Raw genomic sequence first — 72,089 nt, 5'->3', positions numbered from 1 at the left:
GGATTTCATCGGAGATTGCCATCGATCGCCGGTGTACATCGCGGCGGCGCTCCGTCGTCTCGCCCTGTCGTCTCGTCGTACCGTCGTCTCGGCCGAAGGCGCATCGCCCCGTCGTCTCGTCGTCTCGGCCGATGAAAAGGACGCGAAGAAAAGGAAATAGTCGCGATGAAAAGGACGCGAAGAAAAGGAAATAGTCACGCGCGGGCGGAAAAAAAAAGAGTCGCGGCCGGGAGGGGGAAGGAGGCGACCGAGCGTGGACAAGAAGTCCTGGATTCCCGGGATTCTAAATTTGCCAAACCAAAGAGCCTATGCAAAAATGCCTAGTTTGGTCCATCAAATGCCAAGTTTGGCAAAATGCATAATCAAATGGCCAACTGTTGGAGAGCAATTTTTATAGTTTTTGGCAAATTACTAGAATGCATAACCCAAATGGCCAACTGTTGGAGATGCTCTAAAGTACCTTTTCAACTTCCAAGTTCAACATTAGTCTAATTTTCAGCCTTCAAACTCCAAACTGAGTAACAAACAACCTCTAACTTTCTAAACCGAACAAACTTAATCATGGGATTATAGTTTCAAAAGTGGTTTTCTATTTTCTAATCTAAAAATAATAAAATTAATGGTTTGATCTCTAGAAAATCTTAGTTATTTTATTTTTAATTAGAAAAAAAATATATGAAATAGTATCAACTTTCATCTAAAAATATTAGCAATATATTGGGTACTCTATTTAGACTTATTTGGATCTTATTTGCTTGCAATAAATAATGAGCACAAGTATGACCAGTAAAGCAATAGGAACATAAATAAATTAGTTATAGACAGTTTTTATTTATGATGTTTTAAATGTAAATCAGATTTTTATTATTTTTAGAAAATAGAAAACCGTCTTTGTCACCAGCAAGATGATTGAATTTGTTCATTATGTAGTACTCCTTTTGTTTCAAAGTAGGAGTAAGCATACATCTTGCATTTTCGGTTGTCAACTAATTTAAAGTTTACCTAAATTTGTAAAAGTAATATTATCAGTGTTATAATAATATTTAGCATTATTAGCCTAATAATACTTATTTATTAGTATTTTAATAACTATTATGAATATTAGTAATATTATCAGTGTTACATTTAGCATTATTTAGCAAGACGTGTATTTATTTGTGGATGAGGAGTATATATTATGAAAATATATTTTATGTTCAATTTAGTGATACATATTACATAGAATAAATATTAGTATATTTTTGTATATATTTGCTTAAACTTAAAAAGATTTGACTTCTCAGAAATATGATGTGCATTTATTATGGACGGGGGAGTACTCTAGTATAGGCCAGAAGGAGGCCCGTGCACATGGAAATGTGGCTCGTGCGATGGAACAGGCCCCACAATTTTTACTACTTAGCCCACTAGACCCACTACCAGAGTTACAATGTACGGACATATTTGCTAGTAGATCATAAACATGTAGATAATATTTTATTTATATTTTTTTAAAATGTATATCAGATTTTTATTATTTTTAGAAAATAGAAACCGCCTCTGTAACCAGCAAGATGATTGAATTTGTTCATTATGTAGTACTACTTTTGTTTCAAAGTAGGGAGTAAGCAAAAATCTTGCATTTCGAGTAATCAACTAATTTGAAATTTAACTAAATTTATAAAAATAATATTATCAGTGTTATAATAATATTTAGCATTAATAGCCTAATAATACTTGTTTATTAGTATTTTAATAAGTATTACGAATATTAGTATTTTCATATATTTAGTTAAATTTCAGTTTAACTGATTTATCAAAATACAAGACATATATTATTTATTTTAGACGTAAAGAGTACTCTAGTATATAGGCCAGAAGGACGCCCGTGCCCATGGAAGTGTGGCCCGTGCGATGGAAAAATGCCCCACGGTTTTTAGCCCAATAGAATAGACCGACTACCAGAGTTATCATTTATGTTGTGTACGGGAAGTCGGAAAGTTGGAGGAACTCCGTCGTTTCGTCTTCGGCAGCCGTCGGAGGCTCGGAGCGGAGTTGCTTCAATTCAGCCACCGTCCACGGCGCCGCCGCACCGCCACTGGAGGTACGCAAGTCCGGCCGGAGCGCGGAGGGACAGGGGCCGCGGTGGTGGCGCCTGCATCTGGCACCGTTGCACGCGTTAGCCTTCTGCGCTGATGTAGTAGATTCTATCTCGTTCTCCAGTTGATTATATATTCTATCTCCTCCAGCTAATAGATAGACCGATCGGGTGCAGTCCATACTCCATAAATTATGTACTCTGTCACTCAAATGCATCAGTGTGTAATGAATACTTTGGCGATATTATTAGTTCTCTTAATTTTATCAGAAATCAGACACGTATATATGGAGACCAAGATCGAGTCCAAGGAGGAGGTACAACGACGACGGCTGCAGGAGGAAGACGACAGTAGCAGCAGAAACAGGGCAACCAGGTCGGTGACGGCGCCCACCGCCGTCGAGATTGAACTGGAGGTTTTGGACTGCACCATCTGCTACCATCCTCTAAAGCCTCCGGTGTTTCAGGTTGTTCCCTTTTCCTAATTGAGAGTTCCATTATTCCTCGTGGAAACTAGAAACTAGAACAGATACAAGCGTTGTATATTATTCATCCCATGTACATATTGCAGTGTGCAGTTGGGCATGTGGTATGCTCAGCTTGCCGTGCCAAGCTCGCCGGCAGGAGCTGTCACATGTGCGGCGGCGCCACCGGCTTCAGCCGCTGCTTCGCGGTGGAGCACATCGTGGAGTCCGTCCGGGTCCCGTGCGCCAACGCCGGGCGCGGGTGCGCCGCCATGATGCCGTACCACGGCAAGGAAGAGCACGAGAAGACATGCCGGCCGCACGCCGAGGTCAAGGCCGTGACCGGCCCTGACCCAGAGCAAGGTGGAATAAACCGAGGCAGCATTGGCCGAAATTTGCTCGCCGGACTAGTGTTTGCCGGTATTAGTATTATTCCAGTTGCGATCCCGGTTGTCCATGGCATCATCAAACATTTTAGCAACACAGGTGATTGCTCACGCGTTGCAACGGTAGCGACATGAATTTTTTTAAAATGTTCTCTCTTTTATGAGTAATTTTACCTTGACCTTTTCTCCGTCTTTTGTCCGTGTGTCTGTTAACATTTTATCTTAGGTGTTTGTTCAAGATTTAATTCTCAGCACAATCAACCTATTAATTATTCTTTTCAGGAGAACATACTGGTTATGGTTTTGGACTCTATTGCAGCGCTCCGATGATGGTAAGGAATGGATTTTTGATACTTGCGAGCTACTAGAATCGATGGCCATAGAGTTCTTTGCATTGCATAGATGGTCCTTCGTTTACCTCCTTGAGCTTCAGTTCTGAACCTGTAATTTAATTATGGGTGTGCTGTTAGACTGATGTTTCTTCCTAAAAGAAGACTGAAACTAGAATTTTTCATTATTAAAAAAAAAGTTATTTATACTATATATGACAACTTTTTAGTTAACTGTTTTTATACTATATATGACAACTTTTTCTGGCCAAGTTTTAGCTTTTTTTTTTAGAGCACGCCTTGGCGCGTATTTCATTAAGCAGGAAGAGTTTTTAGAACACACAAAGGAGGACTAGGTAACCCAGGTTACCAGCCCAAAGCGACCACTCTCCTCACCCCTCGAAGCTAGAAGAAACTACATTGAAACAGAAACTGCAACAGGCCGAAACAAGCTACGCGGAACGAGCAGCCAGCGCGGACAGGCCCCTGTAAGCTTAATCGAATGGGCCCTTAGCTAGTTTGGCCTCATCTGATGTGCGAGCTGTATAGCTGGCTCAAGGGTGATCTACGGTTCACCTTGGGTTGATGAGCCTTGGGATGGCTAGAGGCACCAGTAGACCAGAGACCGAAGACTAGGACATAGGCTAGCGAGCCAGAGTCCATCTGGGGCGAAGTTTGGGGCTAGGGGACAGCGATCGCCTAGCGGTGTAGGAACTCATGGAGCATGGGGTCATCGTCCCTAGAGACGACAGCGTGTCAGCCATGCCCTCTAGTCCCCGGCCAAGTCCTACTCAGAGGATCCATACCCGCTGGTACCTGCAGTCAAAGTGTATCATTAGTGTCACACATCCTCACCTAACGCAGCGTGAGCGACACCACTCCTAGTCTCCCACATCGATCAGTAGTTAGATATTTGCCCTTTTCGCTATTTTTTTCTTTTTTGGTTGGCACACCATGACAGGACCAGTGCCTAGACTCCAATTAAGTGTAATATAGTAAGATAGTTTTATCGCATATGATGCCTTGTAGGTTTCAAGTAACTGATGAAATCAATGGGTTTTTCGGTCGATGTTGATATTAGAGTAAAATTTCTGAACGGTCTCTAAACTTGCACAACAATATCATTCAGATCTCCAACTCTAAACGAAAGTGCTACAGTGTAACGAAATTTTTTCCCTTTTGAGAACTAAACACGGCCTAGTCGATCTAGCTTCCATGTCAACACAATAGCCATCACGTAGATAACTAAAACTAACACCGAAAACTTAAAGCAACGTACTAAACAAATTAGACTACCTAGGGCATTGGCGGCCGCCGACGACCTCTGGACACGGACGTTGACGATGACGCAGACCATGGGGTCCCAGCACGCGTTCGGCACAAACAGGAACCCGTCGGTAGGGTGTTGCCCCGCCCAGCTGCGCATGCAGGTCACGGAGCCTGATGCCGACAGCGAGAGCGCGCCGGGTTCACCGTCGCCGCCCACCTCCAGCTTGTACTCGAGCAACTGGTTGGCCGGGGGACGCGGGCCGAGGCAGACCACTGACAGCGACCGGCCGGAGCGAATGCCCCTGCCATTGAGTAGCAGGAACACGCGGCGGTCCAACGGGTCCAGGAGCACCTTGAACGGCGTGCTCCGGCGCAGCGACACCTGCCACCCGGACCCGATGAAGCGGACATCGTAGTCGACGCATAAGGTGTGCGCGTCCTGGATGTGGTCGTAGAGGAGCAGCCCGGAGTAGGTGCACCCATGGAGCGGGCACGCGAACGGGGCGTGCTGGCAGAGGAACGCCTCGTGGTGCCGCCTCTCGGTGTGCTTGAGCAACTGCGTGCACCCGTGGCTGCTAAACGAGCAGGGGAGGACCATGCCAGCGATGGCGTTCTCCAGCGCCCGGCACCGGATGTCGCCGACGACGGGCTCACGGCAGGACGGGCAAGTCCCGTGGATGCGAACGCGGCAGGCATCGCACACGGCGTGCCCGTTCTTGCACTGGCCAACAACAAACGCCACGAGGAATGAACAGTCAGATTCACCACTGCAGCGGCAAGTGCACGCAGTTTGATTTTGCAAAGTGAATGAAAGAAAGGCTGAAAGATGTCAGTTGCTTGCCTGGAAGATCGATCCTTCGAATAGGGAGAGGCAGATGGGGCACTCAAACGCGTCCATATCCATTGCTTTTTTTTTCGCTGCTCCTAGCTCCGGTGGTGCCTGATGGAAGTGAAAACAATGGCACAAAGTTAAAAGCACAGTCCTGATGAACACACACCACCTATAAAAGCACAGTCGTGAGAATATGGACCTAGACAATGAACTGAACATTACGAGAACATTGATCTAGACAATGAGGTTACGAAATATTGCAAGTTTCAAAAGAATAGTACGTCTTAAAACAACTTCACAAACATGCAAGAACTAGTTGTACTGAAACCCGTGTCTGCAAGAAATGCTTTATATGTTACACAACAAAAAGTAGAACAATGAAAAGTAGACAGATAGATGTACTGGCAGCGGTGGCTACCTAATCCCTACGCCCCTGAGCTCTCAACCACACGGATGCAGGGATGGCGGCCGCGATCTTGAGACAGGAAGGAAACGCAAGGAAAGGAGAAACCGATCTATTACTTAATGTGAGAGCACAATGTTTACAGAACACATCTTAAAAATCCAAATCCAAACTAACAAAAGCCACAAATTAGCAACTATTAAGACTAACTCTAGCTAGATTCAGATCGTGGCCCCTGTGTGTGGTCACTGCAGTGCATCCAACTGCGCGACGTGCACGCCTACGTGCTCTGTGGAAAGTCGCCCGCGGCAACTGTTTCCTTCTTCCGACATGTTGCATAGGATCTTCCACACATGACAACAGGTCTGGAAGAGCTTTACTCCCACCTTTTTTTATGCGATCTCATCTCTTATTAAACCATTGCATAAACTTCTTCAAGAGTATATATGTCCATGTGCCAACAATTAAAATTTCATCAATAAACTTACTATCAGTTAATCTGGAACTCCAAGGGTGTTATGCAGCTTTTTTTTTAATAAATTGCCAAGAAAAAATACATTTAAAGTTGCGTAATATAGTAGAATAAACATGAACTGCTCAGACATATTGTGATGGCAGAGGTGGTGGGTTGTATAATCTTCACGTGACCATGAACTCTTGTCTGCAGGAATAGGTAGTAATGACCAATGGGAGCGCAAGAGACAGGAAGACACAAAGAGAATAGATTGATTTCTTTTCCGAAGAACTGCTGTTTACTATCAGGCCGTATATAGAGACAAGTAGCTAAGATATCCTAGTAAATCTTAAGCCTAATTGAACTAGGTAACAAACTAAGGATATCTAAAATCCTTTTTTAAATAACCAGGCACTGCCATGGCATCTAGCCATGTCCCTGCTGTGCCTCATGTCTACAGCTCTTGCAGCCTTCTTGCGCCTCATGACACATATGTAGGGATGAAAACGGTACGGATATTTTTCGACCGTATTCGAGACCGAATTCGTTTAGAGGGATTCAGATCAATCCGTATCCGAGTCCGAATGTTCAACATCCGATACCGTATCCGTATCCGAGTCCGAATGTTCAACATCCGATACCGTATCCGTATCCGAGTACTTAAATCGTATATTTATGATGTCGACATCCAATCATATCTTATCCGACATAGTTGACATTATCCGTATTCGAATCCGAATTCGACCAGAAATACGAAAACAAATATGATATTGATGATATCCGTCTGTATCCGATCCGTTTTCATCTCTACACATATGCATACTAACGATTATTTTAGAGCTTCAGCAAACCAGATTGGTCATGGTTAGTTTGCAGTTGAAAAAACTAAATCTTCTCAATGGTGAATCCCGTGCAACACCATTTCATAATTTCTTTGCTTGCAGTTAAAAAAAAGATTCTTTTAACTTCTTACACAAAACAGAGCTTATTACCTCCTCAGATTTCACAGTTGAACTAAAGCTGCTGCTACTTATTCACAATATTGTTCTTTTGTTGGTGCCAAAACTAAAATTACCTAATGCGCCAATGATCTAATATGGAAAATGCAGGAAAAACTGAACCACTGTTACATTTAGTATGGACTAAGATCCCAAGGATCAATTCGTGTATACAGAGCACTACAATGATAACAATTGCACGTAAATTCACTAATTCAGTAGCAAATTGCATTTTCTGGCAGTTGCAATTAGCAAGATAGAAAAAACCTTTGGAACAACATAATATGCAATCACAATATACTTTTAAAAGGAGATAAACTACAGGCCAAACAAGTCACGGCAGATCGACGTTGACGAAGGCACCTCCTTATGTACGGTGAGTACCCGATGTGGAGCCAGACCAAAAAAATAAGACCAAAAAGTTGGCTGATATAGATATAGATATAGATATAGACTTCATGCATGTGCCGCAAGATTCAATTAATGTAACGGAGAATCTTGAAAAATTTTAGTTTTTAGGGTGAACTAAACAAGGCCTGACATTCTTGCCGGAAAAGCAAAGTTTTGCTATCTGCTTACTGGGAGGCACGAGATAGATTTACTATCTGCGGAACTACATGTTTCAGACTTACTAACGCAAAGTTCCACTGGGACACGTGAGATAACTGTCTGGATTTTAATGGGTTTCACTGAAATCGATCAGAAAAGTTCCACAAAATAAGGGGTTTTCATTCCAAACCGCGATAAGAAGAGCATCGTTCTAGAGGGCTTATAGTACCAATGATCAACTGGATTATTTCCAGCCCTCAATCCCCACTAAACGAACGAAGCCTTAGGGGGTTTTCACTCAAACCGCGATTCTCATGCCACTGATTAAGAAGAGCGTCGTTCTAGAGGGTACCCGCAAGCTCCGGAGCGGCGCTTCATTCATTCATGTGCTCGCGCAGCAGATTCACTCACACGTCCTAGCGCTTGCGGCTTGCCAACAGCGGGGCCGGGTCCTCGATCGCACCCAAGAACCCAACAGCGCGGCCTATGGCGGAATCAAGAATGCGGACCGTACCCAGGAACCCTAGCTAGGACTGAGAGCAGGGGAGGAAAAGGAGTGCAGTGCAGTGCGTTACCGGCGAGGAGGCGGCTGCGATGGTAGAGGAACCTGGAGGCGAGAGAGCGCCGACTCGCCGTTAGTTGCGTCCGGGTCGGAGCTGCAGCTGCTGCGGTGCGGCCGTACCCTCGGGATTCCTCGTCGTAGTCGTAGGAGTCGGCGGGAGTAGAGGAGAATATAATGGAATCGCGAATGTTTCCACGTTGGGCTGGGCCAACCCGACCACTCCCAGCCCAAACCAACAATGCCTAAGGCTAAACCCTAAACCGTAAAGGGTTTGAAATTTTGAAGGAGGCAAGGAACAAATATCAATACGAATTTGAAAATCAGATTCCGTGCAAGAAGGTGATCGAGGCTGCATGACATCGTGGCGGTGGTGGGGCCTGACCAAAGTAAAGATTCTTCTATTGTTGAGTTTGTTTGGTCAGCACAAGCTAAATCAATTCCTTAGCTCTTCCCTCAAAGTTAGATTCACAAGAATCGGCAAGAGGAGATGCAATCTACATGTAATGTATCTCCCTTGTGATTGACTCCACGGAGGTACCGATTGAAGAGACCAAAAGCCGATTGTCAGTGGGAATCAATCTCAATCCACTATGCAAAGCAAGTTAGAGTCCAAATACTTTCAATCGAGGTGATGCCCTTCTGGTGTGACTAAGACACAATGGTATAAGCTTCAGCGTGCTCATTGTAAAAAATATCAAGCAAGAAGCCTAGCATCTCAAACGGACTTTGCAAATGAATTTTGCATTTGGTGTTGTTTGCAAAGTCCTAAACTCATTTGCAAAGTCTAAAAATAGTCCAACTCCAAGGAACTTTGCATTTAGACTTGGCAAACCCAAAGTGTGAACCCCACCCCTGAATTTTTTTTCACCGATCGCGCCCGCGCGTTTTTTTCCCTTCGCGCCATTTTGACGTACGTCGTGCGTGCCGGTCGCCGCCCAGGCCAGGTCACCGCGGCAGCTGGAGGGACGGCGGGCACGCGCGGCAGCTGGAGGGCGGGCGCGCGCGGTAGGGAGGGCGGGCGCGCGTGGCAGGGAGGCCGGACGGACGTAGAGAAATTGCGCGGGGTGGGGGGCCGGGGGGACGGAGTCCGACGTGAAAGACCGAAATTGTAGATGCAAAGTGGTGGGAAGATTTGCATATATGCAAAGCCTCAACCTCTATTTGCAAAGTTAACCAAATTGCAAACCTTATTTGCAAAACCATTGGAGGGGTATTTTCTACTCTTTTTGGCAAATAGGGCAATGCAAAGTTTGTTTGCAAAGCCCTTGGAGATGAGTTGCCTGAAAAACGGCCGATATACACACATCACCCTTAGAACAATATGACCAGTGTGTACATCGTCTTTAGACAAAAAAAAAGTCGATGACCTCAACATCGTTGCTATGGTTATCATGTGTTTTCAACTCGCACTAGCATATGCCCGTGCGTTGCTATGGGAGTAAAATTTCAATGCATAATAATATAAAAAATTATGCCGAGTCAAAATATATAGACTAACATACTATTCTGATCCACTTGCAAATAAAAAAGTATAATTTTTAAAAAAATCATTAATTCGCCATATGTATTATCAATATGTACTTTTTTTATTTTTTCTTGGCCGCCGCCTGCCCTGGCCCACCCCGGTGATTCACCGCGCCTCGTCAACGCCCACCGCGCTGGAGACGTCGTGCTCGAGTTTGGCCCGGGCACCCGCTCGCTCACCCACGCTACCATCTTCACTGTCGAGAAGGTCTGTAACATTTGCTTTGCGTGTTGTTTCCGTAGCTGGGCTATGTGCTAAGTGCCGTTTGCTGAAACTTATTGAGACCTTCTGAAATGAATTGGAATTGTGTGAAATAGTTCAACGTGTTTGGGTGAAGAAAGTGGGTGATGCAATACTATCATTGATGAGTCAATAACTGCGAGTTCCCTATTGTCAGTCAGTGTTGTAACATCGCTAAATAAATTAGAGAACATTGTATAGAACATTGTATATATTACGCGGACATCACTAAATAAATCATAGAACATCGATCATCTGTATATTACACGAACATCGCAAAAGAACACCATAAAACATCATCATGTATAGTATATGAACATAACATCTCATAAAATACAAAATTTTAAAAATAAACATTTAATAAATAAATAATTAAGTAATATAAAACATAAAATAAAAATAACTATAAAATACATAAAGACAGAGATAAAAAGGGTAAAGAAAGAAAAAGGAAAAATAATAAAATATAAAAGATGAAATAAGACAAACAATTAATTAATTATAGTAAAATCACAAAAGATATATAAAAAATGAAGGGAATAATTTAAAAATAAAAATAAACAAAAAATATAAATACAAATAAATAATTAAAGTACGAGCAAAAATAAAATAAGACAAATAAAGATATAAAAGTTGGAAAGAAAATAAAAAAATCACATGAAACAAAAAAAATTAAAATAAATTAACAAAAGGAAATACAAAATAATAAGAAAAGGAAATGAAAGAAATAAAGGAAATAAAAGAAATATACAAAATAAAAATAATAATAATAAATAAAATAAACGGAAAAAATGAAGCATGGAAAGAAAAAAGAGAGGAAAAGAAAGGAAAAGAGAAAGAAAAAAAGAAGGAAATAAAAAAATATAAAAAAAGAAGAATAAAGCTGAAAAAAATAAGAAAACTTACGTACATGAGAAGAATAAGAAAAAAGAAAATAGAAAGAGAAAAGAAAACAAGAAAAAAAAAAAGAGAAAAGAAAACTTACGTACATACGTTGCGTGTGAGATGTGGCGCGTGGGGCCCACCTGTCGGCACAGCTCGCTGGAGCGGGAGCGGGACGCGGAAGCTTAGAGGCACGTTGAAGTGGTGTTGCCGTCTCCTGTTAGATCTTTTTAGGAGTGAGATATGCTTCACTTAAAAAGAAGGGAACATATGTTGACAACCAAAAAATATGACCGAATAAATTTAAAATGGATTGAAAATCGTAATGGAATGAAAAGGATCACATTTAGATCAAATTGGACAATTTTGTGAGTTTTTAGGGGGAAAAAAGCCGGTCTGGCTCATAAAGTTTGATCGATCTCGTAGGGGACTTCTAATTTATGTGTGAAATAAGTTTTCTACTAGGATAAGAGTATAAGACCACCCTCTCTATTTATACGAGAGGATCGTCATGATTGAGAGATCCATCTATCCAATCGTTAAAAACAAATTCATCTTACTTTTTATTTTCAAACCCTAGCTTTTCCAATCACCTCAATCTGACATGTCACTCAACAAGATTTATCGATGTTCTAGGTGTTGGGTGATCTTAGAATAACCCTGTTGTGCGTCTCCCCTAAGGGTCTTCTTAGGAGGCGTTCGTTGGTTTTTCAAGCTAAGAACGAGCATCGTATTGACCTTGTCAACATGTTGGTTGGCCTCGATGTTGGAACGTTCCTCCGCTACGTGCAAGATTGTGTAACGATCTAGCTCCTATCTGTGTATGACCTGAATTGGTGTCAACAAGGCACTATGATTTGCAGTTTTTAGAATCATCCGGTGTCTAGCTAGCTAGTGACCTTCGGGATTTCTAGGTTTGGATGGACATTACAAACGTTGAGCAAACGGAGGAAAATCATTAGTCGCTTGATTCATGGATACCATGATCTGCTCTAGTTTGCAAATGGGTAGGTCGCCTATACAGATCCCAGATCAATGTAGGAGTAACTACGAATCTAATTAACTAGAACTTCAGAACGCACCAATTTCTCAAGAAACCCCTGCAATTCCAATACATGACATATGGGTATGCAGGGAACGTAACCCGGAAACCCACTATATATAGCTCGGAATCTCCAGCCATACGAGTGACGAGTGGCAAAGAATAAGAACACATGCTGCTGCAAACAGACCTCAAGCTGAACACATGCTGCTGCAAACAAATGAGATCACAGCAAAAGCAGCCATGACCATGAGACCATGAACATAAGACGAAGAACAGGCAAACAGACCTAAAAAGCTGAACAAGGCGACATTGACACATAAATTGAAGCGGCAATCCATCCACTTCGCTGCAGAAAAACTACATAAAAGAATATTGATATTTATAATACATAATTAGTGTCATCGATAGATCATTAAATATACTTTCATAATAAACTTATTTGAATTTATAAATGTTGCATGCATTTTCTACAAACTTAGTGAAAGTTAAGAAAATTTGATATGTCGTATCCCATAATGACTTATCTGGGACTGGGACAGAGGGAGTAGCGCTCGCGCTCGTCTTCCATGCCAATGCCAACATGACAGCCATTGTGGAGAAAACAAAAACTGCCAGCACCAACAACGCAACGAATGTACTAGGACTTCTGTCAGCATTGTTAACCGTCGACTTCTGCACATGGACGTTGACGATGACGACGGAGTCTAAGGAGGTCCAGTACGCGTCCGGCACGAACAGGAACCCGTCAGGAGTGTGTTGTTGCCCCGCCCAGCTGCGCATGCAGGGCATGGAGCATGCAGACAGCGAGAGCACACCGGGTTGGCCACCGGCGCCGCCGCCCACCTCGAGCTTGTACTCCAGCAACTGGTCGGCCATGGGGCGCGGGCCGAGACAGACCACCGACAGTGACCGGCCGGAGCGGACGTCCCCGCCGTTGAGCAGCAGGAACACGCGCCGGTCTACCGCGTCTAGGAGCACCATGAACGGCGTGCTCCGGCGCAGCGACACCCGCCACGCGGACCCGGCGACGGCGAAGCAGAGGACAACGCAGTCGAGGAAGAAGGCGTGCGCGTCGTGGATGTGGTCGTAGAGGAGCTGCCCGGAGTAGGCGCACCCCTGGAGCGGGCACGCGAACGGCGCGTGCAGGCAGAGGGACGCCTCGTGGTGCCGCCTCTCGCCGTGCTTGAGCAGCCGCGTGCACCCGTGGCTGCTGAACGCGCAGGGGAGGGCCATGCCGGCGATGGCGTTCTCCAGCGCCCGACACCGGATGTCGCCGACGACGGGCTCGCGGCAGGACGGGCAGGTCCCGTGGATGCGGACGCTGCAGGCGTCGCACACGACGTGCCCGTTCTTGCACTGATCGATGGCCAACAGCAGCAGAGCAGATGCAGGACGAATGATTAGTTTTTGCAAAGTGAATGAAAGGAAGGAAGGATGGATGGAAGATGTGATGAGCTGCTTGCTTGCATGCTTGCCTGGAAGATGGATCCTTGGAACAGGGAGAGGCAGATGGGGCACTCAAACGCGTCCAGATCCATTGCTAGGCCCCTAGCTAGTAGTGATTTGGCGTCCAGGCGTGCGTTGCCGTCGCCGTCGGCGCGCGGCCGCGAGGGCACCATCTGCTGTGATGGAGGAGGAGGCCAGGTGCCAAGGCAAGCCGTGGCTTTCCCTTTTGTGGCGATGGAACTGAAGGCAGGCAGGCGACCACGGCGTGATCTGGTGCCTGGTAGCGAGGAAAAAGGAAGGCGCCTGTCCCTGCCCCTGCCCCATGGCGTGATGTGGTGATGAGGAAAAAGGAAAGCACTGGTCTCTCGTTGCCATGGCAGCCCGGGCGGGGGATCGGAAGAAAGGAAAGATCGCGATACGCCGTGATTTGGCACAAGAAACACAGCAGGAGGCGACGACGAGACGAAATTCCAGTGTGATGTGTCGTTGAACTACTCGGAGACGGAGAACAACTCGTCCCATATACAGTCTTCGGAATTACAAGTGCCAAGCGCACGACGCTCGCCGATGGGATACCACGGGACGGGAAGGGACGGCTCCATGTCCGTTCTTGTGCCCAAGTTCTATCTGGAGAAGCACAGCAAAATCAGTGTCACTATGAACAAGGCCTTAGGCTGAAAAACCAGGAGCGCACATCACGGCTGGATCAGACCAGCGGCTAAACATTTTAGGCCTTGTTTAGTTCACCCCAAAATTCAAAAACTTTTCAAAATTTTCCGTCACATCAAATCTTGTGGCACATGTATGGAGCACTAAATATAGACGAAAACAAAAACTAATTGCACAATTTGTCTATAATTTACGAGACGAATCTTTTGAACCTAGTTAGTCATAGTTGGACAATAATTGTCAGGTACAAATAAAAGTGCTATACTGTCAAAATCCAAAAACTTTTCACAAGTAAACAAAGCCTTTATTATTCACCTTCTGACAATGACAAGTGTAGGTAGGAGTAGGGTTTAGTTGCAACTTGCAACTACGCCAATCTTTTCCACTGTTATTTTGGCGGTGTGCAAGGGTCTGGATGTTATTTTTGGGTTTGGCACTTCCCTTATATTTTAGGTACTGAATCTTAAGATTACTTGAGACCATAACACTCTTGTATCATTAACTAGTATAAAGTAAATTATTATATTTATGATTTATTATTTGTCTTTGTGTCTCAACATATTAAATTTTTATCCTTGTATACTTATAGAAAAAATTATAAATTATTAATTGTCTTTGTACCAACACAAATAAGACTTTCTTGGTTTTGTGATTCTGTCTAATGGGGTTTTTAGTTCTCAGTACCCAAAAATACAGATTATGCCTATAAAAATTGCATTGAGCGAAATCTGTAATTTTAGTATAAAACATATACAATAATCGTAGCCTGAAAGAATACTACAATTCGGGCACCTGAACTTTAGCAAGTCCCTATTTTTGGCGCTGAGAATATATGCAAGGTTTGTATCATCTGCACCAGGGTTTGGCCAAAATCTCTTAATTTTTGTTTCTACCTATGAACTCCGTTAAATATGCATAGAATGTGTCTATTGAACACTCGAGTGTTTTGAGCTCTTCCCGCGCTCGTTTCTTTTCTACTACATCCCAATGCACTGTCGTTGCCACCGTCCTGATCCTTCGTGGTGCAGTAGGATCTCGTCAAAGCACCGTGGGCGCACCCATGGCCATGGAGTTCTCACAAGACGTTACGACATCTGCGGCGACCACCTCCTTCCCCTTGACCCCTTCCCCCCACGCCCGCTGTCTCGCTGTCGTCCCCACCGCCAGGGCTGCCTACCTCCCCCAAGAGAAAAATCGAGTGTTGGAACACACTAGTGAGGTGTAACTTTTTTTATGTATATCGGTAATTTATTTTTATGTATTAGATTTTAAATATTAATCAAAATCCAACATTTTTTTTAAAAAATCCGGACAAAATTTCAGCAAATTTGTTCCAACAACCTCCTCCAAGTATTTATGTCGCTCATGGTAAGCCAAACCTTGGTTGACATGCACATCTATCGTTTGGCTCTCAATAGCGGCTTGATTTTTCCTCTTATTCCATCCCAAAACGGTTACAATTCTAGTTTTCTCCTGAGCAAGCTATAAAATGTTCCATTATCAATATAATAATAATATAGTAGACATTGTTACTCATTTCACGATTGATGGAACCTATGATGGTTTAGCATTGCAATAAGTACCTACATCTCCTTGTAAGAAATTTCTAACTTCATCAAGTTGGAAACTTGAACAAAAGATTTAAAACTTATTCTAAATTATAAGAGATTTTAGAGAAAGTGACTCTTTAACTCAGTTTAAAAATCACCATTCTCGTGAATATATACTATCCATGTTTATTATCATCAATCTAAATAAATCACATTACTTTGAAATAAATCACATCAATTTTTCACGATTAAGAGGGAGTTCTATGCCCGTATAATTAAGTACCCACACTATCCTGTAATTACTCCTTTAGCAATTAGCACCCAAGAGCCGGCCAGCTGGGACAAAACGGGAACACACTCCTGGTGCGAGAGGAGACAGAAAACCGCCGCCAGGGTCTGCGTCCGAGAGCCACTACCGGATCGCCGGATCCCATGGCCCCAGACCCATAGTCCCGGTAGCATTCCGCACGTCGCATCGCATCACATCGCATCGCTGGTCGTCTTGCTAGATTAATTTTGTTCTCTTGCTCGCAGTGGCCGGAGAAATCGATACTTTCGCCCCTCCTGCCCCGTCGAGCATCACCGCCGCCGTTTGTCCGGTTCACCTCTGTGAGGAGACCGTGCGTGACTTCCTGATTTAGGGCTTATACGGAGATGAGCAACAGCGATTCCAGTAAGCAAACAGGGGAAACGCAGCAAGAAGAGAGAAACAGGAAGAGGAAGGATCCGGATGGCGCCGCCACCAGCGTCACCATGGAGCTAGAGGTCCTGGACTGCCCCATCTGCTATGGGCCCCTACAGCCTCCAATTTTCCAGGTACATCCGTCGCGCCCCATCTTCATCACTATTTTTTTTTCTGTTCCTGTGTTGCAGTCTCCTTTTGTTACTGGTCGAAATTTAGATGATAATTTGATAAAAAAAAAAGAAATTCAGATGAGAATTATTTGTTACTGGTCGCTTCTGCTCCTTTTGATAATATATGGCGCTAAAAATGCTTTCCCGTCATTTAATCATGTATAATTGCCGCAATTAGTATAACAGTCTACACACCATTTGGAACATATTGATTTGACAGTAACCTATTCGTTTTATGTAGATAATAGTATGGGGCAAATATGATCCATTGTTTTGAGAAATCAACAAAACTTTGGGCCGGGTTTGTGGTTTGATGGTGCCCTTGTTGGTGGTGCTTTGATATTAAGACAACAGAAAACAACACCAAATAAGCTAGCATATTATTATCTTGTTTCCTTTTTTTAAACAAACCACTGAAGTTCCAACAATTTGACATTTTGATTTGTGAACAGAGTACTGCAGCAACCAAACTACAAACTTTTAGATAAATGTTGAATGCAGATAGCAGGTCTTAAGAAAAATTGGTGCTTTCAGGAAAATACTACTTCCATGCACCTGAACACCACTATTACCATTTAGGCATTTACCAATCTTTAGCTAGAATGGTTAATCATTGAATAAACAAGATATTGCAATTTCATCCAGAAGAAAAGGTTAGGTTGATGTGTTCAGTTTGTCGTAGACAATACTTTTAGCTATAACAACAGACAACTGACTGCTGACTGATAACATGAAAATGCCAAATAGTGGGTGAAACTTGATTCTACTATTCTAGACATATAGATTATTCTGATGAATTTAGCCTCTTTAACCTCCATTTTTTGTGTTGAAAGTTTTCTGCTGTACATTGTGGTCCCCTGCACAAGTGATGCTAAAATTTGCCAGTGTTCTGTGTGCCTAAACATTGCTCTTGATGAACTCTATATTTCAAGGAAGAAGAAATGATGGTGGGAAAGATAGCATGATGTTTTAAACAGACCTTGTCTGTTATGATTTGATAAACAGCCCAGGAGTGTTGTACTGTTGGTTTGCATTTTTGTCTATTTTCCTATCTACATATTAGTTTGAGCGTATGACTAACAGATATGCACACCCAAGTTCAGTTCCATGCAACTTCAAGTACCTGATATTTACTGTTCTACGAGCTTGTTAATTAATAGGGTGTTTGGTTTAATGAATGGGTCTGTCCATCATCCTCACTTCTTTTTTTTTTGGAAAGGTCGGCACAAGCTTTGCCGAGTTATATTAGTAGGGTAAAGAAAAAAGATATTTACAAAAAGGTTTTACAAGGCTCTTCTGAGCTACACCCAACAATTAGACTGATACTGCAGTAAGAAAAACTGGAAAAAAAAAGAAAAACTCAGCAGGATCCTTAGAAACATCCTCACTGCTCACGTTTTTGTTTGGTTTGTGGAATGGAATGGGTTGATACATTGATGCACCAGCTCATCTAGAGTAGTTTGATTCCTCAAACCAAACACCCTATAAGTGCATAACTGAATTCTACTTGTTCATCCATGCTGACCTTGCAGCTATAGTTGCTTTATGCATTACGTGCATAGGACGAGGTTGAGTCTTCCAACAACTGGTCTGAATTACTTCAGCAACCATAATGTTCATACTGATTTATTTCTAACTCGCAGTGTGTTGTGGGACATCTCATATGTTCATCCTGCCGTGGCAAGCTCCAAAAACCAAAGAAATGCCACCACTGCTCCTGTGAAAGTGGCTCCAACCGCTGCCACGGGGTTGAAAAAATCATTGAATCTATCCAAGTTCCTTGCTCCAACACCAGGTATGGATGCTCCATGAAGACAAGCTACTATGAAAGGGAAGATCATGAGACAAAATGCCAGTATGCACCATGCTTCTGTCCTGACACTGGCTGCAGCTTCTCTGCATCAACTGGTCTGCTTCAGGAACATTTCACCACCGAGCACCACTGGCCGTCCACCAAGTGCAAGTATGGCTGGTGCTTTTACGCCGACGTGAAGGAAGGGGTTCATGTCATCTCCAGCGAAGACGAACAACTGTTCCTTCTCAACATTGCATCAGAGCCGTTTGGCTGTGTCATCTCAGTGTTCTGTGTGCAGCCTCATGATACTGAGCCGAAATCCCGTTGTGCTGTGACCTTCAGCTTCTGGAAGAACAACTCGTACCACAGCCAGTCTTCAGAATTCCAAGTGCCAAGCACGACACTTTCTGACGGTTTACCAAGGGAACATTTCCTGTTCATTTTGCCGAGGTTCTATATGGAGGAGGACAGCAGAATCTGCATCACTATGAAGAAGGATTCAGCATTTCAACGTGAAGAAACTGACACCTCGGGCGCTGATTGTTACTCGTCATTCTTTTCGCTGGGCAAAAAGTGATGAGTTAGTTACCACACTACTGCTGTGGCTACCGCTGCATGAGCTGTGAGACTGAAACACAACACTCTGCATATGTAAATGCTACTGCAGTGTATAGCAGCAAGTACCCCTATCATCTACAGTTGCACTTGTGCAGAATCAGTTTGGTACCAAGTTGTAGTGGTAATTATCAGTTTTTTTGTTGAGATTATGGTAATTATCAGTTCCACCTTGTTAATTGCATTCTGGGAAGAATTATGTGTAGATGGGTTTTGATGCAAATATAGGTATCTAATTTGTGGTACACTTTTTAGTATGTGTGTATTCATATTTTTGTAGGCCCGACATAAACAACTGGCCAGTAACCCCAACAAAAATGGACATGGGGGCACACAATAGATATACTAGCAGCGGCTTGCTGCGCCAAGAGTATGGCTGGGAGCAAAGGTCTTGCCAGGCCTGTGGCTGTGGCCAACAATGGTACCACATTTGGTGTCACATCCCTCCTTAGAGCATCTCCAACCATTTTGCATATTTGATTTGGCAAATGAGAGAGTTTGCCAAGTCAGTGTTGATGGCATCTGGGGGTGTTGTTTTCCTCCTTGGAGGTGTCGCAGCAGAAAACCTATACTCCTTCTAGTTTACTTTGCTTATTCTATGTGGCGTGCAAGGTGACGTTTGACGTTTGTTGCTTCTAATGATCGCTGATGTTGTGTTTCTTATGGTGGTAGTTTACTGGCGCCTCCTTGGTGAGGTCTTTTGTTTTTATTGTTTTGTATGTCTCTTTTCTCTATTAATACATACCCGGTATGCTCTTGCTGTTGGTTCTTCGGGGAAAAAAATTTGCACCTCGGTAACAAATCATGCTAGTTCGGATGCAAACAGCTTTGTTATATCCATATTTGTAAGTTTGGAAACTACAGGTTTCTTTCTTGGCATATCCGCATATACGTACGTGCAATAATACATACTAGAGTGACGAAGAAAAACTGTGCTTAAAATCCACTTATCAGGGAAATTTCAGCAACCGCAAGCACCCAATCTCATCTGACAATGACGGCCTTTTGTTACAGGATCACACCCTGGTCGTGTGGGGTGAGAAATAAATTCTGAAGTTTGTTTTTTCAAATATGTTGCTGGAAATTTGTATTTCCACCATCAATGACATGTATGTATGAAAACTTGTATTTGTTTACTTTTTTTTGTTATTCAATAGTTACTTGGTTATATTTGTCTAAAATTTAAATATCTACCCTTTATTTAGTATCCAATTATTTTAGAAATAACTTCGTTATTTGAAGTTGATTCATGGATATAAATGCCACATACACACCAAAAATAGCCTTTACTTCTGGCTGCAGACCCTTCCCTTCTCCTAGTGGCTCTGGCTCCTATTGTGACTTTGTGAGTGTAGGCTCTTGTATGGCTAGTAAAGGCTATTTTACTAGCCAGAAGTTATGTTGTCGACAGAGTGATTACCGCATAGTTATGTGATTTTTTAGAATTGATTTCCTCTAAAAACCAGACTAGTCCCCTTTTCTAATAACATAATTACGGCAAAGCAAATGCTTTTGCTGTCTGAAAGAAAGCTGTTTTCAAAAGAATGAAGAATCACAAAATTTGCTAGTGCAGTATACATCTATACTATCTACTCCGTGTATATTTATTTTCTCAGTCCTATTTTTATGCAGTAGTCCGGGTACGTCTAGCATTTAGGGTGAAGAAGCCAGACCCGAACAAATTTTGGGCCCGTTGCCTCCCTTCCCCTTTTCCCTCTTCCGAAACTTCTACAGAACTTCTCTCTCCCTCTTCATTATTTTTCCCTTTTCTCGTCTGCTTCAGGGCGGCGCCCTTCTCTCTTTCCGTCGTCGGGAACCGTCGGCTTGACCGCGCGGGCTGCGGGAAGGGAAGGGAGGAGGACGAAGCCACGAAGGAATCAATGGCGCCGCAGGAGCCGGAAGAAGGCGAGTGCACGGGCGCCGCGAAGCGGAGGAAGGCCGCCGCGGCCACCGACGTGAGCATGGAGCTCGACATCCTCGACTGCCCCGTCTGCTACCACCCGCTACGGCCGCCGATATTTCAGGTACACGCGCGGGTGTTTAAAAAAAATGCAAAATCCTTTTTTTTTCCTCTTAAGCTAAAATTTAAAATAGAGAATAACCACCTTTTTCAAAAAAAAATTATACGGTGTTTAGTTCTATTTTACAAAATAATGAACCAAGACTTAAAATTTTATGGAATAGGAGGGGAAGTAAACACCCCCTTACTTTGGGGGTTTGCTTGTCCTACAGTTTTGCCACGAGTTCATCTGCGATTCTATAACCTGATAGTGTGGATCTGCGCCGAGGGGCGAAGCCACGGTTGACGCACCCTGGTGCACAGGCACCAGGCTACAAACATGTTTTACTACAAGCTACTGGGCCGTATCCGAACGTTTGTGCAGCACCTTGCGACAACCGTGTGCACCTGGCCCCTGGCTCGCCTTCTCGCAAGGGCACGACTTATCCAACACTGCATTAGTTAGTGGAGCATCGATCAGGAGTGTAGCAGTAGCAGTTGAGTCCAACCAAGCATGGCCTGTGGCTGCTATGCTCCATGCTAGCATAGCGCTGGCTTGCAGGCACTAGCTATTCGAAAACAACTAAACTATTATTACTTGATTATATGGTCTGCGACGTCTGCCAAAGAAAGCTCAGATCTATCTCTAGTTGTTTTTATTAAACTAAACTTGAAAGGAAGCTCAGATATGTTGATAGCTTTGTACGGTATGGAATAAGATGCTTACACATTTGGAAACCTAAAGGACCCCGAAAAAAAAGCGAAATGTCAGCACAAGTGGTGAACAATTTAGGCCTGAGCCTTGAAAATTGAGATGTGCAAATATACAGATACTGCTTGACTGAATTGATTCTAAATGTTTTCTCTCCCTTATTTCTTCTATAATATAACACGACTATTCATTATATCGTTTATGCTTAGTTTACTAAAATATTTGGCATACCTATCCAATAATAAAGACCAGCTATTTGAGTGTATCCAAAAATATGGTCCACAAAACTATATTGTTTCATATTTTGTAAAAAGAATCAATGAAATTTTGTTCGAATTCAAATTGGACAGCATTAGGGAAAATTCAAAATTTGTGTTAGACAGCCGCTAAACTAACCCAGCGTCCTCCTTGTCTATAATTTGTCTGACAATACAAGATAATGTATGTTAAAGTAGTGCACCAGGGTGGATTGAGTGCTAGCTTTGCCCCGCCGACGTAACGCTCCTGCTCTAGGCTACTACCCGCAGGACCACACAATGCATGATAAATTCTGTAGCTTTGTTTGATTTTTTTTAACAAAAGGAAGTGAACAAGTTTTGATTATATTTTAATTTTCGGTGTAGTCATAAGTTGAGAGTTTCTGAAGAATATAATCTCCCTGGCATCAACATTCTAGGTTCTCTCGGGTTTGAATAGCATCAAACTGTTCGGATCTGGAAATTGTTCAAGACATTTTAAATTTCATACAGCATGGTCATTTGCATGACTTGTTCAGTTTGACCAAACTGCAGTAGGTCACTAGAGTTGAATGTTAATTAGTCGATCAAATAAATTTCTTGATAAATACAATTGACAAGATAAAGGAGCTGGAATTCTTTGATTAGTACCATTGGATGACTGACGATCAAATACAGTTTACTTAATTTTATCTGATACTGGCACCCAGTCCCATGCACCTCAAAGACCTAATTTGCTGTCCTGTTGATTGCATATTTTGTTTGTCCATGGTTGCTGGCCCTGCATCTGTTGTTACTTTATGTATTACCATGTACGTACTTGAGTAACCATTATACTCATATTGTTTTATCTCGATTTCTAAGTGTGCCGTGGGGCATCTCATACGCTCGTCCTAAACAGCCTAAGTTCTTGTGTTTATATGCCTATGCAGTTCATTCTTCATACTGAAGGGAAGTAACAATTGCATTGAATGCAATGAGTCTGAGTCACCCAAATAGGATGGCTTACTGAGCTAAATTTGGAATTTCTTATGTGCCATGCTTGTTTATTTTCACTGTTAGGGCTATTCATGTTGATTCTTCTATGCACTTAATAATTCCAACATGCTTACTTACAATTTTACAAATTCCCATCCTGTTCATCGCTGGAGATTCTAGTCGTATCTTGCAGTCTGATCATTGCATGTTTACTTGTTCCGTAGTTGTTCTCAAAGTTTCTGATTCATGCCTTTTCCTCAGTGTGCTGTAGGGCATGTTGTATGCTCATCTTGTTGTGCCAAGCTCCCGGACAAGTGTCACTGCTGCTCCATCACCACGGGCTACAATCGGTGCCACATCATAGAGCATGTTGTTGACTCCACTAAAGTTCCTTGCATGTATAGCAATCTTGGATGCACTGAAAAGATAACCTACTATGAGAAAGAAGACCATGCGAAAGTCTGCCCTCATGCCCCATGCTTCTGTCCTGAAGCCAGCTGCTCTTTCTATGGATCAACCGTGGAGCTCGTGGAGCATTTCTCTGCCAAACACAAGTGGCATTCTGCCAAACTGTCCTACAACAAGGCATTTCGATTCCGCATTGCACAGGGCTCAACTGTCCTCATGGGTGAAGACGGGCACATGTTCTTGGTTAACATGGTAGTGGAGGCTGCTGGAGGTGTCATCTCAGTGTTCAGCATCCAGCCTCACATCAGTGAATCAAACTTCATGTGCAAACTGGCAGTCTCATGTCCTGAAAAGAGCTATGCTCAGTGTACTCAGTTTCAAACAAGAAGCAGCAATCTTTTTGATGGGCTACCAAAGGATTGCTTTACATTTGTCGTGCCAAAGTTGCTGCTCCGAGGTACCAGTACAAATGTCACAGCCATGGTGAGTGTGACACTCATCCCACCATAAGTATATGCTTGGGTTATACTGCACTGATGTACGGTACTACTGCCTGTTCATAACTGAGATATGAGTAGGGAGTGCTTTTGACTTTTTCCTAGGTCTGGGCCTTTTTATATATATACTCCTGTGTGTAAGAAGTGAAAAATTTTATTAAATGCTGATGCCACGGAGTTTATATAAGAGAAGAGACCTGTGCACTTGTGATGTCATACTGTCATGTGATGGTACATGTCATTTGATTTTCTTTTACAGTTTGTATTCAGAGTAAATTGGTTTCAATTTTTTGGATGTTCTTTTGATATTCTTCTTGAAACTCGAAAGGAACAACATGAACAGCTGTGTCGATGCTGAAGCAGTGAAGCTGCCCACACTGGAGATTGGAAAAATATACATAGAAGTTCAGAGCTTACAGAAGGATGTCATGCTCTCTGACCTTTGATCTGTTCAATACTTAATTAATTACTCCTGAGCTCCATTTTTTTAACCTGTGTCTAGGATTCACAGTACACTCACCAAGTTTTGTTGAATGTAAACTGCGACAGTTTTATTACTTCTGAAGATGGAGGATGTCCGCTCCCTCGCCCCCGCTGCCCCTGCGGGGGATTCTCAGAAGTGTGCTGGACGAGTTTGCAGTTGCTCTACTGGTCTGCGAATTAACTACGCCAAGAGCACAGCAGTGTCTATTTACATGGATGAAAACACTACTGCAGATTGTGTGACAGTACTGGGATGTAGAAGAGAGAGTTTCCCACAAACATATCTGGGCTTTCCTCTGTCCAACAACAAACTGCGTCTCTCAGCTTTTGCCCCTCAAATAGCAAAATGCGACAAATATCTTGCAGGATCCCAGGTGGCGCGAACCACATTGGTGAACTCAGTCCTAGATAGTCAGATAGTCTATGCAATGGGAGCCTTAGCTATCCCTCCTGGGATCCTTGATCAGATTGATAAGAAACGTAGATCCTTCCTTTGGGCTGGATCTGGTGACTGCAGTGGTACACAATGTCTAGTAGCCTGGGAGCATTTCTGTCAGTCAAAGGAAACGGGAGGGCATGGTCTGAAAGACATTGCTGTTCAGATCACTTGCCTCCTGAAAATGAACCATAAGCTGCACGGGAGGGCTTGGTCTGAAAGACATTGGTGTTCAGATCACTTGCCTCCTCCTGAAAATGAACCATAAGCTGCACGGGGAGGGCTTGGTCTGCTTCCTGAAAATGAACCATAAGCTGCACTCCAGTGTACCTTCTTCATGGGCAAGATGGTTACAACAAAATGCATGCATCACTTCACTGACAGGGAACTTGCACGGCAACCATAGGGACATTGCTCAGGTCGCTGCTACCTCTTTACAGAGCTATCACGACAGTCCACATTGTTGATGGAACCTCAACGTCCTTCTGGCATGACGTTTGGGACGGTGATGACGACTCAGCTGAGCGGTTCCCAGAGCTTTACAGCCATTGCCACAGGCAGGAGGTCACGGTAAAGCAAGTTTTTTATGCAAACCTACAACCTTGTTTGCTAGGAAGGCTCAGTTTCCTACGAATCACCTCCCATATCATAATTTTTTTTGCGAATAAATGAAGAAATATCTTTGTCTATCATGCAAAAGGTGGTATACCAAAATCTACAAGGAAAGGCAGTAAGGTACTGCGAGCCAGCACAGTGCTGCGTGAGAGCCACAACTCACTCTGAAATCTGAATACTCCAAAACGGTTATCATTCAAACATGTTCTCGATCTCACGATGAATGAACTAAATAAGCAACATGAACAAATGCACAAACCTGAACATCAACAAATCACTAAATTCAGACAATATCTTCTTGGTCAAGTTTACATTTTACAATCAGAATTCAAAAGTTCACTCATGCACCGTGTGGTGGTAAACACGCACGGAGAAACATGCCAGCAGCTAAACAGACAACAACTTGTTCTAGCCCTTGTAAGCACAGGAAACTAGTACACACTAGCCAACGCAACAAGCCTGCCAACTGCAGAAACAGATCATTGGTTACATTACATCCTCAATGTTTGTCAACTTTACAAGCAGAGGTGATCGATGTACTTCTCATCATCTGATGGAAAATTGCTAGTACAACTAAGTAAAGTCGCACCTTGATGCAGAAAAAATTAACTTGCGTGCAGCTTAATAAAAAAATAGCAACAAGTTCTATCTTCTATCCTATGAACACATCAGATATGGAAGCCACAAGGGAGGTTCTTGAACAGGTGTGCTGCATCCTCCTGACCAACTTGGCGCCATGCTCGAGTTCAGCGGGTAGCTGCTACTAGCTCTTGTCCTTGCATCCTCTTGGGCTCCAAAGGTATCGACGCCAACGAAGAAGTCATCATCCAGTGGTATACTTTGTCTTGGCATGCTGATGCACTCACCGGACATCATCTCGGGGCCTAGCAGATCTTCCACACTGACTTCAGCCACCACTGGCGCCACCGGGCGTGTTGACGAACTCGGCGCCATGCTCCAGCTCGGCGCGTGGCTGCTGCTTGCTCTGTTTCCTGCCTCCTCTTGGGTTCCCAAGAGGCGCTCCGGATCCACGCCAACGAAGAAGTCATCCTCCAGTGGTGTACTTGCTGGTCGCAGGCTGATGCACTCGCCGTACATCGTCTCTGGGCCGAGCAGATCTTCGACAGTGGCTTCGGCCACCACGGGCAGCACCAGACCACACGGCTGCTGCAGACCATGCTCTTCTTCTCCTCCAAACATCTCCTGGCATCCGATCCACTCGTCGACGTTGATGTGGGCCAACTGGGACGACATCTGACCATATATACTCTGTCTCAACGAACTCGCCGTTGTGCTCCGGCGCCGCAGCGTGTGGCTGCTGCAGAGCGTGCACCTCCTCGTGTCCGAACATGGCGTGATCATAGCTTGTTTGTTGGGGCTGAACGTCGATCGTTCTCAGACGAACGTCCCTCACAGCTCAGGTGGTGATCGCGGCGACTATGACAGGGTTTAGTAGATGGAAACAAGAACACAAAACAATATTGTGCTGCGCAATTGCCGCAGCTTTGAACGGAGTTTATTCATGTTTATATAGATGTGCCTACAAGGATCCATGATCCCCACGCCAAGTTACAAATCGTGCGTAGACACCGATTCTTATGCCGGAGTCCGCCCCGTGCGCGACAAGCTCCCTGGCGTGCGCACCTTCCTAAAACCCGGACTGCATTGCAAGCCGAGCACGACATCGCTTACATGCTTTCCCAACTAGTCTAGCTAATGTAATCTAACTAACCAAATATGATTACAAGATACGATATGCAATATCTTAGCTAACATTGTTGTCGTGCTGCATCTGCACCTGCTCGCGCTGGGCGTGGATCAACTTGGCCGGCCGTGCCTCGGGGTTGCCACTGCCGGCCTTCCTCTTAGAGCACGACGATGTAGCGGCGGACTTGCTGGAAGACGATGGCTTCCCTTTCGCACGAGACGACCGGTATACCTTGCAGAGTACATAATTGCTAGTGGCTGTGGCGGCGGCTTGCTTGTCGACGAAATCGTACTCAACCATGCATGCACCACCCCATCCTCTCCAATCCATCCTTCATGCGCCCGTAGGAAAAGGTGCAGAATGTGCCGCCTTCCGATCCATGGACGTCCTTGGCACGTACCTCCGGATGCCAGCGCGTTTCGCCGCGGGTGCCGATCGCGCGCTGCCGGTGCCCGCTCGCCTTCCCTTTGGTGTTCTTGTACCTCTTGAGAGAGTAGAAATACCATACGCTGTTGTAGCCATCTTCCATTTGATCGGTGCCCGACGCTAGTATGAGGTTGGCGACGAGATCAGCAGGGGCGGGGGAGCAGACGTCGGCATGGTGGACATAGGGGATTTCTGGACGATCGACACGCCGTCGGTGGCGTGGGAAACGCGATCATCATGGGCAGCCATGTCGATCTCGAAACTGAGGCGTGGAGCAACTTGCTGTATCTCGGCGAGATGATCAGGGTCGCGGGTGGATGAAAATGGTACGGTGGATCTTTAGTTTGAAGGCCGGGAAAGGTGAAGACGAAGGTGGGTTTGCCCTTGCCGACGCGATGTGCAGAACTCCAGATCGGCAGCTGCGCTTATATAGACCTAGACTAGAGGATGACCGTATTTTTTTTTAATTTTCACTAGGGGATTACTCTATATTCAAAAAGAGCCAAAAAAACAGATTTACAGAAGTTTGATGAGGAAAAACAACACCGAACGCCCTAGCGCTGGGGTAAAAAGTGGCATAGCCACAGATAAACAAGGAAACAATAGCAGGACACGGAGACTACTAATCAGGACATATGAGCTCTTCAACGATGCCTCCAGGGGGTGAATGACGTCATAACGTAATCATCGTCATGCAAGCCCGGGCTTGGCAAGGATTTCTCCCGAGCCATGTGCCGATGAGAAGTAGTTGCAAGGCTCTTCAGTGACGCCTTCAAAAAGGAGAATCTCGTCCCTGGCTCAAAATTTGAGCTGAGCTTTCGCCCAGAGCCGTTGCCAAAGCCTCCAAAGACCCACCCGCGACTGACGTGGTAGCCGGCCGCCGCCACACCATGCGGAGCCTTTCGTACTCGCCCGCGATGATGGTAGGCGCGCACCGGCAAACGTCGACCGCCTCCGCTCAACGCGGAGCCATTCCGGACTCGCCCGCGACGAGGGGAGGCGCGCAAGAGCGTTCTCGCCTGAACAGAGAGGGGGTGTCGGCCGCCGCCACAACGCGCGGAGCCGCGCCCGGACTCACCCGCGGCGGTGGGAGGCGCGCACCAACAAAGATCCCCAGACATGCCGGTCGCCGCCACACCACGCGGAGCCACACCAGGACTCGCCCGCGATGGGAGGCGCGCACCGGCAAGCAAGACGAGGGGAGAAGCCGGTCACCGCCACATCCCACGGAGCTGTGGGGGTATAAACCCCTATACCCTCATGGGCCTATATGGGCCGCACCATCAGAGGTGGCTCGGCCCACAAGATGAAGACGTGCGGCGCACGACTGGTCGGCGTGCACCGCAAGGCTACAAGATTTTGTACCAAATAGGATACTTTGCTTGTAACTCTGTCCCTTCAGGATATATAAGGAGGGGCAGGGGTCCCCTAGAGGACAAGTCCTACATCATATTCTCTCAGCACAAATCAATACAACCAGACGCAGGACGTAGGTATTACGCCAACTCGGCGGCCGAACCTGGATAAAAAGCTTGTCCGTGTCTTGCGTCACCATCAAGTTCGTAGTTTGCGCACCGTCTACCGATAAACTACTACCGTGGGTATACCCCAAGGTAGACTGCCGACTAGTTTTCGTCGACAGTGGCGCGCCAGGTAGGGGGTGTGCGTACAGCTCTCCCGACGAACGAGATGGTCATTATCCCCGACTTCATGGCCATGGCGGGCGACTTCACGTTCACCGTCAGCTTCAACAGCTTTACCGTCACGACCACGGAGGAGGTGTAGATCCGATCTGCGCCAACCACTTCTTCATCGACGTCGGCGGCGGCTTCAACCACGCTAGCTACGACTCCAACTACTCCAGCAACGTCTCCGACCACGCCGACAATGCGTCACCCGCTTCTCTGCTACAAAGGGAGGCAGATCGACGACACCGACCTGCTTAGGCTATCGACCAAGTTGTGTGGCCTACTTGCTCTGACCACGAGTCGCAATAATAATCGCCACGAAGAACGGCGCTACGACAGCCGCGACCACCATCACGACAAGTCAAGCAACTCTCCCGACCAGACTTTCGTCCAAAGATAAGTACAATTCTAATATTTTATTTATTTTTGGCATAATATTTTTAATATTATTATTCTTCAAAAGAACTTTTTTAGCCGACTAGTTTTTTCTCCTACACGAGCTTTCCAGAGCCGGTACTGTCTCCGACTCCTCCCTACACGTGCACGAGATCCGCCCTCTGCGTTCCGGGTGGTCGGCAGTACCTCTCTGACGTGGCTGACAATCCTACGCGTGCCTAGGTTCCGCACCTCATGCTGATTGTTGGCTAGACCAGAGCTGGTACAAGCTCTAGGATGAATTAACTACTCGTGCTAATTTTATAATAAAAAATCTAAAACTTATCTCAGTACTGATTTTTTATCTAAAGTTTATTTATACATCATGTACTACCTATTCTTTATATTTATTTTTCAGGGGTTTGGCCCAGTCGACAAGCTACGCTCGGGAACTCGTCGACTATTCCCTACGCTGTGCCCGGGGACTGCTCCGACCACCGAGCACGTTTACGTTCCCAACCACGCTCGGGGACTTGTCGACTACTCTCTATGCTGTGCTCGAAGACTGTGCCGACCACCGAGCACGTTTACGTTCCCAACCACGCTCGGGGACTTGTCCACCGGTCCCTACGCCGTGCTCGGGGACTGTGCCGACCACCGAACACTATACGCTCGGGGACTGGTCGACCAGCTCACCAATTTAAGAACTTGGGGACTGCACCGACCACCGAGCACTATATGCTCGGGGACTGGTCGACCAGCCCACCAATTTGAGAATTCGAGGACTGTACCGACCACCGAGCGTTATATGCTCGGAGACTGGTCGATTAGTCTATTCAATTGCATACGAGCATGATATGCTCGGGGACTGATTTTTTAGACCTTGCTACAAGGCTCATACTTCGCCTTCCAGCAAGCTCGGGGACTACATCGGTACGATGCATCTGGCGATGCATCTCAGTTTCAGAATTCCTTTAAGAACTTTTCTTTTGACCCTGGCACCACGTGTCTATGTCACCTACTACCAGGCTCGGGGACTAAGTGGGCACACTTCACCTTGCGGTGAATATGCTTGCTATTTTGAGGTCTATACTTTTCAGAAAAGTAAAGTGGGCACACTTCACCAGGAAAGAAATCTTTTTTAATTAAGAGCACCATGCATTCTTCGAACAACCTGCTTCTTCGATGTCAATGTTGATCAACTGTCTTTTGAGTTTGTCAAAATACCGTTGCAACTGTTTGGGCGACTTTCCTACTTATTGAAGACGTCAAGCCTCACTAATCGAAGAAGCTCAAGACGGCGTGTTACATCATAATACATGGTGCTCGGGGACTAGCTGTGGGGGTATAAACCCCTATACCCTCATGGGCCTATATGGGCCGCACCATCAGAGGTGGCTCGGCCCACAAGATGAAGACGTGCGGCGCACGACTGGTCGGCGTGCACCGCAAGGCTACAAGATTTTGTACCAAATAGGATACTTTGCTTGTAACTCTGTCCCTTCAGGATATATAAGGAGGGGCAGGGGTCCCCTAGAGGACAAGTCCTACATCATATTCTCTCAGCACAAATCAATACAACCAGACGCAGGACGTAGGTATTACGCCAACTCGGCGGCCGAACCTGGATAAAAAGCTTGTCCGTGTCTTGCGTCACCATCAAGTTCGTAGTTTGCGCACCGTCTACCGATAAACTACTACCGTGGGTATACCCCAAGGTAGACTGCCGACTAGCTTTCGTCGACAGAGCCATTGCCGGACTCGCCCGTGAGATGGGAGGCGCGCACCGGCACCACCAGCACGCTAACACCCATGCAGATGCCGAGGTCGACGCTGTCGCGTAGAAACGCCGCTGGCCATCTTCTCTGAGTCGGCGTCGGGACACCCCAGAGGCTTCGCGAGAGGGAGGGAAGGGATGCAGAGGGCCGAGCCGCCGCCATCCTTGCCTTCCGTCGGAATCCCGGCGTCGAGCTCCGGCGGCGGCTGGACTGAGAACGCGTTGGGGTGGAGCCTGCGGCGGCTGATGGAGCCGCCCGGTCGCCCTCGAGGTAGAGCGACGCAGGCGTCGGGTCTCAGGAGCAGCGATCGCCATGGCCGACCATGGTCAGGCAGCACCCATGGCCGATGGCCCCTGACCAAGGTGGGCGGAGTCGGAGGCGGCAGCGTCCAGCTAGATCCGGGCCCGGGACGACCGGATCTGGCCGCCGACCGTCGGTTACACCGCCGGCCAGCTCCTTGGCGACGATGCAGGTCCGCCATGGCCAGGTGAAGGTCGAGGCCGCCTGGAACTGGCTGCCTGGCACGCCACGCCGCGTACGCCGGCCGCCGAGCTGGACCCCTACCGGATCCATGGAGGGGGCATCGGATCCGACCCAAGGGGCACCGGATCTGAAGCCTGAGCGCGCCGCGGCCAACCAAGCTCGGAGCCCAAGGTCGGAGGAAGAGGAGGAGGGGAGGGAAGGGGAAGAGAGAAAGGAAAAGGTGCTATGGAGTGGTCTTTTTGGGCGCCATAGCTGGCCGCCGCCGCCGCAAGCCGGCGGCAGCGACGGCCCGGGGTGCTCGCCGGCCGACGGGGGTGGAGACGGAGGTGGGGAGTCGCCCCTGTGTCGCCCTGTACGGAGAGCGACGCGGGGGGGGGGGGGGGTCGTTTCCTGCGCAGTGGGCACAGAGCGAACTATTCTTCAGCTAGGATGACCGTATTCCATAAGGTTAAGGTAGCATCAGAGTCAATCTTAGGTGATGATCGTATTTCTTTCCATGTGATTTTTCCAGAGCGATGATAATACAATACTAATCTGTCAGATTGATCAATTTCTGTTGCATCCATGATAACCGCATTCCGTGGCATCCGACTTGGAGTCTTGGACAGGAACTGCACCCACATAGTCGTTTCTTGGTCATCGCCGCCGCCTCTCTTCTGCTTTGAGCGTCCTCCTCGCCGGAGCCGGTCGGGTGCTGGTGTTGGCTCGCTCTCGCACATGATCCTAGCTCGCCGGCACCTAGCCACCTGCAGGGCTGCAGGGCGAGCCTGTTCCTGCGTAGCAGCCTGCATTGCCTGCTCGCCGCACACTCTCGCTGCGGGCGACATTAGCCTCTACCGCCCTCCCCGCCATGGCGCATGCATACAACCATTCGGCACCCGCGCGTCAGCCTGACGAAGTGACGAGGACGACCTGCCCGCGCATGCTTGATCCTCGCCCGATCTGCTGGATCACACGACTTCGATGGAACGATCATCAAGATCGTCCACCGTGACTTCCCTTGGAACCATTTTCCTTGGTCCATCAATCTTCAAGCCGTCACTTGTCTTTCACCTTCATTTAGTACCTTGAAAGTGAAACCATTTTTCTTACTTGACCCTTTACCTCATCTCGTCATATCCTAAAGTCAAGTGTTTCTTTGCCGTCGGCAATAACTTCACATTTGTAATCCATTTCTTCAATTTGAAATCCAACTTGTATCAATTAATATACACTACCAAATATTATTATTTTCCAATAGATTGTCATTATACACACTTTCTGATAGATAGCCTTCATATTTGGTGATCATATGAAATTTGACTTCCCCACTATAATATATGCACGCTTTCATCAACTAAGACCAAAGATATGCATGCCCTCATGTTTCTTCCTCTATTTCAACTTATGTATGCCATTTCAACAATATATCACAATTTTGGGGAAAACAACATTTATAATTCATATAAGGGAAATTATTTTCTACTTCCTGGGAGTAGTTAGTCTCATGTCTATATCTTTCATTTTAGGGTGTACATGGCCCAACAAATTATATGATCATACTAGACCATCTAGGGTAATATGTATGCCAAATATGCAATACATAGAGTATATGGTTATACATTTTATATATTGATATAATATTATTAAAATGATATATTAAAAAAAATATGGGTTCTTTTGAAAAAAATTCATGTAGTAAGATTTGGAGTATTATAAAATATGTATATAAATATATAAATAAGTATGTACACATAGACAATGTAATTTATTGAAGATGAAGTAACTCTCCGGAAAATGCACCTATTCATATAAATACAACCATGGGACTAAACACATGTTCAATCTCATTTAGCCCACTTAATTGCATTGTCACTCAATTCACCAAAGCCCACTTAGGACCTAGATGCATTGTCACGTCTAAATCATAAGAATCCAATTTTTCAGCACCCAAGAAGACAAAGTCGTAGTTTGCGGAGCTTCACCGTTACTAGAAAAGACATAATAACAAGCTACCTGTGACATCTGAGATCCCAAGATAGAGTATAAAATTCTAGATAAGTGAATCCCATTATGAAACAATGGGATTCTAAAACACTGTGGATTCAAGTGGGATAGAGTTATTGTTTGGAACTAACCTAAATCATTTCTTGTTACTGAGTAGTCCCAAAATTATAAGGTGGTTTGGCTTTTTAAGATACATTACTTTTACTATATATATCTAGACATAATGTATGTATGTATATATAAGTGTGTATAGAAACAAAAACGTATCTAAAAGGGCAAAAATGTCTTATAATTGGAATGGAGGGAAAATCGGTGTGTATCACCAAAACGCTCATCTTACTTCACTTATTAAATAAGTAGTATATTTTCAGCTCTTTGGTCATGCTAGTAAAGTATATATATATAAATTTCTCTCTACACAAGCATGAGAGTCTTACTATCTCCAAAATAAATATGCAGCCCACATGTAGACATATCTGCATAACACCTAAGTATACATACAAAATAGTGAAATACGGTTTAAAAAAACCACTACTTCACTTAGAGCACCAGCAATGTATCTTACCCGGTCAAGTAGCAAGGGTGAGCCTCCTGTCAGTAGGTAGTTGCACAAATTTTATCTCCACAATGTACAGGGGCCTATCCCTACTAAACAAAACAATAAAATCCAAATCATATGGCCTCACCTCACTCGAGAAGGACAGAGAACAGGGTGGAGAGAAAGAATAATATTTTCTATTCCTTCTTACCTAAACTCTAAACCCTAAACACTGAAAACTCAAACATAACATTCTGTGAATAAATAAACTTTGGTTGTACGGCACCACCGATCCACGTTTCCTGTCGTTCAGTGATTGACCAATAGGTGCGCCATGCTTGCATAAATATCCAGTTGTCCGTATGCAACAAGTGCTAATATCCAGTTGTCCGTATGCACCGGAACTAGCTAGTATTGCACTAGTCCAGTATATCGGCGGAGCCAGTGATCTGAATATCTGATGCACCTTCTTTTTTTGGGTACCAACGACGTCAGGTTGACAGTATATCTTTTGATCTGGACTCATGATCTTCAGGGGGCGTGCTTTCTCAGTACGGCCAAGCGGCGCTCTCGGGTTCCCGTTAGCAAGGACCAAGACTTGCCACTTCGGCCGAATATGGATCGGACTCCTTTTCATTAAATTTCAAATTTTAGTCACAATTTCACATGGCTGACTTTTTGCCTTTCGGTCCTACCAGTCATATCCGATAGTTGTGTCACAACTAGACCGTTAAAAGCTATGTTTTGCCAATACACCTTAGTTTTCGCATCCACCTATAATAAGGTCTTCTATTGTAGAATTGAGGGAGTATCTAGAAAAATCATAAATAATTTATAATTTAGAATAGAGATAGTAGTTGGCAACAGACTAGCGACAAAAGCAAAGGGTTTAGATTCCGTTTAACACAACTCAGCTTTAATTTATTAGTGAAGTTGGCTTTTAGGGCTTTAGCTTCATGAGCAATTTTTTTGGTGAAGCTAAATCTATTCTAGAGGCAAAATATATGGCTTTAATGGTGGACCAAAGACTATATTATCCTTTTTTTCCTTTTCTTTCTCAATTTTCTATTTCTTCTATTTTCTTATCTCGTCATCCCCGTCCCGCCCCCCCACCCCCGATCTCCTCCATATGTGCCTGCACCCTGACACCTACTTCCGCGGCCCTCACAACGGTGATGGTTGCGCGCACCTCAAAGAGGTGGTGACATCCACGCCTCGGCACCACGGTAGCGCTCTATCCCTGGCTCAGCCCCTTCTTTGCCCGTGTCATGGCTGCTCTAGTTAGGGGCAAATATGACATACACACACTAGGGTCCACTTGTGCCAGGTGAAGCTATAGAAAATTAGCTTCGTCCCTCAGCATCCTATATGACAAAAGAAATGCTCCATAACAACTTATGAAATTGTTGGTGAAGCTATGCCAAATATGTATTTAGTGTGGAACTGTTGGTCATTAGTGATTTCTTTAGCAATTCAGGTACCATTTATAAATCATATCTACATAGGTTATATTGAACAAAAAATTCTCTTAAACTTTGTCACTTTTTTCACTGTGACCGCTCTCACCCTATGTCTCTATCTGTGTTTTTCAAGCTCCTGCATACAAAACAAAAAACGGCGATGACGAAGAGCATGACCAATAATAGAGCCAAGTGTTTGACTATTAGCCAAGTTGCAATAGGCAAGCTACACAATAATAGTCTTTTATATGTCTTAAGAAAAAAAATTGTTGTTAGTTTTACCCATACCCTACCTTCACTTTCCTAATCCTCCTCATATTCACTTAGTAGTGTATGGACCCATCTCTTTCTATGAATCTGTGCCTAACTTGTTGGTTGTATGAGAGTGAAGCTCACCTATCTCTCCTCCCTTCTTTCTTCCACATCATCATACAGGCACGGAGCTAGCAGTGGGGCTATCAGGGCTCATTGATGCACTTGAATGGGCTAAAGTTGTTCCAAGGTAGAAGGAAACCCCCCCCCCCCCCCCCTCTAAATATTTTCTTGGATTCGTCCATGTCATTATAGTATCCTTAACCTAACAAGTTGCAAGTAAATAACACAATGTCCAACGGAGGAGCCACGAGGCAGAACATCCTAACCCTATCCGCACGGGAAGCACGTAACCCAGCCCTCACACGCTGGTCAAAAAAGTTTCTAAAGATAGTCACTAGGAGTATCATGCACGGTGTCACTGTCAACCAAATCTGCATGAACCAGCATGCCTATCACTATCAAATCAGTATCGACCAGCAAGCCACGCCTCTTCAATATTGTCAGATCATCCTAATAAAAGCCCCGCTGGTCCTCCACACCATTAGGGCACTCACAGTGTAAGACTCTATCACAGAGTCCAAGACAATTAATTACATATTATTTATGGTATTTTGCTGATGTGGCAGCATATTTATTGAAGAAAGAGGTAGAGAAAATAAGACTCGAAGTCTTATTTAGACTCTAAATCCATATTGTTCGAGGTAATAAATAACTTTAAGCTCTATGATAGAGTCTGCATTGTGAGTGCCCTTAGGAAGCCTGAAACATCCTGGAGATTTCGCGAATCACAGTTTAAGAGAATGTACAATCCCCAAACACCACTTACAGATGGACAACTCAATGCAAACCGTTTAACGTTTCTATGTAGCTTTGATCAAGTATGAGTATGATTCATATATACCATGATGTGTTACTTCTAGATACAAACAGAACTAACATGAAACATGCTTATAGGTCAGAAATCTTGCCGTGGCTCAGAAGGACTGAACTCAAATTACGGGCAACATGATATACAGGCAGTACAAATGTACAATTAGCAGCGGCAATAGCACATATTCAAGATAGAACAACTCAAGGTAGAATCCCACGTAGAAGTACAGAACAGCAGATTCACTTAGCATGTAAAGAATAGCAAATGTGGTTGCAATCAGGCTAGTGCCCCATAAACTCTTAATGTTGTGAGCTCTAGTCGCAACTAGTGTTGACCTCTGAACTGGGAAAAAAAACTGAAAAGAATGCTAAAGTATAGATTGGCATGAACTCTGACCCACCATCTCTGAATATTGCAGTGCGGACCGGCTGCGGTTCTAGCAGGGCAGCGGCTCGTGCGTGGAACTGTGGAAGATCTCGCCTGGCAGCCTGTGCCCGGCGGCGGCTCTGTTTTGGCGTTGGCTTGGCCTGAATGCTGGCGTCCTCGGCCCTGATTATGGGTTCCGGCTGCTTGTTGTATATGTTTGCATGATAGTCCAGGACGTCTCGATCCAAGACCCAAGCGTTGAATAGTTGACGAGCTAGATTTTTCGTGAAAACGATGCGAGTATATCATCCTGTGGATAAACAGGTCTGCTATCTTGGAACACTGGAGTCTGGAGCTATATAACAGCTGGGTCGCATCGCATAGGGAAAGCCACACACACCACTGCTCAGTAAACTGCCAAACACAGACAGCAAGCTAGATAGATAGCTATTCCGTTCCAGCCAGAGCCATGGCTCAAGTGCTGCAGGAAGTGCACCAGTATGGCCTCCATGAACAGCTGCACGAATCACCTCCACAAGCAGCACTGATCTACTCTCTTCTGCTAGCCGCTTGCCCTGTAATAATTCTCCTCCTACTCATACGCCGCTACGCGACGACGTCGCCGTCGGCAGGGGCCACGGCGGCGAGAGCAAGGCAAGAAGAGCTGCTGGGGAAGCTCCCTGCGCCTCCGCGCAAGCTCCCCGTCGTCGGTCACCTACACCTCGTAGGGCCCCTCCCGCACGTCTCCCTCCGCGACCTCGCCGCCGAGCACGGCCGCGACGGCCTCATGCTCCTCCGCCTCGGCGCCGTCCCCACGCTCGTCGTCTCCTCCCCGCGCGCCGCGCAGGCCGTCCTGCGCACGCACGACCAGGTGTTCGCGTCCCGGGCCTACTCCCCCGTGGCTGACATCCTCTTCTACGGCTCCACCGACGTCGCCTTCGCCCCCTACGGCGACCACTGGCGCCAAGTCAAGAAGATCTCCACGACGCACCTCCTCACCAACAAGAAGGTCCGGGCCTACCGTCACGCTCGTGAGCGAGAGGTACTCTACCAATACTAGTATAATGCCCGTGCTAACGCTACGGTGAAACATTAAACAAAACTCATTAAGATTCAATATTGTATAACCAAATATTTTTGTCACACTAAAATATATGAGTCTACAATAATACTGTTATAGAAAAACAATAAGCAAAACATAATTTTATCTCTAATTTGAAGAATAAACCAAACCATCCAAAATAAATCAAAAAGAAAATTAATCAACCTGTAAATTGTAGCTTCAATCAGTGACCGATACAAAAGGATCACGTCTTGAACACTGATGAATATTAGAATAATCTACATGTCAGTACTTTGTAAATAAAATAGTTCTGTGCTTACATGACAAACAAAGCAGTAAAGCACCTTAGTCCAATACAAGTTATCTTTAAGGCTTTCGTATGCAGCTTTGACAATACCCAGCTCTGCCTGTTGAAAAGGAGTCAATTTTAGGCTGCAGCAGATGAACAAAAAGGAATTTTACCACAATTTTAACAATGGACAGACTAATGATGACAATGAGCTGGACCAAAAACCAACATCACATCAAGGATGAAAAAGGAGTATATCTCAACATATAATTCCAGATTGGTAGTAAATTATGTCATATTTGGTATATTATCATATTGGAAGCAGATAAAAAGTAACACCCCAAATAAAAATACGGAGTATGCAGAAAGTATACTACCTCTGCTAATGCTATGACAACACGTAATAGTGCAAATCAAACAACCAAAAGATGACATATGCAGTCCCGAAGAAGCAGATTTTAAGCCAATGTGTCACAACATGTATTAGTAATAAAACATAGATGAAATGTATTTAAAAAATTCACATAAAAATAAACAACTGAAAGAGTAGAACAGGAAGGTATTTTATTTCACTATTTAATAAAGAAAAAAAATCTAAAGTTGTGGACCATATTAAGTCCAAAGTTAATTCTATCCCCGCGGTTCTCGAAGCCTCATCCTAGCAGATAAAGAAAATTTACTACCAGATTTATCTTTCAGTGCTTCATCTTACCTTTTAGCAAATTTTATCTCCAATAGGCTCCAAGCTTGTATGTTTGGTACTTGCTCCAAAAGGCTGCATTGCTTATATATTTGGTACTTGCTCATTGTTTGGCCAAAATCTTGTGTGTTCTTTAATTGCATGCCAATATACAATCAGCACAATCTCATGTGTTTTGAGAGTCAAGAACAATCCAAGCCAATTACCTTTGCCTGAAACTCGCTAGTGGCAGAGGTTCCATCACTTCTCTAGCTTCTTCATCTTCCATCTCACACCAATTCTAGAAGTAGATAGCTACCAACTAAACCATTAAATCACATAATACTGTGTTCAGTTCCAACTAACTCCTAAGCACAGTGAAGTAACAACTCAATATGAATTGTTTAGATTAACATACCTGTTCATATACATATCAAGTTCAAGAAGAATCATGGTTGCGAGTGAACCACAACCAGATTGAGAAAACATAGTCATGCCAAATTTAAGTCACTCTTAAATGAAAAAAGTAAAGCCACACTTGAGAATGAAAATTTAAGTCATCATATTAATTGGCATCCAGGTAGCATCATTTAGTGCACAGTAATTGCACTCTCACTCAGAGATACTTCAAAAGAAATTAACAAGTTAACTCATCTAAAAATTAAGGGGATCACAGCTGCTGAAAATTACCTGCAACTTGCTTAAATTTTTTAACCACTATGAGTTGCAAATTTGTTCACATCCCAGAGAAGATGAAAATGACAGGTACTGCTTGTTCCCAGCAAATACTCTGAATCATGAATCAGACAATTCCATCATATAGTGTATGAAAAATAAATAGATGGAATTCAGCAATTCGGTAGGGACAACATTAAAAAATTCTATTAACTTTGCAACCTGCAGTGCTTAAACATTCTAGATAAATGCTGACCTTTGTTGCTACAAAAAGGGAAGCAACAGAATAGAAATTTGGCTTACAAATTGTGCTTTCTCACTGGATGCTTGCTTTGATCTGCCATCCTCCTGTTGTTCTTTCTTTTCCTTTCCATAATTCTGCACAATCCATCTAAGAATTTCCATAAAACATAATTATTTGGTTTCTGCAACAAAGGATGGAAGCAAATATAAGAGTGTCCATGTGTGATCCTAGAGAATGAAAAAAACTACCTACAACACTAAATTACAGAATAGGCTGAAATAACTACTTACATAATGGACTAAAACAAAACTAATGGAGGAAGGTACAGTGGAGGGATCTCAGATCAAAGTGCCAGTGAATTTCCATCATTGATGCAGCAGAACAACACGAAGCGGAGCTGGAATCAGATAAGTGAGTACACACCTAACGTGGATATCTTCTCCCTGAGCTGCCCAAGCTCAGCGGCTAGCACTGCCATCTGCTTGGCCCTCGTGTTGGCCAGGATCTAATCCGACGCCAGGGCCAGGCCCTCCACCGCCGTGTCCTATGCTGCCACTGGCCTGCGCGTCCTCGCCTTGCGGGTAGCAGCCCGCGCCCCCGGCCGCACGGCCTCACCGGCCTTACGGCGTCCCCGCCCTGCGACGCCTTTGACGCGGCCTCGTAGAGAGTAGTACTCGAAGCGAACTTGACGGCGAGCCTCTGGCCGCGTGCCCCGGCGAGCCCCAGCCGCGAGCCCATGGCCGCGCGCCCCGGTGAGCCTCTAGCCGCGCGCCCCAACCGGGAGCCTCTGGCTGCACGCACTGGTGAGCCTCTGGCCGCACGCCCCGGCGAGCCCCGGCCGCGAGCCCCTAGCCGCGCGCCTCGGCGTGTCCCGGCCGCGAGCCCCTGGCAGCGCGCACCTGGCTACGGCTAGGGGTTCCTGGCAGCGCGCACCTGGCTGCAGCGCTCGCGGGACGGGGCATCCTGGCGGCGGCGCTAGCGGGACAGGGCCTCCTGGCTGCAGCGCTCGCGTGACGGGGTGTCCTGGCGGCGGCGCTCGCGGCCTGGCGGCGGCGCTTCCATGTCGGGAGTAAAAAATGACGAAAAAAATGCAATTGCAGGTGTCTGGCTCGAACCCGCGACGTGGCTTCTGAAGGCGCGGGCTCGCGCGCGTGAGAGAGGAGAGTTGGAAGCGGCTTCTAACATCTAAATCTGACACGTCCGATTCGTTGGGCGTGTATTCTTTGCCGTTGATTTTGAAGTAGGAGGTGACTTGAAGAAGATTTCAATTATAATAGAGATAATCCCTAGATAACATGTACGATCTGTTATTATCAACAGGCACAAAAACAAAACAAAAAAAATCTGCAGAGGTGGCCCAACAGTGGGCGCATGGCCTGGCAGAGAGTAGGCCATGCCCACACACCAAAAAAAAAATCTAAGATGATCCAAACAGGTTAATGTCTTATCTGTGTAAGATGGCCCAATAGTGGGCGCATGGCCTGGCAGAGAGGTTAGTGGCATACTGCAATTGTACGTACATGAAAATCACAATACTATATGCATGTGACTTGTTCTGTATTTGATGTGCTGATTAAAACACAATAGTAAATCAATCACTTTGTTCTATACATTGTCACCTCACTCTACTGAACTCCGCTCGCCTCTTATACATGACCAATTCGGCTTCATTGTGATTATTGACCACTTATCAGTACACTAGAGAGGGTATGAGCATCTATGTATAATTTTTCTGACCCCTAGGACGCTACATGTATAGTTTTTTTCTACCTTAATACAAATACATGCAAACCTTTTGCATGACCGAGAAAAATAATTGACTGCTTAATTGGCAGGTGAGGTTGGTCATAGCCAAGATTCGGAAGGCAGCAATCTCAGGCACGACCGTTGAATTGAGCGACCTGCTCAGCTCCTTCGCCAACGACATAGTGTGTCATGCTGTGTCAGACGAGTATTTTAGGGAGAAAGGCCGTAACAAGCTCTTTCGAGAACTGGCTGAGGCGAACTCGTCCCTCATAGGTGGCTTCAACCTTGAGGACTACTTCCCTGTCTTGGTGAAGCTGGATATGGTCAAGAGGATGGTGTGTGCTAAGGCTCAGAAGGTGCACAAGAGATGGGACGAGCTTCTTGATAAGCTCATTGATGGCCATGCAAATGCAACAAGGTCAGAGTCACAACATGTCGACGAGGAAAGTGACTTCATTGATCTGTTGCTCTCTATCCAGCAAGAGTACAACCTCACGAGGGACCATATCAAGGCACAACTGGTGGTATGACATTTAAATTGCGCACATTGTCATTTTTTAGCAAGCACAATAATGCTAGCTTATGTTTATAAATCAGGTCCACTATTTATTGTTATCTATCCACATATATGTAGATCATGTTCCAAGCTGGCACTGATACATCATTCATAGTGTTGGAATATGCTATGATTAAGCTCATGCAAAACCCCAACCTCATGACCAAGCTACAAGACGAGCTGAGGACTATACCAAAGGAAAAGGAAATTGTTACTGAAGACGATTTGAATGGTCTGTCCTACCTAAAGGCAGTCATCAAAGAGACACTACGACTCCATGGACCAGCTCCTCTCCTTGTGCCCCACCTCTCCATGGCTGAATGTGACATAGAGGGTTACACGATACCGTCTAGAACATGTGTCATCGTGAATGCTTGGGCTCTTGCTAGGGATCCTATCTATTGGGAGAGTGCTGAGAGGTTCATGCCTGAGCGGTTCTTGGAAGGTGGCAGCGCCATGACCATGGACTATAGAGGAAACGATTTCCACTACTTGCCATTTGGGGTTGGGCGAAGGATTTGCCCAGGAATAAGCTTTGCCATTTCTTCTATAGAGATCATGCTAGCAAACCTTGTGTACCACTTCAACTGGGAGCTACCACCAGAATTGAAGAAAAGTGGCATTGATATGACTGAATCATTTGGAGTGACAGTGCACCGAACAAAGAAGCTTCTCCTTGTACCTGTATTGCCTCAGGACTAATTATTATTTGGTATTCTTGTGTGCCTAGCAGATAGCGCATAATGCCTATCATGACAGTTGTAGCTCATATGTGAGTATTGGGCTTGTTATTCAGAAGGGTTTGCTGAACAAATAAACCATCATTTGTTCATGAAAGTTCATTGTCACTTCCTCAAACAAATTTGTTGCTCATAATGTAAGCGATTATTTGGATTGGCTACATAGACCCAAAACTAAATCTTTTTTTGTTGGGGCCTTGCTATATGTTCATCTATACGGCTAAGTTGATATGAGCCAATGAATTCTAAGAGTCATTTAAATTATAAAAAGGTACATGATTAATAAAAGGCAAAAAAGATAAGGAATCAGCTTTCCTGGGGTTTATTACGTTCGATGACTTGTCCTGCCACTAGAGGCAAAGCCACCTTAGAAATAGCAACAGGGTCATCAGATTTGGAGGTTATTATTTTTAGCATTATGAAATAGTGTGTAATAATGTCTTTCCACTAACTATAAAAAGTAGTCATTGTCGGTTGACACCTACAAAAGGGCCTAGTTTTGTCCCTGCATGTGGTATCTTATTCATCTTTGCTCCCCACACCAACATGTTATTATCACTTCTGATAACATTGTCAATGGACTATCCAAGAGCTACCGTAATAGGACCCTGTGTCTAGGGATAGCAGTCGAGTGGGTCTAGACCTAAAATTCATGGATTTTACACCTAGGAGCGGAGGTGGATCCAGATTCCCACATGGAGCTCTAGGGTTGAGCTCCAAAATGAGGTGAGTGCACGGTGTGTTTTTATTTTCACCCACGGGTGGCCTCGAGAATTTGAACTGGAGTAAATTCAGTCCACCATGAATCCCAATATAGCCCAACTATTGAAATCAACATGAGGTATAAAATATCAACTCTCCAATCTCCTCTAGTCACACCCCTTCCCAAACTCCTTCCCCACCTAGTTGTAGTTCAAGCATGTCCAAAGACTCATCCCCCTGCACCATGCGGTGCCCAAGCAGATCCTTTCCGAGTGTCTCATAACAAGGCCCCACTAAGTAGCAATGCTAGATGAGTCCAACTCCATCGGTAGCCACTACAATGTCTGGCTTGGCTCAACAACACCTGAACAACATCTGACTCGACCCAGTGATGGCGACATCCTCTATGACAACATGGATGTAGATGATCCAAATATAATCAATTGATATTATATTTTTTATGTGATATCATCAATGTAGATATTTTTCTAGTTTGGTTCTTGGGGGTCTTTCAGGATTCAGGGCCCCATCTAGTTTGGGATCAGGTGTGATTTTTCCTAATAGTAATTTCAGGGCCAAGGTGGGGTTTTGGTGTCAATTTTGGGTGTAGGTGCAAAAATGCTCCCTTAGACCCAGTCTGTCGCATTGCCATTTCTAGCCATGTCACGAATTTTCCTACATTAGCCATGCACCCATAAGGTTTGGGAGAATATATCACCTACAGAAGGAGGACGAGAAGCAAAGTTAGATAGGAAGAGGATAGTTTACAATATCATTCTTCTCTTTTCCTAACCCTATCTCACATCATGGTGGCACCATACATTTAATGGTGTGTTTGGTTTGAGAAATAAGTTAGTCCATCGTCTCCTCATTCCTCACTTTTTTGTTTGGTTTCTGGAATAGAATGAGTTGATGCATCATCACCTCATTCCTCGCAAGCTAATAAATACCACTAGTATGAAAAATGAAGTCATTCCATCAAATTTGAGGAGTAAACTCATGACGCCCCACCTCATCTATGATGGAGTGAATCCTCAAACAGTACTTTCTACTCACTATGCCATGGACATCCATGACATCACTGGCCATGATACACAAATCCTCTTGCCTCACCCTGCTTAAGATGCAAGTTGACCCCAAGTTGTAGCCAATGGAAAATGCTTCTTCACTTGAGTTAATAACAACCCAAGATACGATTCGAGCATGGATCAGGTGCTACTCCTATGGAGCCAATGATATGACCCAAATAATATGATTTTGAATAGAAGAGCACTTTGATTATTAGCCCTAAAATTTCAACCACTCCCTATTAATGGTGTGTACATGCTTCGCTAAGGACTTACTGAATATAAGAATATTGTCCATAAAAACATGTACACTTTCTGAAGAGGGGGGGAATGTCATTCATAATGGACTAAAAGGTGGTTGGGGCATTGGTGAGTCCAAATGGCATCACCTTAAATTCCTAATGTCCTTCATGTGTTTAAATGTGATCTTGGGAATTTTACCATATACTACCCTAATTTGATGGTACCCAGACTTGGTCTAACTTGGTAAACTAGCAAGATCCATGAAGCTCATTAGGAAGTTCATCCACAATTGGCACATGGTACTTGTTTTAACTGCAATGACATTAAGATGTTTATAGTCTACATAGAACCACCAAGTGCCATCTTTTTTTTTTTGAATTTTCACCGGGGGGATTACTCCCACCTGAATGTATTCAAAAGGGCCCAAAAAGGCAGATTTACAGAAGTTTACAGAAGTTTTGAGGAGGAAAACAACAACAACAACAACAACAACAACAACCGCCGCACCGAACGCCCTAGCGCTAGGGCGAGAAGTGGCAGAGCCACAGAAAACAAGGAAACAGTAGCAGGACACGGAGACTACTACATCAGAACATATGAGCTCTTCGACGATGCCTCAGGGGGGTGAATGACGCCGTAACGTAATCATCGTCATCCAAGCCGAAGCTTGGCAAGGATTTCTCCCGAGCCATGTGTCGATGAGAGGTAGTTGCAAGGCTCTTCAGTGACGCCTCCAAGAAGGAGAATCTCGTCGCTGGCTCAAAAAGTTTGAGCTGAGCTTTCGCCTAGAGCTGTTGCCAAAGCCTCCAAAGACCCACCCGCGACTGAGGTGGTAGCCGGCCGCCTCCACACCATGCAGAGCCTTTCGGACTCGCCCGCGATGATGGTAGGAGCGCACCGGCAAACGTCAACCGCCTCCGCTCAGCGCGGAGCCATGCCGGACTCGCCCGCGACGAGGGGGCAAAAGCGTTCTCGCATAAACAGAGGGGGTGTCGGCCGCCGACACCGCGCGGAGCTGCTCCCAGACTCGCCCGCGGCGGTGGGAGGCACGCGACAACAAGGATCCCCAAACGTGCCGGTCGCCACCACACCGCGCGGAGCCACACCTGGACTCGCCCACGACGGAGGGGGCGCACACCGGCAAGCAACCGTCCTAACGAAGGGAGGAGCCGGTCACCACCACACCACACAGAGCCATTGCTAGACTCACCCGTGAGATGGGAGGCATGCACTAGCACTCCAACAGCACGCTATCACCCATGAGGTTGCCGAGGTCAACGCCGTCGCGGTGACCAAACTGCGTTGTGCCTTCCCGAGGAGAAGGCGGGAAGGCGCCCACGAACACGGAGCCCCGCCGCCAGCAAGCCCGCGGCCAAACCTCACAAGCGTGCTGCAATTGGCCCCTGCACAAACGCGAAGGGCACACTGCCCCACTGCCGGCACGCCAGCAGTCGAACCGTGTGCCCCGCGACGCTGCAGGACCACCAAGATGGGGTTAGAGTAGCCCAAAGACCGCCGCCTCGCTGATGACCAATGAGCAGCAGACAGATCGAGACCCAGAAGGCCCCAATCCGTCCACGGTCGTTCAATGTCTTCCTTGTTGATGTAGGAGAGGAGGGATCCACCGGTGGTGAAGGAGAATGGAGGGAGGGCGCTGGGGCCGGAGCCACCGCCACCCCCGTCGCCGCCCCAAGGCATTGGGGAAGGGGGAGAGGTACTGACGGCAAAACCAGGCGTGGGGGAGCCGGATCCAGCCACCGAGGCGCAGCTTGCGCCGCCGCCATGACGAGGTGCGCGCGGCCGCAATGGAGCAGGAGGTCCGGGGAGAGGTAGGGCAGGCAAGCCACTCCCCCGAGCCCGAACCGCCGCCGTCCACTTCATCTTGAGCGACCGCCAGGGGGGTCGACACGGATCCGAACGTCGAAGCACCGGATCCGCGGCCAGGGAGCATGGATCCGCCGCCTCGAGCCCACCAGCGGCGTTGGAAGAGAGAGACGGGGAGAGATAGGGAGGAAATGGGGGGAGCGAGGGTGCTGCAGGGAGCCAACTAAGGGGCGCCGCTGCGGGCCGCCGCCACCGCTAGCCGGAGCCGCGGCGACGGCGGCCGGAGCTGGCCTACGAGCGGCGGCGTGAGTGTCGCCCCGAGTCTCCTAGGGGAGACGACGCGGGGCTCCCCCAAGGGAAGACCTACTACCTGCCAAGTGCCATCTTTCTTGGACACTAATAGCACTAGGGAGGAAAAGGTGCTAACACTAGGTTGGATGATACCACTCGTGAGAATTTTCTGAAGTTGCTTCTCGGTCTCATCCTTCTAAGCGTTCTATATCCATATGGCTTCACATTCACTAGAGGAGCACTAGGTATCAATAGATATATGATAATCTAAATCTATTTTGGTAGAGGAAACTAAGAAGATTCCAGAAAGACATCCTTAAATGAATGCAACGCTTGTTGCATGTCTTAATGAATACATGGTGCGTGCATAACTTGAGTGATATGAGCATGATGGAGTAACTAAGATACAAACCCTTTCCTTAGCATGCCCTTAAGTTTCTTGAAAGATATCTTGAGGCAAGATTGTGTCACATGGTTCACACCTTGGAGGTAATCATGTTAGATGGATAAGTGAACCTTGTCCTCTTCATTTTCTAATGGACCCACATGGGGCTATGTTCCTCAAGCCAATCCATGCCCAATATGAGGTCATAACATTTAAATCACAATAGAATTTCATCATTCAGAGGTAACCTGAACCATAGATGTTGACATGTCAGCCCCTCTCTTCCACCTTCGAATCCTCCTTTTTCCCTCTCCCTCTGTCTTCTTCTCTAGAACCACTTGCTTCTCCTTGGTCGTGGTGAGTTCACCTTGCCATTACTAACCTAGTAAAACTCATAAAAGTCGACCAGAACTGATTTGATCTTAACCCTCTCCTTCACATGTTCAAACAGGAAAAAACTTATTGAAGTTTTAGTTTGAATCCACAAGAACCTATGTCAATCTGGACTCCAAATCCCCTTACCTTATCACACCAATGATTGCTCTCGGCAATCAACAAGAAATCCTCAATATAGCGTTTGAACTTTCAGTGGAGCCTATATAGGTGGGAATTCTGGTTGTCACCGCAAGCGGCTTTCTAGCCAGCAACTCGCCTTGACTTTACTTTGTTTGGGAACAAATGAAAGATCGCCAACACTTGAATTGTTGCCCCCAAAGTGGTCAGACACCCCTGTTCTCTACTCACCATCGATCTCGACAGGCCAAAAGTTGTGCCTTCCTCAGAGACCCCTGCTCCCTACCAGATCTCGTATCCTCGACCTCCGATGAGGTGGTCACTAGACGAGAAGTCTCCGGGAAGGTCCCCAAGAGCTCAGCCCTGTAACCATCTCTATCCAGACTCTTTAAAATTGGAATGGATTGTACACTTATTTGTCTTTTCGATTAGTCTATCAAAAGAAACTGAACCAAGTGAGCTATATTATGTGCATGGTTGGATTGAACATGGCAGTAAAACATGAAACATACAATTAAATTAGGCCTTCAATCCAACTATTAATTTTCAACTTCCATCGCATCGCTAAACGATCCTCATTGACAACATTGCCACATGAGAACAAACACGACACGAGCAACTTGGTTGTACTATGGATTTTTTCAAGTTATAAGTAAAAATTAAGCGCTTATATTTGGAACAAGCACATAGCTAGTACTTAGGTGACGTTTGTTCGATAAAATATAATGTACTTTGATTAGGGTGGAGATCAAATTGCGATACACCTGCTTGGTTTAGCCCATTCTGTTAGGAGATACTCCTCAATCAAATATGGATCCGTTCACGGCAAACACCACCCCACCATGAGTCGTATCGCATTACGTCGCTGTATTTATGTTACCATTGAGAGGAACTAAACTGCAAATTAGTTCAACATAAAGTACTTACAGAAATATCACACAGGAATTGTACATAAATTTTATAGAAATCAGTTCGAATTTCATGGAACAAGGAAAAGTTTTCATGTTCCAAAAGAGACCCTTAGGCTAGTTTTAGAAGTTTTGTAGACAATAGATAAGCTGATATGATATTGTGTCTCTGAAAGCTTCAATTCCTATAATCTGTGTCAGTCAAACTTTTTAACTGACCAACTTTATAGAAAAGAGCATCAATATGTCTGACATAAAATAAGTATCTTATAAAAATATATTATATAATAAATCTAATGATACTAGTTTGTGTTTTTCTAGAAATTCGACCAAAGTTTAAAAAGTTTGACGTAAGACAATTCTAGGATTAAAGCTTTTAGGGACAAAGAGATCAGAACATAGTATACATGAAAACTGATGAAAGTTTCACAAAAATAAGACAATTCTAGGAATTAAAGCTTTTAGAAACAGAGAGATCAGAACATAGTATACATGAAAACTGATGAAAGTTTCACAAAAATGGAACTTGTCTACGTTAACGCACAAGAAATTTAATACACCATCCATTTCAAATTATAAGTTATTTTAAGAATCTTAAAAAGTCAAAGTATTTTCATGTTTGACCAAAATTATAAAAGAAATACTAAGTTTTATAATATAAAATGAGTATACCGTGAAATATGATTATAAAAATTATCAAACGATATTTAATTGGTATTATAATAGCTATTATTTTATTATATAAATTTAATTAAACTTGAGATAATTTGACTCTCCAAGATTAAATGAATTATAATTTGAGATGAAGAAAGCAAATAACACGTAGAAGTCACACCAATACTGAAACCCGCGGATGGATCACGAGAATCTAAATGGCACCATCCATATGACCGGAGAACCCGCACGTACAGCGAATGCTAGCTACGCTACGCATCCATGTGGCCAAGTCAACTGATCATCGAACGATAAATCAATCGTCATCCTCATAATCACTATCATCCTCGTCGCTTTCGATGTAGATAGTGTCATGCCACGACCTCTCACCTTCATTAGAGGAAGCACATACGAACATGATTCTGAACGTGGGTTCCAGCGGCTTGACACTACTCGCCTCGTTTTCCTTGTCGGAGATGTCGGGCAGAACGCAGAGGAATTCCGTCGCCGGGGGCCAGTCGGAGAGCCGCAGGGGCTGTATATCGTCCAGCGCCATCGTGCCGCGATGAGACAAAAAGCACGAGAACTCCACCCTACACCCGAACCCGGTGGGCTTGAGGTAGGGCGGAACGCCGACGAGGGAGACGACGCGCCCGGCGGGCGGCGGCCGCGCGGTCGGCTTCACGTTCACGAGGAAGAGCTGGCCGTCTTCCTTGCAGCAGAGGACCTGCGCGCCCGGCTCGTCGACGCGGAGATCGAACGCCTCCGGGTAATCGAACTTCGTGGACGGCCAGCCGTGGTGGCCGGTGAGGTGGTCCAGGAGCTGCTCCGGCCGCCCGGCGAAGCCGCAGCCCGGCTCCGGGCATAGGGACGGCGCGTGCGGGCAGACCTTCTCGTGGGAGTCCCGCGGCTCGTAGAAGGCCGTCTTCACCGTGCACCCGCGCTCGGCGTAGCGGCAGTCGACGAGGATGGATCGGGCGGCGCGCTCCATGCCGAGGCTGCGCGCGAGGTCACAGCCGCCGGCGCCGGAGCACAAGGGGCACTTGTTCTTGTCCGCCGGCAGCTTGTCGCGGCAGGAGGAGCAAATGAAATGCCAAGACACCGAGGAACACTGGCGGAACAGAGAAATAAATGGCACGAGAATTAGCAAGGCCTTGTTTAGTTCAACCAAAAACCAAAAATTTTTCAAGATTTTCTATCACATCGAATCTTGTGGCACATGCATGGAGCACTAAATATAGACGAAAATAAAAATTAATTGTACAGTTTACCTGTAAATTACGAGATGAATCTTTTAAGCCTACTCACTCTATGATTAGATAATGTTTGTCAAATAAAAACGAAAGTGCTACAGTTCTGAAAATCCGAAGCTAAAACAAAACCTAACTTTTAAACATGGCTTTTCGGCCAAACGATCAAGGCTTCTCCTACCTCGAAGATGGGAGGACTGAGGAGCTGAGCGCAGACGCGGCAACTGAAGGCCTCCACCTCAATGCTGCCCTTGAGCCTCTTGGCATTGGCGACATGCTCGCCCTCTTGCTCAACTTGTCCATTCCGCTTGCCGGCGCTGCCATCGGCGTTACTCTCGATCTCCATGTCGCTGGTACAGTATCAGTGATGCTGGACTAGCACTGCCATGCCAGGGCGGTATATATAACTGAGAAGTGGAGACGGTTCCAGGATGGAAGGGCAAGGGTTGCCTCAATGTGGGCGATAGTAGATCAACAAATTGATTCCATGCACGATTGCTGCACTAATTAGTGCATGCGTAGAGTCCAATGTGGCGTCAATTTGAGAAAATCTGAAGAGACTTTTTACTATATCAATCAACTTGTACACTCGCGTAAAGGCAATGTACATGACGTGTATGGCATGATACAACAGATTGATCGCAATCTATTTGCAAATTGCAATAAACGGCCTAAACCAAACAACCAAGGAAGTTCTGATCACTTAAATAAGGCATGACAGTTATCTCCGTTTGTTAGTGGACATTGATAATGGAACAATTTGCTCGTGGACATGTTTGATAACAAAAAAAAACATGATCATCGTGAACAAATTACTCCATCTTTTATGTCCACCAGCAAAAGGATTTCAATAGCCTACTCTCTCTCCGTCCTTTAAATATAGTGTATTCTAGCATTTAAAATTTATCCTCAAACATATTGCATTCTAGATGATAAAAATAATTTTACATTAAATACTTTTTATTTATCAACCAATCATCGTCAATCATTCTGATGAAAGTGCCACATTAGAAAAAAAAATGAGATTACATGTGTTTTTTATATTCTTTCTTAATTTGTCCTAAAATTTTTAGAATACATTATGTCACAGGACAGAGGGAGTATAGCCTATTTTGCTAAATAAAGTAATAGCAACTCCAATAAAACAAACTCCCTACTTAGCTGAATAGGTTCCCTAATTGGCTGAACAGCGCTACTGTTTTCTATGAGCATTGCTCTCATCACCGGAAATACTCCTATTTTCAGCACTACTGATTTCTATGGGCATTGCTCTTGTCACCGGAAATACTCCTATTTTCCAGCCCCTACTTTACTACATATACACAAATAAACAATGGCATATGAATCTCTCTTTCCTCGTGTCTTTTCAATTTTAACATCTGGAGTAGTCCTAAGCTAAACTAATTTAAATTTGGTAAAATTTATTTTAAAAAAAGAGCACCGATGTTTATGGCATCAAACTAGTATTATTAGACGTATTATAAAATATATTTTTATAATATACTTATTTGGTATCATAGTGGTTGTCACCTTTTACTATAAGGTTAGGGAAGATTAAGCTAATTTTGGTTTAGTGTGATTCTTTGTATGTCAGCTTTTTTATTATATTATAAGTTCACAATGTGACCTAAAATTTTGGCCCGCCGATTTCTAATAAGACAATCTACTCCCTGTATGAGAGTAAGGCTTGCAATACAACCCTATATTGGTTGTATCTACCTTTAAAACATATCTATGAGCCAACTTATATAGTAATTGGCACACCTATGACTTATCTATTTCTCTTATATAGTTTTTTTCCTTGTGCATAAGCCGATCGTATACCAGTAGCCCGCTACTTTTCTCATTTATTATTTTCTCTGCTTTGGTATACAATCTTTCTATAGTCTTTTATTATATTTGCTCTGGGAAACATTCTGTTCGATAGTTACTTTCAAAAAAAAACACGTTACGAAATAGTGCGCCGCATAGAAGTCAGTTACATTTTCGACGCATTCATCTCACTGTAGATTTTCACGGCTTTGGGAAAAAAACAGTGGGCAATTAATTGATATACCATTTTAAGTTGACCAGGAACTGCATAGGCTAATTTTAGGTAAGTCTCAACGAGGTTTTATTAGAGTTTTACGAATATTAAATATGCTGATGTGGTACCGTATTAATGAAGAGAGATAAGAGTTTCATAGGAGTAGAAAAAGTTTCATGCGGATAAAACTCTTCTGCATAGTTTCCAAAATATAGATGTATAAAAAATTGGATAAAGCCCCCACTAATGATAGCCTTGGTGAAGTTTTGTAGCGTCATTTCTAAAAACATAGAATGCAATAATTAAACAATCATTCTAGTTTATTCTTTTGTTTCATAAACATTTACTTTTATGACCATTAAATTCATATATATCTTCTCTTTTTAAAATATTGCCACGTAAAAATTTAGACAAAACAAGAATTATATTAAAATACAGTTGAGTACATCATCATGTTATAGACACTCTGGAATACAATACATATACCGAGAAACTGTTCTTCATCTATAATGTACCCATGCTTCGTATACCTCCAAATCTCAAGTCCAAACTTATATGACGAATCATATGGATGTTCGCACAGGCAAACACTCGGTAAAAGGCTCAAAAACATATAACCAATGAGCGACGATCAACATTCCAATAGACGTAGTTGAAATTTCTTTCTTGTGTCTTCCTTCTTCCTTCTTGCACCAAAGAATAAAGAAAAACTTATCTGAATCTTCCAAACACAATACCAGTAATAGGCTTGAGGGACAGACTTTACTCTGACTAGTTCTTTACCATGGTCAAATTTAACCACAACAAAATAAAGAAGAGATCAAATAAATTTATTCCATAACGGCAACATCATCTCTGCTTTGATGTCATCATCCGGAAACATAACTCTCCATGTCATAATGCTAAGGAAGTTGCTTATCTTCATCAGAATCGTCATGGAGAAATCAAATCCACCCTACCTCCTCGCTGTCACTAAAAAGGACACAAATCCCCAATGCAAGAAACTTGCATGTAGTGACCCCTAAACCTAACAGGACTAGATTGATCTACTGGAAAATTTATTAAAGAGATGGATCTCCACTCCCTTTAGCCTCCGATGAATTGCCGAAGTGGGGAACGTCTCAAAACTCAAAGTGTAAGAGCATCTCCAAAGGTTTTGCATTTGAGTAATTTGCCAAAAAGCTCTAAAAGAGGTATCCAACGGTTTTGCATTTGGAGTTTGCAATTTAGGCAACTTGGCAAATGAGGGGGAACGTCTCAGTGTAAGAGCATCTCTAAAGGTTTTGCATTTGAGTAATTTGCCAAAAAGCTCTTTTAGAGGTATCCAACGGTTTTGCATTTGGAGTTTGCAATTTAGGCAACTTGGCAAATGAGGGAGCAAACTTGGTAAAAATGTCAAGCTGTGGACGGCTTTGCAAAACCGATCGCGCGAGCAAAGTCACGCGCGAGGAAAGCGCGCGCGCCTGGAGACCTCATATTTTTATCCTTTGCCAAGTCCAAATGACAATTCCCTTAGAGATAACCTATTTTTATCCTTTGCATTTTGTTATGGGAGTTTGCAAACAACGACAAATGCCAACTCAATTTGCCACAGCCTTCTTAGATGCTCTAAGTGTGATAGCTAAGCAAAATGGTAAGTATGGAACGTCTCATAATTTGAATTACGACGGCCCCTAAGCTCCCTTAATGTGAAAATAAATTAACTTCAAGAATCAAAGTGAAACTATGTTAAGTTTAATCTGTTTTAAAAGAGTAACAACATCTGCATGATACCAAATAAATACTTTATAAAGATAAATTTTATAATGTATCTTGTTATATTAATTTGGTCGTATAAATAGATGTTATTTTCTATAAAGATAATCAAAACTAAAATAGTTGTATTTAGAACAACTCTAAAAAGTTGACTTATATTGAAACGTAGAGATAACTGAAAGAAGCATAGTACGAGCTAACTAATAGATCATGCCTTTGGCGACAGAAAGCATCTCAACCTCAACGCCTACCCACTAAATGACGAAAATATCCTCCCACAAAAAGTCTACTGATTGATGAGTAATCAAGAACTACTCATTGTCATATCCTCATCGCTGTCAACGTCGTAGCTACTGTCGTCCAGGTCGTCTTCTTCATCAACGGCGTCAATACATGCGATGTTGACCGTGAGCACTAGGCCAGCGTCGTCTGGTCCGTCCGTCGACTCCTTGTTGGGCACAACACAGATGTAGTCCGTCGGGGGCCAAGAACCAGAGAACCTTCGCGGCCGACGTAGCTCCCATGTCGAAGTGCCGCGATGGCGCTTAGAGTACGAGAAAGACACCGAGCACTGGAATCCGTCGGGCTTGAAGTGCTGAACGCAGACGAGGGAGACGGCAAGCAGCCCAGGTGGCTCCGCCGCCGGTTTCACGCTCACGAGGAAGAGCTGCCCGTCGTTGCTGCAGCGGAGAACGTGCGGCGTCGTGCCCAGTTCGACGATGCGAAGATCAAAGGGCACCCAGTACCGGAACGTCGTCGACGGCCACTTGTGATGGCCGGTGCCGGCGGTGAGGTGGTCCAGGAGCTCATCCGCCGTCTTCCCGGCGAAGTCGCAGCCGGGCGCTGGGCACTCGCACGGCGCGTGAGGACAAATCAGCCGGTGCTGGTCATAACGGCAGTACTCGGTCTCCTCGGTGCACCCGTGCTCGGCGTAGCGGCAGTCGATGAGGATGGACTCCATGGCGCGCTCCATGCCGTGGCTTCGCGCGAGGGTGCCGGCGGCGGTACATCGGACGGAGCCGAAGCCGAACGTGCACTTCTGGCCCGGCAGATCGCCGCGGCAGCGCGAGCAGACGAAGTGCCCCCCGGGACACTAGAAGGAAGCGCACACACACACACACACAATGAAAAGACTTGCGTCAGAACTCAGGTTATTGCTTACTTGGAACACCAAGCCATTGACATGCATGTTGATCCATCAACAAACTAAAACGATCTTTTTTGTAAAATGGATGTGATGAATTAACCTGGAATATCAAAGGGCTGAAGGGCTTAGTGCAGACGTCGCAACAGAATACCGCCTTCTCTATGGTGCACTTGATCCTCTCGGCGATGCTCTCTCCTTGTTCGTCAACATCTCCCGTGCTCTTGCTACTGCTGCTGCTGCCGCCGCCGTCCTCCTTCTCCATCTAGATAATGACAAAAATGAAAAAAAAAAAGTAATCCTCCCCACTGAAATGTGCGTGTGCATTTATAATAATGTGCATGCATGCGCGGTAGATGGAAAGGTTACCTAAATGGCGGCCATCGATCAAATTATTAAGTGCATGCATGCATGCACGATTGCTGGGCTAATTACTACCCGGAATCTGAGAAGGCGTTCTAGTATCAATCGTACTTATAAGGCAATGCGCAAGACGTGCAAGGCATGGCATGATATAACAGATTGATCTCAATATAATCTGGACTAACGAATTACAGTAAAACCAAGGACTCAGGAGATCATGATCATCGTATCTTTTTCGATAAAAAAAGGTACAAATCTATATGTGTTCGCACGCATACACTCATATATATGATTTCATTAGTGTGAAAAATATTATTTAAATGTTGAACCAGATTTTTTTATCAAGATATATATCTTGACGATTAGGATTAACATAACAGGTCTTATGAATTTTGTGCTCCAAAATTTTAGCACATTGAGTTTCAGAAGAAAAAGTTACCACATTGGAAACGCCGAAAACGATTAACTCTAGAATGTATAACGCACACATAAGTTAAGGATTAGAAAAAAATAAAATATAAAATAAAAGGAGAGAACCGGCAAAGCACCAATCTGTGGGTTGGCTTCGAGCTTGAGGTCAACATCGATGGGCCGTGGGCTGTCATAATGGGCCGTTATGAACAGACCATCTAGTCAGGCCACAGACAGGCCGCTAATTTGGTCCCTCACCAGTTTCAAATGGGCTGCGCTTCTCCAATGCGTGCCTGCGTGGTCAGTGAACTGGTGCCGAATGCCGATGTCCTCCTGCAGTACAATTTCTGAAGCTGCTGATGGTTGTCCCGTACTATAGATTATTTTTTTTTTCCGGACGGTCTCGGTCAGAGTGCCTTCCCCTTCCGGCGTGCCGTGGCGAGTCCCGACCGAGCGCCATGGGCACCGGCGATGATCGAACCAGAACCATGCATGTACGGCTGTCGCGCGCGCGCGCGCCCGGCTTTTAACGCCACCCACCACCTGCAGGCTGCAGCCATCGCTCGCTCGCTCGCTGCGACTGCGACGCTGCCTCGCTCCCCCGGCTTGCCATGATGCCGCCCGAAAGCATGCATGCACTGCGCCCCCGCGCATCCGGGCGCGCACTCCTGCGGTGGTAGGCTAGGCTAGGCTAGGCTAGGCTAGCTTTTTTCCGGTGGCAAGGCAAGGCAACGCCGGGCATGGTGCAGCTGGCCCGGCCCTCGCATAGTTGGATTTGACCGCATCATGACGGCCCCGCCGGCCGCCCAATCGCGAACCGAAAGGCAGGAGGAGAGCAACGCGCTCGCCGGGACGCCCGCAAGCATGACCAACATTTACCAGTAGACGCACGCACGTCGACGTCTACTACCAGTAGATAGTACATGCTGGAGTAGGAGTAGTAGCTATAGTACCGAACGTGCCTACTGTAGTAGAGTGATGAGTGCCTCACGGCACAAAGGACAGAGACTCTTCTGTCCAGCGCCCACACCACACGCATTGCCTGCCTGTACGCGCAACATGTACGTACGTGTCAGGGGGGGGGCGTGGCGTGGGCGTTGTTGTCGCTGTCTCGTGGATACGGCCACGTCTACGTACGTCGTTGTCGTCGGTACGTACGGGAGGGGCAGGAACGTACGTATGTCGCCTCTCGTCGTATATACTACATGATGCATACTCCGTACGACGTGCATATATCCTCGCAGCGCGCCGTGCTGCTGCAATAATCGAAGCGCAAGTACAGTACCACGACATCCTCCGTGACCGCTCCATCCAGCGTGCACCAGCAGATAACATATACAGTACAAGAGTAGGTACGCTCTCTGGTATCGACGTATCGTGGCAGGGCGCAGCAGGACGACGTCGCCATTATCTGTGTACTACTCCTATTGCCAGTAACTGCGGCAGCGGCACTGCGCTGCGAGACGGGTGCGTGCACGTCGTAACTGTGTCGAAAAGACCTGTGCATGGGCAAAGCTGCGGCGTTACGTACGTACGTACGTACGTGCCTGAGGTACTTTTGGTTTGCTTACTACTGTCAGCTGAATTTGTTAATCATTTAAAAGTGTTTTTCTAAATTAGACAATAGTATTTTTCTTTCCTAACTTATAGGAGCCTAAAGAACAAGGCGTTTGTCTTTCTCACCACGTCGCCCAAAAGCCTTATCGTGTGACACCTCATGCATCGTTTTTTTTCAGAGTTTAGTTACTTCCTATTAATCGCTGATGCTACAATTGCTTCTTTGACTAGTCGACATGAACATCTAAAGACATTTGAAAATCAGAAGTTGAATCGTGTTGCTTTTTCTATGAATTGAAAGTGTTGCACGTATCCTAGTTAGCGAGTGGTGTGTTGTTCTGCTCTAGCGGACGAGGGAAAAGGAGCATGTGTGAGACCGAAGGTTAAGCAAGAATATTCCGTTTCATTATTTTACTTTTTAATGTGAGGTCCAACCAAGCTAGTTTTGTCCCAGGGAATCGACTCAACCGATCCACCACTGCGGTTGCCCTAGCTGTTTTATGACTTTTGACAACGGCAACAAAAAAAACACTTTGACAGCACATTTGACACGAGAATCTACTAATGGTCTATCTAGCATGTCGGGATCACAGGAAATCGTCTCGAATATTTGAAAATTCTCTCAAATATTGAAAATTCTCAAATCCAAATATTTTCAGGTCTCACAGGGAACACCGTTTGGTGCGCGCATAGGATGCTATGAAAAATGTGTCTTGCAAGTTCCAAAAATGTAAGGCGTTGTGCCTCGCTCCATATTTTTGTTTAGTTTAAAAATTTTTGATAAAATTGACACTGTAGCACTTAAATTTGTATAATTAGTTATTTTTTATTTATATTTAATGATTAATACATATGTTGTGGCAGAACCTCCTGAATTAAGTGGCCCACATGCACACATCATTGTCCCAAAGACTTTTGATCGACGTGCACGAGTTCCAAATGACTCAAGAAGTCTGTCGGGTGTCCTCGGGAAACCCGAATCATCCACGTTACATTCTTTCCAGGAATTCCCTCATTAAGCATTACAGTATTACAACATTTTCATAGATAAGATAAACCAGAGTAAAAGCGGAAAGGTTACATAACATAGATTGAAACTTAAGTCCAACGGTTACAAACCATAAGTATTTAGTACATAAAAGGTTCAGAACTTTATTACATAAACCATAAGTCACACAACAATTTTTACTTGCCCAAGGTCACACATCAGATTCATCATCATCACTCTCTTCCACAAGAGTGAAGAAACAACGACCATCGAAAGGTTGATCAAAAGGTTCACCTGCAACATGGGTTAATAACCCTTGAGTACAAAAGTACTCAACAAGACTTAACCGACTATAAAAGAGGTGGAGACTCAGGTATGCAGGCTATAGGGATTCAAGGTAAAGCTTTAGCAAAATCAAAGCATTTCTTTTGCATAAAAGCTTACTAAGAATAAAACCTACTTTCAAGTTTTAACTCAAGGTTATCATTTATGACTAACCAAATTATTATCAAACTTTCATAAGCAAACCATATCTTCCTTATACCAAAGATTCACTTATTACTACGATGATGGTACGAGGATTGAGGCTCCATATCCGAGGAAACACGGCGATTCGAATCGATTAAACCCAGCTGGGGATTCAGTACCACACGACATATGTAGAACTTAATCTTGCATATATCAACCTTTTCTATAGATCCTCCCATACAAGAACGGGGCCAGCGTCACCCGAGAGTACAGTACACCACCATCCTACAGCCAATCTAGATGTTTCCCGGTCATCTCAGATCCGTAAGGTGGGTACACGCTACTCTCGCCATCTCTCCACTCCCAGTACGCGGTTAGCCGTTCTCAAGTATCGGAATAGCTATAGGTAAGGCTTACCACCGCATGTGGGCTGTACTCAAAGGTCTCAATCACAACAGGCCAACAACGGTACGGTCCTTAATCGACACAGTTGGAGACACTACTTTAAGACTCCATTCTTAAAGCAAGTCCACCGACCGATCTCAAGTTGAAACATTATTGACTATAAAAGTATTCCACAACAACCCTTCAAACTTTCTCATTTGAAAACTTATCTAATAAGCAGGGCTAAGCATACTAAGTATTTTCATAAAACAAGTATCAAGGTTAATATGGAAATCATCAAGGTGGATAATGCAGCAAATAGGATTCACTCAACTCTTATTCACCTAATGCATCATATTAACTCAAGTGATATAAATAACTTTATGAAAATACAAGGATAGGGTTTAATGTCCGGGGCTTGCCTTGACCGGAAGGGAAGTTCGGCAACTCAGCAAAGCCCGAAGGATCCACAAACTCGGAAGCAACCCACTGAGGATCAGATTCTTCCGGAGCGTATTCTATACGTAAAAGTGCATATGCATGATTATGATATACTCATGGCATGATAAAGACAGGTTACATGTTCTTGGATGATAACAACAAACATGACTACCTCGAGTACAACTTACCTTCATGGTAAAGAAACAAACTAAGCTAGCTATCAAAGCATAGATTACTACTAAACAAACTTTATCATTTTTATTAAGCAATATTGGGTATCTATCAAACAATAAAGATCATATATATAAAATAAATCATAACCAGGGAGCATATTATGCTAAGTGACCACTGGTTGTCAATCAATCCAAAATACCATTCAAATCCTAAAAGGATTAATTATTTCTATTTCTTTTATACTTATTTTAAATAGCTTTATTAAGAAACAGAGCATACTTTATCAAAAAGAGCTGAAAATATTCATGGAGATAGATAACAGTAACATAAGTTCACATGTCAAATTTCATGATTTTTGGATATACCAATAAATTATTAAAAATCATGGAAGATTTATTTATTATTAAACAGAGGCAAGTTAAATATACATGCAAACTATCAGAAAATAGAACCTAATATTTTTCCTGTGTTCTACTCATTTTATGGAATCTATACAAAAATTTTCATCATTTTTGGATCACTACACAATTTATAGCATAAATTCAAACATCAATCATTTTTAAACAAAAAGAAAAAGAAAAAACAGCACTGTTGCGTAGGCGGCCCGCTTGGGCACGGCCCAAGTCGGCCCGGAAGCCTTCCCGCGTCGCGCGCGGGCGCTGCCCCTCTCCTGCAGCCACTGACGGGCGGGTCCCGCTCGTCAGAAGCTTCTCCCTCCTCCCGCCTCCACTCCGGCGAGCTCCAGCTCAACACCGGTGAGCTCCCGGCTTCCGCAGCAGGGTGCGCTAGCTTCCCCAGTTCCTCGCGCACCCGTAGACCCCCTTTACACCCGCTCTCCCCTATCCTAGCCTCCGCGACCACGGGCACGGCGGATAGCTGCCTCGGCCGAGCAAACGCCGGCCGCCCCAGGCGAGTAGAGCGCGAGCTGAGCGACGCAAAAGCTTTAGGAGCTCACCGCGACTGCAACCGAGCAAGGAGCGGCAGCGGAGAGAGTCGGAGTGATGCTGGCCACGGTGAGGTACTCGCGGCGGCGCTTCGGCCGGAGCTGGAGAGGAAAACGGCTCGGGTTGGAGCGGTAGCAAGGTAGAGCTTGCGCTCGGGGGCGCAATCGATGGTAAGGACTTGGCGAAGCTAGTGGAGTGCTCGGGTGGATTGGGAAGGAAGCAACCGGGGTGAATTTGGAGTTGGACGAGCCGCCGTCCGTCGGTGCTCCGGTGGCGAAAAAGACGTCGGTGATCGCAAGGGAAAAGGACACGTCGCGCTCCACTTCGCCAGCAGCTGCTTCACCTTGCCACGGATGCGAGCACGCGTTTGGACGAGGTTAATCGGTGGTTCACGCGCTGTCAAACGCCGGCTCAAGCTCGGCGGTCCACCGCCATGAACAGAGACCGAGCTTATCCCCCTCTTTCCCAAAGTACCCTTTCTGTCTTTTTGCGAAAATCAACCAAAATTTGAACAGAAGTCAAATTTCTGCCAAAATAAAACTTGTTCAGAATTTTGAATACTACAAAACATCTTTAAGGGTCCAAGGCTGATTTCAAATGGAAAGGGATGAATTTGAGCCAAACAGTTTGAAATCCAAATCTCAAATTGGGAAAATTTCAATTTTCGAATTGGGGCAGATTAGAAATTCCAAAATTACTTTTGATTTTCCAAAACAACTTGAAAAACTCCCAACATGAAAGTTGTTCAACTTTTCAAGCCTTACCACTTTCATGTTGATCATTTTTCAAAATTCCAAATAGATTTTGAATTAGAGATTCAAATTGGAAAAAGGGGACACTTTCTGGAAATCTGTATTTTCAAAATTACTTTGAATTTTGCATTGAAACTTCAAAAACTCAAAACACCAAAGTTGTACATCTTGACAAGATCTACAACTTTGCTTTTGAACTCAACTTCAAATTGTGCTTGGTTTTTGAATTGCACAAAAGGGGGCAAATCCAGGGTTTTAAAATTAGGGTTTTTCCCCCCTTTTAGTTCTCGGAAAACTTTCACCCAAGGATTTTAAACTAAACACACCTTATCCACTAAGCACAAGCATAAGATTTAAACTTGTTTTTATTGAATGCATATCCAGGTTATCAACTTAGATGAAATGCCGGTGCATATGATGACATGTCATGTTTTAGTTTGTTTAACACCAGAGTGTTACAGCTCTTTCCCCCTTAAAGAAATCTCGTCCCGAGATTTAACTTGAAGGCTAACTAATGGAAAAGGAAGTTTGTCAAGCACTTCCAAAACCAACTTTTACAAAAATAGGGGTAGATCATTACACTACAGACTACAAGGATAGGACAGAAAAAAGGAACTCAGGAAAACTTTCTAAGAGAAACTCTTCGGACTCCCACGTGGCTTCATCTTCGGTATGTTGATTCCATTGCACCTTATAGAATTTGATAGTTCTTCTACGAGTGACTCGATCTTTTTGATCCAGAATCTTGATAGGATACTCTGAATATGTCAGATCAGGCTTTAACTCAATCCCTTCAACATGAATGATATGATCAGGTGCTTGAAGACATTTCTTCAACTGAGAGAAATGGAACACATTGTGAACTGATAATAACTGTGGTGGTAAATCTAGACGATATGCCACCTTTCCACATCTTTCAAGGATTTGATATGGACCTATATATCGAGGTGCCAACTTTCCTTTTACTCCAAATCGAGTGACTCCTTTCATAGGTGACACTTTGAGGTATACATAATCACCAACCTCAAAGATAAGAGATCGACGTCTCTTATCAGCATAACTCTTTTGCCTGGACTGTGCTATCTTCATGTTCTCTCGAATGAGCCTGACTTTCTCTTCAGTTTCTTTGACTAAGTCAACCCCGAAGAGACTATGTTCTCCAGGTTCTGACCAATTCAAAGGTGTTCTACACTTTCTGCCATATAGGGCTTCAAATGGTGCCATCTTAATGCTTTCTTGATAACTATTATTATAAGAGAATTCTGCTAAAGGCAAACATTCGTGCCACTTCTCTGAATAACTGAGCACGCAAGATCTTAACATATCTTCTAAGATCTGGTTGACTCTTTCAGTCTGACCTCCAGTCTGTGGATGATAAGCTGTACTATGTAGAAGTTTGGTACCCAAGGATTTATGCAAGTGCTTCCAGAAAGCATTAACAAATTGTGTCCCTCTATCAGATACAATAGTCTTTGGAACACCATGTAAACTCACAATTCGGTTAAAGTATATCTTAGCATAGTCAGAAGCTCGATAATCCTTTCTTACTGGAATGAAATGGGCTGATTTGGTTAGACGATCAACAATGACCCATATGGAATCAAACCCTCTCGATGTTCTGGGTAAACCCACTATGAAGTCCATACTAATGTCATCCCACTTCCAAGATGGAATTGGCAAAGGTTGCAATTCTCCAGCAGACCTAAGATGAACTGCTTTCACTTTTTGACAAGTATCGCATCTAGCCACATAACTAGCAATTTCAAGCTTCATCTTAGTCCACCAGAATCTTTGTTTTAGATCATGATACATCTTATTACTGCCTGGATGGATTGAAAATCTTGTTGCATGAGCTTCATCAAGAATTTGTTTTCTGAGTTCAGGAACTTTTGGAACTACTAAACGATCCTTGAACCAAATCACTCCAGCTTCATCGATTCTGAACTTGGAATTCTGCTCAGACTGAATCTTTTCTTTCAAAAAGATCATACCCTTATTTTCTTTCTGAGCTGTAATAATCTGATCTTTGATAGACGATTGAACTGTCACATTTGCAAAACTTCCTTGTGGAATCATTTCAAGGCTTAACTTCTCAAATTCGTAACACAAGGTAAGGTCTATAGGCCTGACTTCCAGACAATTGCAATGACTCTTTCGACTGAGTGCATCTGCCACTACATTGGCTTTGCCTGGGTGATAGTGTACTTCAATATCATAGTCTTTTATCAGTTCTAACCACCTTCTCTGACGCATATTCAATTCTGACTGAGTGAAGATGTATTTCAAACTCTTATGATCAGTGTATATGTGACAAGTATTACCCAACAAATAGTGTCGCCAAATCTTCAAAGCATGGACTACAGCTGCCAACTCTAGATCATGTGTTGGATAATGCTCTTCATGACGCTTAATGTCACACCCGGATGTAAAAGAGCATTCGGGTGTCAAATCACATGTGCGCCAGGATCTCAAATTCACCCACTTGGACCGACATCATCAATGGTACAAAACACAGTGTTCAAACGAATTACATAAATGAGAATAAACGTACCATTATTACAAGCCAGAAGTTTATCAAAGTGCGAAGGGGAAACATAAGCTAAACTGTTCCATAAATAAAAGGAAAACTAGACGTCGACGCAGCAGGTCCACCTTGGCACAGGAAGGTCGACGGCAGAACCACACGAGCCTAACAACCAGGAGACTCAGGGTAGTCCTCAGGGAAATCGCAATTGTACTCCTGATCGTCCGAGCAACCTTTAATGATTATAGCAAGGGTGAGCTCATGTCGAACTCAGCAAGCACAGACGGAAAGTAAATGACATGCAAGGCTTAAAACAAGGTAAAGTTGACTCGGTTTGACTGCGGTAGCATTTTAGTTGATCACTTTTAATTAAAACTATTATTAGAACAACCTATTACTAAATATGAGTAGCATAACCCTTAATTAGTATAAGTAGTGATTAACATCTTTTAAATGATTAACCTAATAATTATAGAAGTCCAGGGATTAACCCCAAATAATAACACAGGATAGCAATCCTGCCAACACGGAATAGCCATTCCGCCAAAACACGAGGTAGCAACCTCGCCAAGGTCCATCTCCAAGTAACCAGTGAATCCAATTTGCTCATCAAGTGAGGGTCTGGGCCGCTCGTGACCGTGAGCACGGCTGATATATCAGTTTTACACTCTGCAGAGGTGTGCACGTTCACTCCAAGTCGTGATTCCCATTTGCCCGGGGTCGCGACTCCCCAAAACACTGCCAAGGTGAGCAGGCAGGGTCTCACTACGAGACCTTTCACAGGGTCCAACTAATAGGATGCCACTCGCAAGTTTTCGCCGGGGCGCTCGACAGTCGATACCCATAGCCATGGCGTACCGATCAACCGACAACTTAATATTCATTACCCAAGTTACTTCCTCACGCCTACCCGGAAAGTAACACCCTACTAGTGGAGGTCCTGCTAATTAGTTAAGCCAGAGCCATATAGCTTGGAGCTGCACTGTAAGTCCCAGGGGGCCGCTCCCTGACTAAGTCCTTACGGAGAGCAGAGACGGGTACGCCCGGCAAATCGGACCACCAACGGTACCCGCTCCCCCTGTCACCACCATCATCACGATGCTCATAAGCATCCAACATGCCATCACCGCAGTGACCAAAGATTCAGCACAATTTAAGCATCAAGTTGAGTAGAGACTAATACTTGTTTAGGCATGTGTATAAGATGAGTAGAGCAGCTAAGCAAACCTAGTATAGCCTAGTCCACCCAAATACATAACCCCAGGTGAGCAAGGAATAATAAGTAAAGCTAGTCATGTCCTTAGGGTTTGCATTCATTGGACACATGCATATAAAGTAAATGACATTAATGAGTAGGTTCAAAATGATCAAACGGTGTCTGCACTTGCCTTGATCGATGTCGGGTTGCTCGAACTCAGCGGGATCCTGAACCTCTTCCTTCACGAACGTCTCGTTGGCTATACGCGACAATCATCAATCATAGGAACAAAACATTCAAGCAAACAAACTTAATCAGAAACAGTACACCAAAGCATGCGAAAACAGAAAGCAACTGCACTACTGTAATCTACTCGACGAAACGAAACCATAGCGACCAGAATCACCTAAATCGGAGTTACGATACAAAAGTTATGGCTAAAACAAGTTGAATGGCATTTCTGCAGATAAACTGAACTACTTTTCGTAATTAAAACTAATTAAAACTTAATTAAAACTCATTTTGGATTAAATAAATAAATTCTAACCGAGCCAGGGGTTAAACTGCAAAAACTAAGGGCATAAACTTAAATATTTTTGAAAGAACAGGACTGCGGGTTAATTTTGAATAAGTCCGAGGGCTTTTCTGCAAAGCGGCAGGGGCGCGCGGGGGCCGTGGCCGTCCTGGCCACGTGGCGGCCGGCGGTTGGCCCGGTCCATGGCGGCGCTGTGGACCGGGGGGGCTCGGGGGTCCACCGGTCCATGGTGGACCGGGGAGAGGTGCGGGGGCGGCGTGGACCTGGTCCACGTGGACCGGCCGCACGGGGGCGCTGGGCCGCGGTCCACGGTGGACCGCGCGCCGGAGCAGGGGCGGGGCGCCGGCCGGGCGGCGGCGCGGCGAGCGGCGGCGCCATTGGCGTGGGCCGGAGCTCGCGGGGGCGGCTAACCGGGGCACCAGGGGGCACGCCAAGGGCACGGTTGCGCGCGGCTCGGCGAGGCGAATGCGATGGAGGTCTCACCTTCGCGAAACGTCAACGGCAAAGAGAAGCTCGACGGCGGCGGCGCGGATTTCGATGGCGGCGGCGCGAGCTCGGCGAGTTGGCGGCTAGGGTTAGGACTTAGGGACGCGTGCGCGGCTGAGGGATGCCTTAAATAGGCTAGGGTGGCCCCGGGTCCTCGGATTGCGGGCGGCGCGGAAGTCGGAACGAACGGCGGCGGCCGTTTCCGACTCGGACGGAGGTAGGGGGCGACCCTGACGGGTGGGCCCCACCCGTCAATGGCAGCGGGCGGCAGGGGCGCTGCTGGGCCGCGGCTTGGGCCGAAGCGGGGAGAGGGGGGGCGCGCGCGGGGGCTGGGCCGAGAATCGGCCCAGGTGGGGGCTCTCCCCTTTCTTTCTTTTTTTTTAAAAAAAACAGAGACAGTTTCTTCTAAATTTTCTTTCTTGCAACAAAATAATTCAAGCACAAGCAAGCAAGTCAAACAAAAATAAATGCAGCGGCATGAATGCAGACAAACAAGTTTTCTACCTTATATTTAATTTTACTTAATTTTGTAAATTATTTAATAATTTCCCGGAAATTCAAATTGAGCCAAAATTAAGTCAAATTTAAACTAAATTTGAAATTCAAAAATTTGGAGTGTTATAAACCTACCCCCCTTAAAAGAATCTCGTCCTCGAGATTAGGATGAACCAGGGAATAACTGAGGGTATTTGGATTTCAGATCATCTTCTCTTTCCCAGGTTGCTTCTTCCTTAGAGTGATGTTTCCATTGTACTTTACACATCCTGATAGTTTTACTCCTGGTAATTCTCTCTGCTGTGTCCAGGACTTTGATAGGACTCTCTTCATAAGTTAGATCATCCTGTAAATCCAGTTCCTCTAGTGGCAACTGTTCCTCAGGCACTCTCAAGCATTTCTTGAATTGGGAGACATGGAAAACATTGTGCACATTGGATAAGCTAACAGGCAACTCAAGCTCATAAGCCACCTCTCCTTTTCTTTCCAAGATCTTGAAAGGACCAACATATCTTGGAGCTAGCTTTCCCTTGACATTGAACCTCTTTAGACCCCTCATCGGAGATACTTTCACGTATACATAATCACCTGCCTGAAACACAAGTTCCCTTCGTCTCACATCAGCATAACTCTTCTGTCTAGACTGAGCTGCTTTCAGAGTCTGTCGGATGAATTGAACTCTTTCTTCGGCTATTCTCAATGAATCAGGTCCGAACACTTGCCTTTCACCAGTCTGGTTCCAGAACAATGGAGTCCTACACTTCCTTCCATACAAGGCTTCAAAAGGAGTCATCTTAAGACTAGTCTGATAACTATTGTTATAGGAGAACTCGGCGTAGGGCAAACTAGTATCCCAACTATCTCCATACTGTAAAGCGCAAGACCTGAGCATATCCTCTACTATCTGGTTGACTCTCTCTGTCTGACCATCGGACTGAGGGTGATAAGCAGTACTGAATCTGAGCTCGGTTCCCAAAGCATCATGTAACTTCTCCCAAAACTTTGATGTGAACTGTGTACCTCTATCAGACACAATCCTCTTAGGAACTCCATGCAGACACACAATCCGTTCCATATACTTTTCTGCTAACTGATCTCCACGGTAGTTAGTTCTGACCGGTATGAAATGAGCTACCTTGGTCAATCGATCTACTACAACCCATATTGAGTCATAACCTCGTTGAGTTTTCGGCAATCCCACTATGAAGTCCATACTGATCTCATCCCACTTCCACTCAGGTATCTTCAACGGTTGCAACAACCCTGCTGGCCTCTGATGTTCCGCTTTTACTCTCTGACAGGTGTCACACAATGCCACATATTCACCAATATCTTTCTTCATACCAGGCCACCAAAAGTTTTGTTTCAAGTCCTGGTACATCTTAGTACCTCCTGGATGAATAGAGTAAGCAGATTCATGACACTCCTTCAGTATCACATCCTTGATTCTCTGAATATCAGGCACACACAATCGGTCCTTGTGCCAAACAATTCCTTCTTGATCAACTTTGAATCCAGGTGCTCTACCTTCCTCTATCAGCTTAAGTATCTTTTTGATCTCTTCATCCTCTTTCTGACCTTTTCTGATCTCTTGCTCAAGAGTTGGCTCTATGTCCATGGAAGTACCTTGGGTGTTAGCAACAAACCCCAAATTGAGATACTCAAATTCTGCCAGTAGTTCCATCGGTAACTCCGTGGCTTCCATCATATTCACTTGACTCTTTCTACTCAGAGCATCAGCAACTACGTTAGCTTTGCCAGGGTGGTAATGAATCTCCAGTTCATAATCCTTGATCAACTCTAACCATCTTCTCTGTCTCAGGTTCAAGTCATTCTGAGTGAAGATGTATTTCAGACTCTTGTGATCTGTGTAAATATCACACTTATGACCCAGAATATAGTGTCTCCAGATCTTCAGTGAATGGACCACAGCTGCTAACTCAAGATCATGAGTGGGATAATTCACCTCATGTTTCTTCAACTGTCTGGATGCATAGGCAATCACTTTTCCCTCTTGCATCAATACACATCCCAAACCTTGCTTGGAAGCATCACAATAGATAGAAAAACTTTTAGTCACATCAGGCAAAGTCAAAATTGGTGCAGTAGTCAACCTCTTCTTCAACTCCTCAAAACTAGCCTGACACTGTTCATTCCACTTGAATGGCTTACCCTTCTCTAACAAAGCGGTCATGGGCTTGGCAATACTGGAGAATCCTTCAATGAATCTCCGATAGTAACCAGCCATTCCTAGAAAACTTCTGATTTCTCCAACAGTCTGAGGTGGACTCCACTTAAGAACATCTGCCACATTCTTCGGACTGACAGCAACTCCACCGTTTGAAATGACGTGTCCAAGAAAAGACACTTCCTTCAACCAGAAGTCACACTTACTCAACTTGGCATAGAGCTGATGCTCCCTCAATTTCTGCAACACAAGCCTCAGGTGTTCCTCATGTTCTTCCTCAGTCTTGGAGTAGATCAAGATATCATCAATAAAGACTACCACAAACTTATCCAAATACTCCATAAAAACTTTATTCATCAGATACATAAAGTAAGCTGGAGCATTAGTCAACCCAAAAGACATCACTGTATATTCATAAAGTCCATATCTGGTGGTGAAAGCAGTCTTTGGAATATCACTAGGTTTAATCCTCAACTGGTGATAACCTGACCTCAGATCTATCTTGGAAAACACACAAGCTCCTTTCAACTGGTCAAACAAGTCCTCTATTCTAGGCAAAGGGTATTTATTCTTAATTGTGACCTCATTCAAAGATCTATAGTCTACACACATCCTCTGTGTCCCATCCTTCTTCTCTACAAAAATAACTGGAGCTCCCCAAGGTGAGGAACTAGGACGGATATACCCCTTAGACTGTAACTCCCTTAGTTGTTTCTTAAGTTCTTCTAACTCATTAACAGCCATTCTATAAGGTCTCTTAGATATGGGTGCAGTACCAGGTAATAAATCAATAACAAATTCAATCTCACGTTCAGGTGGCATACCTGGCAAATCCTCTGGGAACACATCAGGGAACTCTTTCACAACTCGAATGTCTTCTACTGACCCACTGCTCACATGGTAAACTGTTCCTTCACTGCTAGGTGACATAGAAACTCTGACCTCAATTCTGTTCCCACTAGGTGCTGTTAGAGCCACTGTCTTCTCAGCACACTGAATAGTACCCTTAAACTTGGACAACCATCTCATTCCCAATATCATATCTAAACCTTCTGAACCCAACACAATAGGATTGACAGGAAAATCTACCCCCCTTATTTTAATGCTCATTCCCGGACACAAAGTATTAGTATGCATCTTTCCCCCAGGTGATTTAACTAGCATGGTGTTTTGCATGGTACAGGTGGCTATACTATGTTTCTCAACAAACTGTGCACTTATAAAAGTATGTGATGCTCCAGTATCAAACAAAACAGTAGCTGGGCAAGAGTTGACAAGAAACGTACCAACTACCACATCTGGAGCCTCCTCAGCAGTTTCCAGCTTCACATGATTCACCCTTCCATTGTTGTTGTTATTATTCTGCCTCTGGGGGCAAGCATTCGCGTAGTGTCCAAGCTGACCACACTTGAAGCAGGTATTTCCAGTGGGGGTGGGGTTGGCATTGGGATTTGCTGGGACAGTGTTGGAGTTCTGGCGAGAGCCTGATGGTGCTGGGGCATTCTGGCGAGGCGCCTGACTAGCGGGGCGCTGCACTTGGTTGTTGTTGTAGCGCTGGCTCGTCTGCTGACTCTGGTTGCTGTACCTGACATTCTACTGTTGTCCTTGGTTGCCTGACTGATATGCAGGGCGAGTCTGAGGGCCCTGTTGGTTGTTGTAACGGGGACGACTGGCACCAGCCTGCTGCTGAGAGGAATTATACTTCCTCTTCTTGTCTTCCATCTTGCGGCGCTTGCTCTCAAGCACCAATGCCCTGTCCACCATCTCCTGGAAACTGGCATACTTGACATTTGACATCATGTAGGACAGACCATCATTCAAACCTTCCAGGAAGTGGTCTTGCTTGTCTTCATCATTCTCCACTTCATTGGGGCAATACCGCGATAACTGAGTGAACTTGTCACGGTACTCACAAACTGTCATGGAGCCCTGCTTCAGAGACAGGAACTCCTTCTTCTTCAGCTTCACCAATCCAGCAGGCACATGATGAGTCTTGAAGGCGACCTTGAACTCATCCCAAGTGATAGTATCCGAGTCCTGATGTGCAAAGCAGTACGAATCCCACCAGTCCCGTGCGACTCCCTGAAGCTGCCCAGAGCCATACAGAACCTTCTCCCTATCATT

At 44.9% G+C, this 72,089-nt stretch overlaps 4 protein-coding genes and 1 long non-coding RNA gene across 9 annotated transcripts; 3 read left to right on the top strand and 2 right to left on the bottom strand.

Moving 5' to 3' along the window:
- LOC8070408 (putative E3 ubiquitin-protein ligase SINA-like 6) lies at positions 16,020–19,166 on the top strand. The gene is made up of 3 exons (XM_002457407.2): positions 16,020–16,135; positions 16,215–16,496; positions 18,179–19,166. Exons 2-3 carry the CDS (start codon positions 16,335–16,337, stop codon positions 18,905–18,907), a joined length of 891 nt encoding a protein of 296 aa, XP_002457452.2. The 5' UTR covers positions 16,020–16,135; positions 16,215–16,334; the 3' UTR covers positions 18,908–19,166.
- Positions 20,710–23,938, top strand: LOC110434223 (putative E3 ubiquitin-protein ligase SINA-like 6). The gene is made up of 2 exons (XM_021458091.1): positions 20,710–20,969; positions 23,132–23,938. The coding sequence occupies exons 1-2, from the start codon at positions 20,826–20,828 to the stop codon at positions 23,786–23,788; spliced, it is 801 nt and encodes a 266-aa protein (XP_021313766.1). The 5' UTR covers positions 20,710–20,825; the 3' UTR covers positions 23,789–23,938.
- On the top strand, positions 36,779–43,392 carry LOC8079027 (indole-2-monooxygenase). The gene is made up of 3 exons (XM_002457406.2): positions 36,779–38,345; positions 42,089–42,523; positions 42,634–43,392. Exons 1-3 carry the CDS (start codon positions 37,773–37,775, stop codon positions 43,255–43,257), a joined length of 1,632 nt encoding a protein of 543 aa, XP_002457451.1. The 5' UTR covers positions 36,779–37,772; the 3' UTR covers positions 43,258–43,392.
- On the bottom strand, positions 38,423–41,317 carry LOC110434106. 5 transcript variants are annotated; one of them, XR_002451583.1, is made up of 6 exons: positions 40,677–41,316; positions 40,313–40,434; positions 39,562–40,124; positions 39,368–39,486; positions 38,711–38,773; positions 38,423–38,624 (listed from the first exon to the last, which is right to left on the bottom strand). It is a non-coding gene; the product is annotated as an uncharacterized LOC110434106 (long non-coding RNA). The 5 variants fall into 5 exon arrangements; XR_002451585.1 differs by having other exon boundaries at positions 38,423–38,798; positions 40,677–41,317; XR_002451581.1 differs by having other exon boundaries at positions 38,423–38,773.
- Positions 50,199–51,478, bottom strand: LOC8079026 (E3 ubiquitin-protein ligase SINA-like 3). The gene is made up of 2 exons (XM_002455222.1): positions 51,314–51,478; positions 50,199–50,993 (listed from the first exon to the last, which is right to left on the bottom strand). The coding sequence occupies exons 1-2, from the start codon at positions 51,476–51,478 to the stop codon at positions 50,199–50,201; spliced, it is 960 nt and encodes a 319-aa protein (XP_002455267.1).

The sequence above is a fragment of the Sorghum bicolor genome, chromosome 3 (genome assembly GCF_000003195.3).
Source record: "Sorghum bicolor cultivar BTx623 chromosome 3, Sorghum_bicolor_NCBIv3, whole genome shotgun sequence".
NCBI lineage: Eukaryota > Viridiplantae > Streptophyta > Magnoliopsida > Poales > Poaceae > Sorghum > Sorghum bicolor.
The sequence above is the reverse complement of the archived record's forward strand: the minus strand, read 5'-3'. Positions and strand labels throughout refer to the sequence as shown.

Bases quoted from the DNA above. Each gene is read 5' to 3' on its own strand.
- LOC8070408 (XM_002457407.2), top strand. From the start codon at position 16,335: ATGAGCAACAGCGATTCCAGTAAGCAAACAGGGGAAACGCAGCAAGAA. The intron at 16,497-18,178 runs GTACATCCGTCG...TCTAACTCGCAG, and splicing joins TACAGCCTCCAATTTTCCAG to TGTGTTGTGGGACATCTCAT.
- LOC110434223 (XM_021458091.1), top strand. From the start codon at position 20,826: ATGGCGCCGCAGGAGCCGGAAGAAGGCGAGTGCACGGGCGCCGCGAAG. The intron at 20,970-23,131 runs GTACACGCGCGG...CCTTTTCCTCAG, and splicing joins TACGGCCGCCGATATTTCAG to TGTGCTGTAGGGCATGTTGT.
- LOC8079027 (XM_002457406.2), top strand. From the start codon at position 37,773: ATGGCTCAAGTGCTGCAGGAAGTGCACCAGTATGGCCTCCATGAACAG. The intron at 38,346-42,088 runs GTACTCTACCAA...CTTAATTGGCAG, and splicing joins GTCACGCTCGTGAGCGAGAG to GTGAGGTTGGTCATAGCCAA. The intron at 42,524-42,633 runs GTATGACATTTA...ACATATATGTAG, and splicing joins ATATCAAGGCACAACTGGTG to ATCATGTTCCAAGCTGGCAC.
- LOC8079026 (XM_002455222.1), bottom strand. From the start codon at position 51,478: ATGGAGATCGAGAGTAACGCCGATGGCAGCGCCGGCAAGCGGAATGGA. The intron at 50,994-51,313 runs GTAGGAGAAGCC...CTGTTCCGCCAG, and splicing joins TCAGTCCTCCCATCTTCGAG to TGTTCCTCGGTGTCTTGGCA.